This window comes from Anabrus simplex, chromosome 1, assembly GCF_040414725.1.
Source record: "Anabrus simplex isolate iqAnaSimp1 chromosome 1, ASM4041472v1, whole genome shotgun sequence".
In the NCBI taxonomy this organism is placed as follows: Eukaryota; Metazoa; Arthropoda; class Insecta; order Orthoptera; family Tettigoniidae; genus Anabrus; species Anabrus simplex.
In genome coordinates, this window is record NC_090265.1 from 1,475,046,659 (window position 1) to 1,475,118,747 (window position 72,089).

Here is a 72,089-nt window from a genome sequence, read left to right on the forward strand (position 1 = left end):
ACGTACACTAAGTGAAGCATAGTCTAATATCCTGTTAATCCATATGATAACCAATGCCCTGACTGACTGTCTATCAATGGCCAGGCAAAACTACTGGGCATTAGGAAAGGAACTTTTAGGGGGTATATTTCCATTAAAGTTTACCCATAAGGAGATGAAACGGGAGTAAAACCACGAAAACCAAGATTTTCATTCCTCCGACGTCCTTCATCGGAGAGAGTTGAAATTTCACTCAATGATTGTTCATTTATGTGCTAGATTTAATAGGAGAAAAGTTTAGAGAAAATATCAGTCATTAAGGGATAAGGGCGGTAAATACCTGAAAGTAAGGATATGCATTTCTCTGAAACCATTTCATGTACGAGGTCGTTACTTCTATATGTATTAGATTTTAAATAAAAATTGGTATTCAAATAATTCACCCACAGGACATTTTGACGAGCAAGGTGAGGCTTCAAAACATAAATATTAATTTCTTTGAAACCGCTTGACATTTGAAATTTCACATTATGATTACTCCCCAAGACTTAGATTTTAAATAAATGGTCGTCTAAACAATACACCCTAATGGGTTTCAAACGTGAGGGGGATGATGACAAAAATATTCTTTTCTCTGAAACTATTTGACATTCGAGGCTGAAATTCAAATGATTGTTGCTCTTATATGTCTTATATTAGAAATACGATGTGACCCTGAAAAATGTACATCCTTTAGAAGTAGTGACCGTAGGTGATGCCTGAAAATATAAATACACATATCTTGAATAGGTTTGACATACGCAGTTGAAATTTCACGTGAATATTGCTTTTTTATGTTTAGAATTTAAATTATAAATGATCTCTAAACCGCCCAAGCGGTTTGACTGCAGGGTGATGACCAGCAACAAAAATATTCATTTCACTCAAACCGTTTGGCATACGAGGTTGAAATTTCAGTTATTGTTGGCCCTTTATACAGTATCTTAAATTTTAAGTAAGATACATTCTTAAAATTATACACCCCTAAGGGGTCTTTACATGAAGGATAACACCCGAGGTTGAAATTCCACGTGGTCCTTGCTCCTATATACACTGACTGACAGAGCAAATGCAACACCAAGAAGGAGTGGTCAGAACTTTATGCCAATTGCAGGGTAGACTGACGTCACTGACGTATGCTCATGATGTGAAATGCGCCGCTGTGCTGCGCACGTAGCGAACGATAAATGGGACACGGCGTTGGCGAATGGTCCACTTCGTACCGTGATTTCTCAGCCGACAGTCATTGTAGAACGTGTTGTCGTGTGCCACAGGACACGTGTATAGCTAAGAATGCCAGGCCGCCGTCAACGGAGGCATTTCCAGCAGACAGACGACTTTACGAGGGGTATGGTGATCGGGCTGAGAAGGGCAGGTTGGTCGCTTCGTCAAATCACAGCCGATACCCATAGGGATGTGTCCACGGTGCAGCGCCTGTGGCGAAGATGGTTGGCGCAGGGACATGTGGCACGTGCGAGGGGTCCAGGCGCAGCCCGAGTGACGTCAGCACGCGAGGATCGGCGCATCCGCCGCCAAGCGGTGGCAGCCCCGCACGCCACGTCAATCGCCATTCTTCAGCATGTGCAAGACACCCTGGCTGTTCCAATATCGACCAGAACAATTTCCCGTCGATTGGTTGAAGGAGGCCTGCACTCCCGGCGTCCGCTCAGAAGACTACCATTGACTCCACAGCATAGACGTGCACGCCTGGCATGGTGCCGGGCTAGAGCGACTTGGATGAGGGAATGGCGGAACGTCGTGTTCTCCGATGAGTCACGCTTCTGTTCTGTCAGTGATAGTCACCGCAGACGAGTGTGGCGTCGGCGTGGAGAAAGGTCAAATCCGGCAGTAACTGTGGAGCGCCCTACCGCTAGACAACGCGGCATCATGGTTTGGGGCGCTATTGCGTATGATTCCAAGTCACCTCTAGTGCGTATTCAAGGCACGTTAAATGACCACCGCTACGTGCAGCATGTGCTGCTGCCGGTGGCACTCCCGTACCTTCAGGGGCTGCCCAATGCTCTGTTTCAGCAGGATAATGCCCGCCCACACACTGCTCGCATCTCCCAACAGGCTCTACGAGCTGTACAGATGCTTCCGTGGCCAGCGTACTCTCCGGATCTCTCACCAATCGAACACGTGTGGGATCTCATTGGACGCCGTTTGCAAACTCTGCCCCAGCCTCGTACGGACGACCAACTGTGGCAAATGGTTGACAGAGAATGGAGAACCATCCCTCAGGACACCATCCGCACTCTTATTGACTCTGTACCTCGTCGTGTTTCTGCGTGCATCGCCGCTCGCGGCGGTCCTACATCCTACTGAGTCGATGCCGTGCGCATTGTGTAACCTGCATATCGGTTTGAAATATACATCAATTATTCGTCCGTGCCGTCTCTGTTTTTTCCCCAACTTGCATCCCTTTCGAACCACTCCTTCTTGGTGTTGCATTTGCTCTGTCAGTCAGTGTATATTATAATTTAAATAAAAATGTTGACATAAAACAATACGCCACTAAGGGACATCGACTCTGAGTGAAGCCTGATGACAAACATTCATTTTTCTGAAACCATTTGACATACGAGACTGAAATTTCACGTGTTGGTTACTCCTCAACATCTTAGATTTTAACTAAGGAGTAGTTATAAATTCTAAGGGTTTTCTACAGTAGGATGAAACCTAATGAGAAAAATATTGGTTTTTCTCAAACCAATCGACATACGAGTTTGAAATTTCACATGATGGTCGCTCCTATATGCATTAGATTCTAAAGTACATGGGAACTATTCTTAAAACAATACCACACTAAAGTGTTCCGTTGACGTACAGAAATGGACAGTTCTACCCTTCGGAAACTTACCCCACCCATTTATCATGGAAACCATCTTCAGGAACAGTTAAGACACCGAGTATAATTTTTGTGCGAGTTATACTGACACGTTTGACATCAATTGGAATAAAGCACTTGGTACAGTTCTAATATAAATAAACATCCAAAATTTGAAAAAAAGATATTGGTGCAAAAAATACATTATTAATAATAAGCAAAATTTGGTATATATCAAAAGTCCTACCCCATCCAATAATAACGAAAAAGAAGATAGGCCTGGCCATTGGATACAATTTATGGCTGGGTCAGATGTGCAGAATTGCCGGAACACAGCTCTATCCAAACATTAAACAGGGAGGACTAGGACTGGTATCAGTAGAAGCTAAATATTTAGCACTGATGGCGCGAAATATGATCAATAGACGTCACCGAGAAGGAGATACCTAGATCACAACTGTAATGAACAACATAATATACCTTACAGCACTAGGTACACCATTCTACAACCTACCACCGTCGCTAAAACGAATATTGGAATTGATAACTGCACTCTCACCAGACTTGACAATTGCAGACACCCACATCACAACAAAGCTAATGGCTATACAGAATACTACATAATAAACTCCCTTCAATACAAGAAAGTCACTCCAGCCGCCGATGGCATATACTATGAGAAATCATAGCCAAGAAGTGTTTATCGTTGAAATGGTGGGAGACATGTACATACATGAAGCTATATCAACGAAATATTTTTTTGCTATTGGCTTTACGTCGCGCCGACACAGGTAGGTCTTATGGCGACGATGGGATAGGAAAGGCCGAGGAGTTGGAAGGAAGCGGCCGTGGCCTTAATTAAGGTACAGCCCCAGCATTTGCCTGGTGTGAAAATGGGAAACCACGGAAAACCATTTTCAGGGCTGCCGATAGTGGGATTCGAACCTGCTATCTCCCGGATGCAAGCTCACAGCCGCGTGCCTCTACGCGCACAGCCAACTCACCCGGTATCAACGAAATAAGTATTATTACGACACAATTGCTAATATTTCAATAGGTGTGAATATTGTCAGCAGATACATACCTTAAGATATAGGATTGCAAAATGTACCGGAGAAAGTGTGTGTTAATGAACTATGACAATCTTAAACAAACTTATACAAACACCACTACACCCCACATCAGAAGATCGAATGCTTAACCTGTATTATGCCTTCACTCCGAGTACAATCAACAACGGAATTCTTTGGTTGACCACAGCAACAATTCATTCCATACTACAGCATCTTAAGATACTTCAAAAATACAACGTACTCAACCTCAGCCATTACGTGCGTGAAGAACGGTGTTCCTGAAGGGATAAAAACAAGATCACACCATGCCTTGGATCAACGTTCGTAGTATTTATTTTCCTACGTGTTAGTGTAAAGAAAAATGATCCTTAAGTACAGTGCACTATACGAGTGCCTAAATACGTGATGTAAACGCAAATTCTTACAGTCTGGTACAGTAACGTTCACTTTCCTTTACACGTACCCATAGGAAAATCAACACAGTGAAAATTGTTCTGATGGACTGCATATCCACATGTGGCTGGGAGGCGAGACTAGTCTTAAGAAATCTAATGGATGGGAAAAGCATACATACGAGATATTTTTTCTTCACCGATGACATGTATGCATATAATTAGGAGATTTCCTTGATTGTATAAGTTAGTCAAAGAAATAGGTGGAATGTATAAGGTTGCCCAACTTTTAGATATATGTCCAAATAACGTGCATGGAATGCATGTGGTATTAAATTATATTTTATTGATTTCTTGTGACATTTTCATTGGAATAAGTTTTGTATTTTCTAATACACTGACTGACAGAGCAAATGCAACACCAAGAAGGAGTGGTTCGAAAGGGATGAAAGTTGGGGAAAAAACAGAGACGGCACGGACGAATAATTGATGTTTATTTCAAACCGATATGCAGGTTACACAATGCGCACGGCATCGACTCATTAGGATGTAGGACCACCGCGAGCGGCGATGCACGCAGAAACACGTCGAGGTACAGAGTCAATAAGAGTGCGGATGGTGTCCTGAGGGATGGTTCTCCATTCTCTGTCAACCATTTGCCACAGTTGGTCGTCCGTACGAGGCTGGGGCAGAGTTTGCAAACGGCGTCCAATGAGATCCCACACGTGTTCGATTGGTGAGAGATCCGCAGAGTACGCTGGCCACGGAAGCATCTGTACACCTCGTAGAGCCTGTTGGGAGATGCGAGCAGTGTGTGGGCGGGCATTATCCTGCTGAAACAGAGCATTGGGCAGCCCCTGAAGGTACGGGAGTGCCACCGGCCGCAGCACATGCTGCACGTAGCGGTGGGCATTTAACGTGCCTTGAATACGCACTACAGGTGACGTGGAATCATACGCAATAGCGCCCCAAACCATGATGCCGCGTTGTCTAGCGGTAGGGCGCTCCACAGTTACTGCCGGATTTTACAATTCTCCACGCCGACGCCACACTCGTCTGCGGTGACTATCACTGACAGAACGGAAGCGTGACTCATCGGAGAACACGACGTTCCGCCATTCCCTCATCCAAGTCGCTCTAGCCCGGCACCATGCCAGGTGTGCACGTCTATGCTGTGGAGTCAATGGTAGTCTTCTGAGCGGACGCCGGGAGTGCAGGCCTCCTTCAACAAATCGACGGGAAATTGTTCTGGTCGATATTGGAACAGCCAGGGTGTCTTGCACATGCTGAAGAATGGCGGTTGACGTGGCGTGCGGGGCTGCCACCGCTTGGCGGCGGATGCGCCGATCCTCGCGTGCTGACGTCACTCGGGCTGCGCCTGGACCCCTCGCACGTACCACATGTCCCTGCGCCAACCATCTTCGCCACAGGTGCTGCACCGTGGACACATCCCTATGGGTATCGGCTGCGATTTGACGAAGCGACCAACCTGCCCTTCTCAGCCCGATCACCATACCCCTCGTAAAGTCGTCTGTCTGCTGGAAATGCCTCCGTTGACGGCGGCCTGGCATTCTTAGCTATACACGTGTCCTGTGGCACACGACAACACGTTCTACAATGACTGTCGGCTGAGAAATCACGGTACGAAGTGGGCCATTCGCCAACGCCGTGTCCCATTTATCGTTCGCTACGTGCGTAGCACAGTGGCGCATTTCACATCATGAGCATACCTCAGTGACGTCAGTCTACCCTACAATTGGCATAAAGTTCTGACCACTCCTTCTTGGTGTTGCATTTGCTCTGTCAGTCAGTGTATGTCCAAATAACGTGCATGGAATGAATGCGGTATTAAATTATATTTTATTCATTTCTTGTGATATTTTCATTGGAATAAGTTTGGTATTTTATAATATTTCCATAGCTAACTGCATGTAATTGTTATAACAACGATAAACGAAAACCCTCTGTTAATTTGGTCATCCATGGCTGGGAGAGAAGAGTATTCTACTAATTCATTCATTCTGTCAGCCAGCTTCTCAGTTTGTCGTGCGAGACTGCATGAACACTTTTCCAGCCCTCAGTATCGAGTTAAAATTGGCCGATCTTTGAAACCGGGCCCCCCGTTTAAGATTCAGGAATGGTACCGTTGTACCGTGGCATTCAGGTCACAATTACATGGTCCTGGTTTTACAATGGAATGTAATCTATAATATCGGGAAGTTTATATAAAGTACCGGTACTTGCAATTAAGTCAATGTTATTAGGTCGCGTCGCATTATTATTTTAAACATTAGTATTTTACTGTCCCCCTCTGTGGTGTAGTGGTTAGCGTGATTAGCTGCCACCCCCCGGAGGTCCGGGTTCGATTCCCGGCTCTGCCACGAAGTTTAAAAACTGGTACGAGGGCTGGAACGGGGTCCACTCAGCCTCGGGAGGTCAACTGAGTAGAGGTGGGTTCGATTCCCACCTCAGCCATCCTCGAAGTGGTTTCCCGTGGTTTCCCACTTCACCTCCAGGCGAATTCCGGGATGGTACCTAACGTAGGGCCACGGCCGCTTCCTTCCCTCTTCCTTGTCTATCCCTTCCAATCTTCCCATCCCCCTACAAGGCCCCTGTTCACCATAGCAGAAGAGGCCGCCTGGGTGAGGTACTGGTCATACTCCCCAGTTGTATCCCCCGACCAAGAGTCTGAAGCTCCAGGACACTGCCCTTGAGGCGGTAGAGGTGGGATCCCTCGCTCAGTCCGAGGGAAAAGCCGAACCTGGAGGGTAAACAGATGATGATGATGATGATGAGTATTTTAATTAGGATAGGGGCTGCCTGGCCGAGGCGGTAAAAGCGTGCTTGGTTCGCCAGGAAGGACGTGGGTTCGAATCCCCGTTAGGAAGTCGTAAAATTTAAGAAACAAGATTTCCACTTCCGGAGGTGCATATGGCCCTGAGGTTCACTCAGCCTACACCAAAAATGAGTACCAGGTTAATTCCTGGGGGTATAGGCGGCCGGGCGTACAGCTAACCACTCTACCCCATCACGTGCTGAGGTTAAGAATGGTGGAAGCCTTTACCTTCCACTCCTCCAAGGGCCTTCATGGCCTATACGGAGGTGACTTCGGTTTTGCTTTTTATTTTAATTAGGATACTGAGTGTACATTACACAAATAGACAAACTAAAATCCTAAATTTATTTTTCTCCTTGTTCCATCACATGTTCGGAATGATCCGAAGAGTGACCTGCACTTTATACGGATTTGAGTAAAACAAATTTTCTAAAAAGCACAGTTTTACACGAGAGCAATTCAAATCAGAAACTATGTTGAATACCTCGGTAACCATTAATGATAGTCCATTTGAAATTTTATTAAAAACAACTCTTACCAGATATTATTATTGTAGTCTACTTTAAACCTAAATGGTATGGGTAGTGTCTTTAAAATATATAATTCATGTCTCATGAACAGTTTCCAAGTTTACCCTTCCGAGAGTTTGAAATGAATTTCCAGTCATAAAAAACATCGCAACGAAGAAATTGTAAAATATTAACAATGAACCAGTAACTAATAAGCTAATAGTATTCTACAATGTTCAGTTCATTGCACATGGTAATATTTTTCCACATAGAACATATATGTCCATGCTATGATAGCAAAAATAATTATTTCCACTACCCCAATGTAGTCTCCACAGAGACATGCCCCTAATACATACAGCACATCACACCAGTGACCACCGTAGAAAGAAAAAGCATCGGGCCAAAATACTTTGCTTAATTAACATTAGTGCCGGCTCTAAGTATTGTTAAAAGGTCAGGGATGAGGACGAAGAAGATTTTTAACTTTCTTCTAGCGCATTCCTGTACAGGCAAGGTCATTTGCGGAATTAATATACACCGTGTTTCATCTATATGTAGTCCGACTCGTTGGCTGAACGGTCAGCGTACTGGCCTTCGGTTCAGAGGGTCCTGGGTTCGATTCCCGGCCAGGTCGGGGATTTTAACCTTAATTTGTTAATTCCAATGGCACGATGGCTGGATGTGTTGTCTTCATCATCATTTCATCCTCATCACGACGCGCAGGTCGCCTACGGGAGTCAACTGGAAAGACCTTCACCTGGCGAGCCGAACCCGTCCTGGGATATCCCGGCACTAAAAGCCATACGACATTTCATCGATATGTACAGATAGATGTATAGATAGAGAGATCTACGTGTAGTTGGGCAATATTCATATCAGGCACCATTGTATCCTGGCATCGTAGACGAAGTCCGACTCGTTGGCTGAACGGTCAGCGTACTGGCCTTAAGTTCAGAGGGTCCCGGGTTCGATTCCCGGTCGGGTCGGGGATTTTAACCTTAATTGGTTAATTCCAATGGCACGGGGGCTGGGTGTATGTGTTGTCTTCATCATCATTTCATCCTCATCATGACGCGCAGGTCGCCTAAGGGAGTCAAATAGAAAGACCTGCACCTGGTGAGCCGAACCCATCCTGGGATATCCCGGCACTAAAAGCCATACGATATTTCATCGTAGACGAAGACTTTCTTGCAGGAGTTTAAATCAATGATGCCGGGCTGAGTATTCCGGAAGGTAGAGCGGTGGTCTTCTGAGCCCAAATACGTCAGCCTCGTGTCGGTAGATATATCGGCACATTAAATAACTCCTGCGGGACGAAATTCCGACATTTCTTCGTCTCCGTAAACCGCAGAGCAAATTAATGGGGCATAAAAACCAATAAAATTATTACGAAATGAACGATGTTACACTGGACATTGTGGGTGACTGTTTCAGATTCTGTTCTTAGGACATGACTGCACCACCAATGCAAGCGCCTTCTTCACATTCTGTCAGAAGGAGGTGCGTTACAAACCTGCTCGTGAACCTTTTTCTTGGAAACAAGAAAACTTCTAAATGCTAATGTGTTATATACATCGTCATAAGAGTTCGAGGATGCTTCTCGTAACCGACCAACATTTCAACACCTACAAGGCTATTGGAGGAATTTCGTTCCGGTATGCTTTCGGTTTGTCGCTAGCCAGAATTTACACCAATCGTATAAAACTTCCATTCATTGCACGATTTGAGTAGGTTATGTGCAGAACGAGAGCTTGGCGCAGAATCAATGGAACATGGAGCATATACACCCAGTCAGTTGGAAAAATCTTTCATGGCTTAACTAGCATCACTACTGTGACTTTGATATCATATTTGTACAGTTTTATTATTTAAAAAACTGTATTAACAGGCCGCCATTAATGACAAAGTAATACACATCGCATGTTGTGGAGACTTTTCTTACCAGTAACGACATTTGCGCTGAATATGTGGTACCTCAGGAGCCTCATGGAAACTCGCGGGACTGTCGTAACTATTTCATGACTGCTCTCCATGGGTAGCTGGAAATGATCCCATGTGTCGGCAAAGTGTCGAAGCATGGTGCCGAGTGCTCCGACCATTATTCCAATTACTTCAATCTCTTGACGATTGTATTTTGACTTGTAATATGGGATTATAGGTTCGTAGATCTCTTGCTTCTCTAGGTTTACCTCTTCGGGCTGACCTTTATGGTGTTCGAACCGTATAGTTGGTTCTATGATGAAGCCCTTTACCTCTAGCTACTACTAAATTGCTATTAACCCACGACTGCTGTACACTGAAGTTTAAAGCTTGTTAGAGACCTTTGCTGGTAGGACCTAGTGTTTACAATGCACTATGTCTTTTGGTATAGGCTAGAGCAATTTTGTTACTTTCATACATCTGTCTCTGTCTTATCCTTGGCTTTGACAATGTGAAAGTGACTGAGGTATGAGTGACTCTAGTAATGCCATTCCTTATGCAGCCAGTCCCTGCTATGAATGGCGTGAAAATGTTGCTCATAGGGTCGTTTGGTACATGCATTTCAGTGGGCTTGGCAGACTGATATGTAATAGCAACTTCTGGCTCGGTGTGGAAAGCAACGGGAAACTACCTCACTCCTCATCTCCCTAGTATGCCTCTTCATTGATGCCCAGGCCATCTATGACAGCTCATGGCAGAGCTGTTGAGGATACAACCAGCCTTTGGGCTGAGGACGGAACATACATACACAGAGAACGTAAGCATTTGATAACGGGCGGACAACTTTTCATAATTACGGTTTTTCACACCAGGAAAATGCTGGGGCTGTACCTTAATTAAGGCCACGGCCACTTCCTTCCCACTCCTAGCCCTTTCCTGTCCCATCGTCGCCGTAAGACCTATCTGTGTCGGTGCGACGTAAAACAACTAGCAAAAAATAAAAAACTTGCATAATTACGGTAGATGTTTTACATAATCGGAATTCATACGAGTGATCATATAAATACATGGCATATATTGTTCGAGTTTGGTAATGCCTACAACAGCTGTTGATAAAAATTACGTCCTCTAAAATGATATTAGCATGTAATAAAATTCTACTAAATCAATCTTGCTTACAATACTAGAAATTGTATTATTTTTCTTTTAGTGAATCCTGCGCAGAAAAGAATACTTCGTAACTCATATTTACGGCAAATCAATTTTCGTACTAACTACACGACTGTCAGTCATTCACCGTTGGTTTATAGGCCACATAACCATGGCACTGTTGTGACAAGGGATTATTTTATTTGTATTCTCAACTAAAATAATACGCAACATGGAAATCTGATTATTGACAGGATGTTAGTAATATTAATATAATATATATATTTACTGTTGCACACTGCTATCATTACTGTATTATATTAAACTAGAAGCTAAACGAAAATAATGCTCTTAAAATGTCAGAGAAGTACATATGATGAATTTATAGCTGATTACTCCGCACTGTTTATCTGATACCTGATGTCGATACATTATTAATTTATTCTGTTCATCGGATACGTGTTTGCGAATTGTAAAGTTGTATTCTTGCTGTCCATGCCTTTGTACACACTGCACATTATTTCTAGTTAACTGTGACAGTCTGTTCCTCGATAATGATTTGGGTCACATGTTTCAAATGTCCTGGTGCATGAGGATATAAACTCGCAATAAGATGTTGTCTTAATCGACATTCTCAAGACATTTCATATTATTCATGATATAATACTATGTTTTATGTACGAGTACACAGTCTTCCTTTCTACTCCTGCCATAGCACTGAAGAATTGTAGGCCCTCGAATTATGGACGTGTGTAGTGGTTCTTATGCCCACATGTACGCCAAAATTTCCAGTATCTTATTATACACTGTTATGTCTTTCAGCGATCAATCTGTAGGCATCGCATACATCCATCATCATCTTTTTGCAATACCGTCAGCACTGAGGCAATGCGGCACTCCTGTTTCAACGCCTGCTTCACATTATTTAACCATTCTTCAGCATGATAAAATAAGTATATATGGAAAAGGCTCTCCTAAGGTACTAATACCTGGCAAAGTGCACGAATTTACTTTAAGAAATCTCAGTCAGTGAGATAATAATATTTATCAATAGAGGAAAATTGAAATTATCTGACAGTTTAACAGCAGTAATTACACATAAAATGTCCCAATACCATTTTTTACAAATCACTCCTATCAGTATATTGGTACCGAGCTCGATAGCTGCAGTCGCTTAAGTGCGGCCAGTATCCAGAATTTGGGAGATGGTAGGTTCGAATCCCACTGTCGGCAGCCCTAAAAATGGTTTTCCGTGGTTTCCCATTTTAACACCAGGCAAATGCTGGGGCTGTACCTTAATTAAGGCCACAGCCGCTTCCTTCCCACTCCTAGCCCTTTCCCGTCTCATCGTCGCCATGTCGGTGCAAAAAAAAAAAAGTATAATGGTACGGTATGTATTCTGGGTCCACAGATCAAACGCAGATTTGATCTCCAACAGCTCGATCATTACTATCATAGACAGTGTAGGCGTCAATAAAGAAGTGTACTAGCGACGTGAGGAGTTAAGTAGTTTTCCTCACTGAGCCAGAACGAACAAATATATATCAGACTACCAAGCCCAAAAATGTTAACACCATCTGACCCTTTGAGTGACACTTTCAGTTCATTCATAACACGGGCTAGCTTTGTAATGAATAACACTGTGAACGTCATTTTTACCTAGTTACCTTCATACAGTACTGTCGAACCAAAGGATCAGAATGAGACGATTCAATGAAAGTAACAATCTTTTTCTAGTTCATAAAAGAAAACTTAGTGCACTGTAAACAATATTTCTAATAATAATAATAATAATAATAATAATAATAATAATAATAATAATAATAATAATAATAATAATAATAATAATAATCTTTGACGGCTTTCGTAGCACCGAGGTGGCGACATTTAGTCCCACCGGAGTTATTTTACGTGCCAATAAATCTACCGACATGAGGCTGACGTACTTGAGCGCCTTCAAATACCACTAGACTGAGCCAGGATCGAACCTGCCAAATTCAGTTCAGAATGGCAGTGGCTCGACCATCTGAGCCACTCAGCCCGGCACAATATTTCTCACCAGGAAAGAATCTGTGGTGTACTGTACATTGCGCAATGGGCTTATTTAACTCTTGTAGACAATTATTAAATATTTCTCTTTCGTTTTAAAAAGATCTGAGTCCTGTTCTCATTGCTATTGCTTGTATATTTTCGATAAATAGGGGTTCAGCAATAACCTGTCATTAATATTTAAAATTTATTACCATGACTATTAGATCGTACCCATCGTTGACTGGTCAATAGAAGACGATGTCACTGACTTTTGTTTGTAACCTTCGTTGACGAACAATTCTTAAGCATCGATCTTCGTACATTCTGGTGTCGAGTCTGAATTAGCAGGACCCACCAAGAACCGAGCCAAACAGCACTTGGCCAGGGAGTGCTCTAGAACGCATGCTATAACTTAAAACGCCGAATATCCTGAAGAACCATGAGAATTTCAAAAAAAATGAATAGGCCTTTCTTGTACAAAACTGAATTATAAAGCTGCACACTGGGCTTTATTTGGTAACAGAACTAACCATTTGCCCTTTATTTTTATTTCCATCGGATGGAACAAGCGCAAGTTCAGCAAATACCTACACATGGCCACCATGTAGAAAAGGTTAACTACATAAAAACGTAGAGTAGACTTGTATTTGAGCTGAATAAGTAATATCCTTACCGTATTCCAGTTCATTTGGTTGGTTAGTTTTGACCTGATTCAGAAATAAATTATATGAGACCATATCTTTTAAAAATGATTAAGCTATTATTTCAATGTATGTATGTATGTATGTATGTATGTATGTATGTATGTATGTATGTATGTACTGTATGTATGTATGTATGTATGTATGTATGTATGTATGTATGTATGTATGTATGTATGTATGTATGTATGTATGTATGTATGTATGTATGTATGTATGTATGTATGTATGTATGTATGTATGTATGTATGTACTGTATGTATGTATGTATGTATGTATGTTCAGTCTTCAGCCCCAAGGCTGGTTGGATCCTCAACAGCTCAGTCATCAGCTATCATACATGGCCTAGGCATCGCTGAAGAGGTGTACTAGAGAAATGAGGAGTGAGGTAGTTTCCCGTTGCGTTCCTCACCGAGCCAGAAGTTGCTATTACATATCAGTCTGCCAAGCCCACTGAAATGCATGCACCAACCGACCCTATGAGCAACATTTTCGCACCATTAACAGCAGGGACTGGCTCCAGAAGGAAAGGCATTACTAGCATCGGTCATACCTCAGTCATTTTCATAGTGTCAAAGCCAAGGATAAGAGAGAGACAGGTCAATGAAAGTAACAAAATTGCTCTACCCCATACCAGAAGACATAATGCACTGTAAACACTAGGTCCTGCCAGCAAAGGCACATAATAAAGTATCAAATATCATATTTTCAGGTCAATATCTTGAAACAAAATGTAGCTGAATATGCTATTCGTTTATTTCCACAACTTTCATTTAATTATTAAAATTTGAGTCTTACCACCGTAGCCTCGGTCGCCCTCTACTTATCTTACCGTTAAATACAAGTCCATTATCCTCCTGGGAAACCTCTTCCCTTTCATTCTCCTCAGTGGACCCTACAGCTGAAGTCGGTCCATACCTACAGTTTCATTTATCGAGTTCATACCTAACTTAACCTCTGTTTCGTCATTTCGAACACTCTCCTGTCTAAACCTGTGTGTACCAGTAATTATTGTCGCAATTTTCATGTCTCTTACTTCAAAATTAATACGATATCCTGAGTCCACTCACGCATCACTCCCGGACAGGAGTGTCAACAGGAAAACAAGCCGATGTAGATATAGTCGCATCCGTTAAATCGGCAGCCGCTTGTTTGCTATAAAAGTACATAAAAGGATCTGCTAAAATTTCGAATTCCTTATGAAACGTTTGGTAACGCTCCAAATAGGAGTTACTTTAAATCTACAAATGTGTAACCGAACTCGAGAGCTGCAGTCGCTTAAGTGCGGCCAGTTTCCAGTAATCGGGAGATAGTGGGTTCGAGCCCCACTGTCGGCAGCCCTGAAGATGGTATTCCGTGGTTTCCAATTTCCACGCCAGAAAAATTCCGGAGCTGTACCTTTATTAAGGCCACGGCCGCTTCCTTACAATTCCCAGGCTTTTCCTGTCCCATCGTCGCCATAAGACCTTTCTGTGTCGGTGCGACCTAAAGCAAATAGCAAAAAAAGTACAAATGTGTGCTTGGTAACGTTATTTTTTTAAATTAACCCAAGCGTAATGTGCTACCGTTCACATTTCAAGTTTATATTGCATTTCAAAATAATAAACTAAAACTATAACAAAAGCTGTGATTTTTCATATCTCCCAAACTTTAGAAAAGTTTTGGAGGTTTCTGAAGTTTTGAAGTAATTCTGTCAGACATATGAGGGGAAGCTGATAAGACAATTTACTGAAGAATATTTAGACCGTGGCTCCAATGACCTATTCCGTATAAGAATCTCAGGAAATTCAATTAATCAGCGGTTGTCTCTAGCCATAAGTTGTTCGCTTTTGTGCTATCACTTTGATTTTAACACACGTACATATCGTCGCTGCCGGGACAAAACCTCCTATGTGAAATATTTTTGCTTAGAACTTTGGCCGGTAAGGTTCTGTCACTTAAGGTGCAATATTGTGTGAATATCGTCAAGGCATTCTCGCTCTTCATACTGTATGTGCTGCGGGTCAGTATATCTCCAAAAATATTATCACATAGGAGGTTTTGTCCCGGCAACGACGATATACTAGCTTTGATATAAATTCGTCAATGTAATGCACTGAAATTTCTGAAACATCTTCAGCAATACATTTGACCATGAATGGTATAACACATAGGCTATAACGAATACTAAAACACTGGGAACGTTGCTGAAATATTGAGGGAAACATCATACACCTCTCCTTCTATATACATATCGTCGCTTCACCGGTAAAAGGTTGTAATTCACAAAGCTCTTCCTATCGATTATTCTCCTTAAGACTGGTCACGCCCCCCTGCCACATATGGTTATGCAGTCCATCAGAAAAGTTTTGTTGTGTTCATTTTCCTATGCCCATGTGTAAAGGAAAATTAACCTTACTATACCGTACTATGCGAATGTATGCTTACATTACGCATTTACGCACTCCTATTTTATAATGCATGTTAGGTTCATTTTCGGTTACTCGTCGGCATAGGAAAACGAACACAACGGACATTGTTCTGATGGACTGCATATCCATATGTGGCTAGGAGGCGTGACCAGTCTTAAGGAGAATAATGGATAGGAAGAGATTTGTGGATTACAACCTTTTACCGGTGAAGCGACGATATAAAAGAAAGTCGATTTGGAGCGACCTACATATCTATATATATTGTTATGAATAAAACTCCGTCTGTTCCATAACTCTATTTCAGGATGATCCAATAAAAGCATAATCACTTATAAACACGCACACACAATTCTAATCAGCTATGACTGGCTAAAGTACCAAATGATTATCTATTTAAAAATGTCTTTTCTTTATGGCGCAGCAAGTGGTCGAGCTCGGGAAACGTAATCCTCACTTTCACTTCCCCAAGTCCAGTCACGTCATACAGCAGCTGTTTGTAGACCGCTGGATTTGACTGCAGGGCTACGGGCCACTGAACACATGACGACTGATCGTTGGACTGACTCCACACACAATCCAGCAATTCATACAGTCACTTGCAGTGAACAACTAAACAGCTAACAGTATTCAACATCAGGACGATACTCACAACAACGAACATTAACACAGGTCCATTTACCTTCACACTCGCGATAGCGGCTTCCCTCACTAACTCACGCGGAAATACACGAACAAACAGTATAGTCTTCCGTTCCGTCGTCTCCAGTCCACGCACTCACTGGTCTCTCCGACACCACAACCACAGCTCCTCGTTCAGATCTCGGCGGTACACTGGCAACAGCCAACACCTCTGTTGCTCTCAGCCAATCGCCGAACCCCAACTCATTGAAAGTCACACTGACTCTACAACGGAGTCCAACTCTGACCCCGAGTCCAGCACTGACTGACTGTCCTCGGCTAGCCTCCCTTTTTATAGCTCGGCTGATTTCAGCAGTAATTTTAGCAAGATCACTAGAGGCAGAACATTCCCGTTGAATCTCCAAGATACTCAAAGATAAATCGGTCTACGAGAACAATGCACGAGAACGCCGGCCCTACCTTACAAGCCGCCTGAGAGATACCAGGTCATGTGAGCCACTAGCTTCCTGGAAGTGCCGAAAGGGGCTACCACGGCGCTGGCACGTAACAATATAAAAGGCTAACTCCGATTGACTGTAATCAACGCCCAGCCAAAACTACGCACATGAATAAGTGAAATTTTGGGGATACGTTTATATTGTAGTGTAGGTGCTCCCTAAGGGAGGATTTTTGGGTATACCGTCGCTAAAGGAATGAAATGGGGGTAGAACTGTTTAACTGAGTACACCTATATCTCAAAACATAACAGCTTACAGACGTAAAAAGTTGTATTTGGATCAACTTTAAAAAGGAAGAGACATTTACTTTTTGTTTTCGGAAAATTCCCTTAAGGGGGTGAATAAATGTGAAATAGTGGCTGAATACCTTTTATGAGGATACTAATTTCTCAAAATTTGAAGATATTACAGACGTGAAAATTTGTATTTGTAATCTTCATTAAAAATAAAGAAACACGTTATGTTTTGTCTTCGGAAAATCCACTTGGGGAAGGGAGTTGACGATATTTTCGTATATTTATCGGTTTCAGGTGTAATAATGATAATCAGCATATATATTTGGGGTTTCGTTTCCTGAAAGTCCTCCCATTTACCCTTCTCGCAAAAATCAAGATGGCCGCAAACTCTGCCAGACGAGCTAGAAAATTGATTTTTAGCAAAATTATAGGTTTTAGGCAGTAACCGACGGAAAAATTACAAGAAGTTGGAATTTTCCACCTTTTACCCCGAAAATATCCAAATAGGGAGGCATTAATGGGAGTGCAGACCTTCGGTTCGATATATTTAGTGGTGAACGGTAAGTTGTATCACAAACTGAATGGCTCAATCTCATTTAAGTTTGGAGTCTTCTACAATTTTTGTCCTATGGCCTTTTGTCGTATCTCTAGCGCTTACGCGTTACATTTGGCTGTGTTTTTATGTCACGTTAATTTTACTGTTTTTACACGTATAATCCATAGTTTGATACACTCATATGAACAAACGTAATCATCAAATTTGGCGCGACAATTGTCCCTCAAAGTAGCCATACGTGAGGCAAATTCTACGTCTCTAGCTGTTACATATGTATACTAAAAGAAACGCAGTATGTGATAACCTTACCCGAAATTCTCCCTATTCAAAGTTTCTAAGTCAATCGAACTCATAAATATCGGATATACTAGAAAATGCCATAGGACCAACAATTTAGACCCCTAGGCGTCTTGTGATGCAATCTGTTTCTCGATATAACGTACCGTTTAGGAGCAGTTAATTTGTAAATGAAGGTCTTCAATATGTAAACATGTATATCGATGGCTTTCTTTTAAAGCCTCGTATGTCCAAATGTTCTTCCTACCCATTATATTCCTTAAGACTGGTCACGCTTCCCGGTCATATATTTGTATGCAGTCCATCAGAATCATTTTCGCTGTGTTCATTTTCCTTTGCTAACGTCTAAAGGAAAATGGACCTTACCGTACCATATTGTAGGGATGTTGATTGCATGGCAAATTTACACACTCCTACAGTATAATGTATTTAAGGTTCATTTTCCTTTACAAAGTGGCAGAGGAAAATGACCATAACGAAAATTATTATTTTGGACTGCATATAAATATGAGACTGGGAGGCGTGACCAGTCTTAAGAAATATAATGGATAGGAAGAGTATTCGGACTTACGAGGTTTTTAAAGAAAACCATCGATATACTTTCGTATGCCGATCTATATATATTCAGTGAAGTCGATTTTTAGCGACCTAGAAGGGGTATGTCTGCCATTAACATTGACAAATCGATTGCGTCTGTCAGCAGGACGGCGTCTGCTGTTTTAATCAGTACTCCCCACATCGACTTTGACTGGCAGTAGGATTGGGGTCCTACTCTAACTCCTTGCAAGTGGCATTAGTAAGGAGGGCCTACCATTGTAATAAATAATTCCCTTCCTTATTTGCCTGGCAGAAGGCGAGGGAGCATATAATTTTCTTCAAAATTCCCCTACCCGATTGTGTCTGCAAGTAGGAATTGGGGCCTGCCAATGTAACGAAAAGTCCCCAAATCGATTGTGACAGCACAGTAGATAAAGGGGCCCTCCATTGTAATGAAAACTCATAAATGGATTGTGAATGGTAGTATTCAAGTGATCCACAACTCCGCAAGTCGCACTTTACATTGGAAACAACGTACGGGGGACCTCTCCACGTAGTTCCTAGGATACGCTAAGAGACATGCAGTTTAAAAAATCTTATTCACTGCGTGTACAGTAATTTACTTCGATATCCAGTAGCCTTTGGTGGAGTTGTGGAGGAACAGACCAGCCTTCGGGCTGAATACCCAACATACAACACACATCCGCATACAATGTAGAATACCGTAGCGAAACACGGGTACATGTGCTAGTCTTTACATAATATAAAAGGCTAACTCCGACTGGCTGCAATCAACGACCTGCCAAAACTACGCGACATAAAGAAATGAAAATTTGGGGATACATTTATATTGCAGTGTAGGTGCTAACGGAAGGAGGATATTTGGATATTCCGACATTAAAGGGGTGAAAAGGGGGGTTGAACTATTTAAATGAGTACATCTATATCTCAAAACTTAACAGTTTACAGACGTAAAAATTGGTATTCCGAATCTACGTTTTAAAGAAGAAAGTGTTTCTCGGGAAATTTCCTTAAGGGGAATGAAAATTTGTGAAAAATGGATGGAATACCTTTTATGAGGATATTTATATCTTTAAACCTGAAGATTTGACACACACTGAAGTCGGTACTTGGATTCCTTTTTAAAAATAAAGAAAGTATTATTATTACATTTTCGGAAAATTCAATTAACGGGGAGAGGGGTGGTTGAACAGGACTGAAAAAGCGTGCATGTAAAAAAGTGAGTGTATCAAGAGTATATGTAAAAAAGATTACAACTTACAGGCGTGAAAATTGGTATTTGGAATCTTCATAAAAAATAAAGAAACACGTATATTTTGAAGGGAAGTGAAATAGGGTCTGAAGTATTTCTGTTATGATACTTATCTATATAAATAAATTCGTAAAGACCGTGTGTCTGCACATAGACTTATTTGGTGAATTTTCCGAACTGATTTCCGTTTCAGATGTAATAATGAAAATCGGCATATATTCTAGCTTTGATTTCCTGAAAGTCTTCATTTTTACATCTATCTTCAAAATGAATATGGTGGCACAATCTGCTAGGCGAGCTAGCAAATTTAAATTTTGGCAAAATAGTAGGTTTTAGCCTGTAACCGATGAAAAAATTCAAGATGTTAAAATTTTTCAATTTTTACCCCCCCCCCCCAGAGAATATCGAAATATGGAGGCAAATTTAATGACAGTGCAAAACGTCATTTCGATTTATTTCGTGGTTAAACGGTAAGTCGTATCTCAAAACTGATGGTATAATCTCGGGTCAATTTGGTGTGATCTATATCTTTGGTCCTATGACTTTTGTCGTATCTCTATCCCTTATGCGTTTGATTCGGCTGTGTTTCTCGACTCTACACACATATTACGGTTTTTACACGTTTAATTCATAGTTTGACACACTTCTAAGAAAGACAATACTATGAAAAAATAATGTAGAGTGTTAAAAATGTTCCTAAATTTCACTCCTTTCAAATATTCTAACTCAATCGAACCCATAAATATCGGAGATACGAGAAATAATTTCTTGACTAAACATGTAGAACGGTAAATGTGGTGTCTGATGGCGCAAACCGTTTGTCGATATGATGTGCCGTTCATGAGTAGTAAATCTCACTTTCAGTACGAACAATGGCCCTACCAGCAGCCATGTGTGAGCTATATGCTATGTTTCTAACCCTCACATAAGTGTCCGAAAAGTAATGCAATGTGTGAAAACCTTACCCATAATTGCTCCCTATTCAAAGCCCCTTACTCAATCTAGCATAATATAGAAGAGGTACGTGAAAATGTCGTAGGATCAACCATATAAACCGCTAAAGGAAGCGTCTTAGGGTGCAATCAGCTTGTGGATATAGCGTACCGTTTAGTAACAGTTAATATTTTAATGAAGGTTGCAATATTGTAGAATACCGTAGCGAAACACGGGTACATCTGCTAGTCTTTACATATAAACGGCTAACTCTGAATGGCCGCAATCGACGCCCAGCAAGAAATACGCGACAGAAAGAAATGAAATTTTGGGGATAAATCTATATTGCAGTGTGGGTGCTCACTAAAAGAGGATTTCTTATATTCTGACGCTAAAGGGGTGAAAAAGGGGGGTGAACTGTATAAATGAGTATATCTATATCGACTTGTAGCGATCTCGAAGGGGTGTCTCTGCATTACAATTAATATGAAAATCGATAGCAGGAGGGTGTCTGCTATTGTAATTAATACTCCTCATATCGACTTCGACTGGCAGTAGGAGTTGGGTTCTTCTTCAGCTCCTGTGTACCTGGCAAGGAGGGCCTACGTTTGTAATGACTAAATCCCTTCTCGCCTTGACTGGCGAAAGGCAAGGGGGCATGAATTTTTCTTCAAAAGTCCCAGACCCGATTGTGTCTGGAAGTAGGAAATTGGGCCTGCCATTGTGACGAAAACTCCCCAAATCGGTTGTGACCGTATAGTAGACAAAGAGGCCTTCTATTATAATGAAAACTTCCGAACTCGATTGTGAATGGCAGTTGATAAGTGAGCCTGAAGTTTTTATCACATCCCCGCTACTCGCACTTTACACTGCTGTTTCTTGGATAATGCTATGAGAGATGTAATTTAAACAATCTTATTCACTGCGTGTACAGTAATTTATTTCGATATCCGTATAGAATGTAGAATGCCGTAGGGAAGCACGGGCAGGTTTTCTCTTGTATATATAAAAGTATAAAAATGAAAATAGATGTGAATTAATGAGGCACATCCAGGCATCTCAGAATCTTACAACTTGGTACCAAAGAAGATAATAACCTGAGGATCTCTAGAAAATTCGAAAATTCTCAATATTCCTTGAGGACGAACACTGGGAGCTTCAAGTTTTGGGCTCAGCATAAAAACGCTGTCGTGTATATTTATCCAAAGCGATAACCTATAGGTTTCTTAGGCTTAACAACTTTCAGGAAATTCCTAATTTTACCCCTTCCCTTTCCCCCAAATCAATATGTCGGCAAAATCTGCCAGACGAGCTAAAAATTTGAAATTTGGCCTGTAACGGATTAAAAAATTCCAAGATGTTTGAATTTTCGGATTGTATCCCCATAAATACCGAAATATGGAGGGAATTTAAATGTCGGTGCAGACCTCATTTCGAGGCATTTGGTGGATAAACGGTTAGTCGTATCACAAACCGAATGGCACAACCTTAGTTCAATTTAGAGTGATCTACAACTTTGGTCCTAAAACATTTTGTCGTATCTCTCTCCCTTATACGTTATAGTTGATTGTATTTCCCGATTGTGCGTATATTTCCTAACTTTTAAACATATATATCATCGTTTGACACAGTTATAGGAAAGAGTAATCGAATTTGGTACGCACATTGACACGACGGAAAGCCATATGCGAGGCAAATTTAATGATTCTAGCTCCCACAAAACTATGAAAAAATAATGTAGAGTGTTAAAAATGTTCCTAAATTTCACTCCTTTCAAATATTCTAACTCAATCGAACCCATAAATATCGGAGATACGAGAAAAAATTTCTTGACTAAACTTGTAGAACGGTAAATGTGGTGTCTGATGGCTCAAACCGTTTGTCGATATGATGTGCCGTTCATGAGTAGTAAATCTCAAAATGATGGTCTGCACTTACAAACGGACCCATGCTTATCTGTCAGCTATATATACAAAGGGTAAAAAAATACTGTAATTACCTTTAAAACCTCTATATTTTAAAATTTGTTTTACCAGACAACCCTATCCCTTTCAAAATACTCTCATTTGCAACTAATACATTTGTCCTACCGGTGCTTCCACTGTTCGAAGCATTATTGTAGCCATCCTTAGAAATGGCTGACCAGCTCCTCCGTCGTTTCTTTCCTTGACCTCTTCAGCGTTGCCAGGTCGGTGTCCTTTCTGCCACTGTTCATGCGTGGAATTAAGAATAAATCGGAATGAGCCAGATCAGGCTTGAGACAGAGGAACCATGCCATTTATAGGCAATAACTGTCTAACAAATGTCGCTGTGTGTGCAGGTGCGTGCTCATGGTGGACCAACCAGTCACCTGTCTGCCACAAATTGGGTATATTTTGACGAACACTGTTGCGCAATCTTCTTAAAATTTCCCAATAAAAGATTTGCAGGTTGTTAACTTAAACTTACCACCATAAAAAAAGAAACAAGAAAAAAACAGTGCTAGCAGAAATAATCAATGCAGATGAACAGAACAAGCCAGGTCACAACACAGGCGGCACTGAACTGGCAATGAGTTGCGCCATACATGCCCAATAGCAGGAATGAACTGCAGAGGCTTTGTTCATGGCAATGCTATCCCGGTTATTTTGGGTACCCACTCGTATATACAAGCAAGCCGGTTTGGAGGGATCCACATAATATAAAGGTATAAAATTTAAAATAAACTTGACATAATGAAGCACATCCCGGCATCTCAGAAACTTACAACTTGTTACCAGAGAAGGAGATGATCTCGGGATTCCTAGAAAAATATACAATTTTCAAAACTCACTGAGGGGGCACGCTGGAGAAATTCAGATTTTGGGCTACAAGTTCCATGGGATTTAAAAGTTTCAAGAAAATCTTAATTTTTACCCCCTTCCCTCCAAACATTATGGTGGTACAATCTAACAGACGAGCTGGAAAGTTTAAATTTGGCGATGGAAGCGATGGAAAAATTCCAAGTTGTTTGAATTTTCACTTTGTATCCCCATAAATATTGAAATATGGAGGAAATTTTAATGACGATGCAGTTCACATCTCGAGGCATTTGATGGCTAAACGGTAAGTCGTATCACAAAACAGATGGCTCAACCTTAGATCAATTTGTAGAGATCTCCAACTTTGGTCCTAAGTCTTTTTGTCGTATCTCTCTCCGTTATACGTTAGATTTGGCTGTATTTCTCGATTGCACGTACATTTTGTAACTGTTACACATATATTTCATAGTTTGACACAATTTTAGGAAAGACTAGCTGATGTACCTGTGCTTCGCTACGGAATTTTACATTGTGTACAGAATTATAGGTTAGGTAGAGTACACGCTGTGAGCAAGACTTTACTAAATTGCATAGCTGTTAACGTCACCCTAGAAACGCGACGGGGAAGTCACCAAACGTCTTTTCTCATATGAAAATGGGTTTGGGAATTTTCATTGTAACGGTAGGCCCGCTTGCATACCATCAGTCACAATCAGGTTGGGGAGTTTTCGTTATAATGTTAGACACTCACTCTCTACCTGCAGTTTTTACATCCTCAGAAAGACTGTCTTAGTGGTTTTACCAACTGAAATGTGCATAGGTCATTACAATGACGTCAGTAGGAATGGCTCTTTTAAATGCAATGCTTTCATATGAGATACTCGATAAAATGAAAAACCACACATATTCTCATTTTTAACGAACAGGACTACTTTGCCGATTTATCAGTCCAAAGTTCCAGACTGGAATGATAAAAGCCGCAGATAGCCGTGATCCGTGAACACTCTTCGTCTTTTCTCGGCGGGGAGCGGGTCGAATAGTGGAGACTCCCAGGGCAAAAACTATGCACTTTAACTAATCTGTTTCCTAGGAGTACCCGATGTGTCGGAAAATCTTAATTCACTACACTATCTATCTGATGTGGAGGCAAGTTTTTCCTCCAAGCCAGAGGAGAAACCCCCTCTTCACTGCTAATTTTGGATAAAATGAATGCAGAATTTTATAAAAGTGAAAAGGAAGAAGATTTTCTTAAGAATTGGCTCTTTTCAGGGTTGAATTTTGAGTTATTTAGTGAATTGTGGTGCTATAATTTGGAATCGGCCTAAATTGTAATTCTACACCAGGTCATACTACTACTACTACGTGAGCCTCTGCCTAAGTGTGCACACTGCACATTGAAAACAGCGCGTCAGAATAGGGATCGAATAGCTGGAATACTATGACGAACCGGGGTGTTACGTACCAGCTGTATCCAGAAAATGTATTAACCAAAGGAATGGCATGCTAAAGAATAAAGTTTCCTAACTCCCTACCTATTTCCCGACAGCCCGCCAGTATTCAGTCAGACTGTTATACTCGGTACACAGCAGTAATCCCATCTATCAGAGTGAGGGGCAACATAAGAGACAAAGAACATCACAACAAACAATGGCCAATGTAATGTTATTTTTGATCAATGTTACGCGCTTTCGATAATGTAGGCCTTCACATTTAGTTTTCTTCCGACTCTGAAGTACCACTTTTACCATAGTCGGTACGGTACTGAATAAAATATAAATGATCGGAAATTGTATTCTCTATAACTTTTGTTATGTAGTACTGTTCGATAGGACCAATGACATAGGTATTTAAAAATTATATTTTAGGTGCCTTTTCCTAAACTACAATTTCCTCCAGGGTGAAAGAACTTGTTTCTAGCCTAGACTGTTGTTTATTATTCCCCGATTATACCGATTTTCGTTAAACTATGTTAACACACTTTCGCGTGGCTCGGGGTTGATATGGACTTAACAACAAAATTAAAAATTCATGAATATCTTTGTTATCATAGCCGATACGTTAAAATGTATAAGACATAAATGGTCGGAAATTTAATTCTATAAAACTTTTCTTATCTAGTATTATCGATACGAACCACTAATAATATAAATATTTGAGAATTAAATTGTAGGCATTCCCCTAAACTACCATTTCACTCAGCGTGAATAAAATTATTTATATCAAAGATTATAGTGGCTCATTTTCTGACTGTACATACCGATTTTTGTCGAGATAGGACAACTAATAACGTAAATATTTAATAATTAAATTTTTGGCTTTCCCCTAAACTACCGTTTCACTCAGCGCGAATAAATTATTTATAGCTCAGTTTGTAGCCACTTATTCCCCGATTTTGCGCACCATTTTTCATTAAGATAAGAACCACTAATAACATAAATATTTGAAAATTAAATTTCAGGCTTTCCCTAAACTACCATTTCTATCAGCGCGAATAAAATTATTTATATCCAAGATTATAGTGGCTCATTCTCTGACTGCGCATACCGATCTTTGTCGAGATAGGACCACTAATAACGTAAATATTTAATAATTAAATTTTTGGCTTTTCCCTAAACTACCATTTCACTCAGCGTGAATAAATTATTTATAGCTCAGATTGTAGCGACTTATTCCCGGATTTCGCGTACCATTTTTCATTAAGATAAGAACCACTAATAACATAAATATTTGAAAATTAAATTTTAGGCTTTCCCTAAACTACCATTTCTATCAGCGTGAATAAAATTATTTATGACCTAGATTATAGCGACTTATTCCCCGACTTTGCACACCGATTTTTATTTAATTCTCTTTAGCCGTTTTCTAGTGATGCGTGTACATACATACAGACAGACAGAATTTACGGAAAAGTAAAGGGTTACTGGGAAATGAACGATACAGAAATACATTCTTTTTAAATTCTGGGCAATGTACAGACAAAACTCTTATTTTATATATGTAGATTGAGTAATTAAATTTGGCACGCACAATGACACGACCGATAGCCATGTGCGAGCCAAATTTTATTATTCTAGCTCCCAAAAAAGTATGCCAAAAATAATGTAAGGTGTTAAAAAAAGTACACAAATTTCACCCCTTACAAATTTCCGAACTAAATCTAACCTAAAAATAGAGGAGATAGGAGAAAATGTCATAGGGTTTGCCATGTACGTCGCTAAAACGGCCGTCTGATTTTTCTAACCGTTTATATATATGACGTAGGTTAAGCAGCATTGAATCTGTAAATGAATGTCTGCTATATTCTAAACCTTTGTATATCGATCAATATTCATTGAAGTCGATTTGTAGCGATCTGAAAATGGTGTGTGTCATTATTATTATTACTTAATAAATTGATACTTACTGTCAGCAGGAGGGAGTCTCCTGTTGTAATCAATTGTTCCCACATCTGCTTTGACTGGCAGTAGGAATTGGGCACTTCTCCAACTCCTGTGATACTGCCATTAGTGCAGAGTGCCTACCATTTTAATGAATAATTCCGTTCTCAGACTGACCAGCAGAAGGCAAGGGATTATGCAATTTTGTTCGATTATCCCCTCCTCGATAGTGTCTGGCTGTAGGCAAGGATGCCATTATTAAAAAAATACCCATTTAAAATATAACTGGCATTGGGCAAAGTGGCCTGGTATTATAATCGAACTCACCAACGTAAGTGTGACTGGCAGTAAGCCGACGGGCATTAGGAAGAGACATCTCTCATTATAATGATAACAGCATAACTGAATTTTGACTGGCAGTAGAAAATGTTCCTGCCGTTATAATGAAAGCTCCTCAACTGGAATGTGTTCGGAAGTAGGAAAGGGAGCCTGCCATTGTAAAAAAAATCCCAAATCGATTGAGACCGTCAGTAGGCAATGGGGCCTGTCATTATAATGAAACGCGATTGTGAATGTCAGTAGGCAAGTGATCCTGCCGTTATCTACACAACTCAACAACACGCACCTTACACGGGAAAGAACGTATGGGGTCCTCCCAATGGCGTTCCTTCGATAACTATAAGAGACATACTATTTGATAGAATCTCAATCACCGCGTGTCCAGTAATTTACTGAGAAATTCGTATACAGTGTAGAATACCATAGCGAAGCACGGATACATTTGCTAGACTTCTATGTTCTGAAAATGTTAATATATATGATACTTACGTATTTTGTTAGGATGATCCACACACGAGATATTTGTCTGAATTTTGTTTCACTAATAAACTTCAAACTATCACATAATTGCTACAAGCGTGCCTATAAATGGGAGTGATGCAATTTTGATCACCGTTAGGTGACTACAAAGCTCGCTAATTCGTATATAATACCAGATCTGGAATAGGCATTAAGCCAAGATTACGACGTGATGAAATTGCTACATGCCATTGCAATTAAATTAACGAAGTATAACAATAGGTTGGGTGCGTAATTTCATCGCAAATATTACACCATCCCTAGATATTAAACGGTTGTTTGCCAAGCCACTTTGTAAGGGCGTGCAAGTAACTGCCTTAATAAAATATCAACGTACCTAGTACATTTAAAATTTTGATTTTGAATGTATACAGTGTTGCAAGTACACCATCATCAAACGAAGTTATAATTACAACAGTATATAAAATTCGCCCTACAGGTTAATCAATGTGCTCATTAATATATTACTCCAGAGATGCATAGTATAACCATCAGAACAATGCACTCAGCATAAAGATATTATCATACTGTAATATATACTAGAATTTCTCTCTCTCTCTGTATATATATAATCGTAACGACCGTGCACCTGTACATTCACTATTTTGGCAAAATTTTCATTCAGTTTTCCGTTTCAGGTGTAATAATGACCATCTGCATATTTTTTAGCTTTGGTGTATGTTTGTTTGTCTGAGTTCATACAACTTGAAAAATGCTGGATATATTTCTACCAAACTTCATATTTAGAATCTATCTGTCCTTGGGTAGCTTTTAGTGTCAATATTGTTTCGAAATCCCTGAATTGACTGATTGCGGATTTATGCAAAACCGTAACCTTGATTTTGCACTCCTACAAAATATACACAACCAAGTTAATGGAAATCTACCTGCCTCACCGGAAATCATTTTCTAAACCTTTTTCCTAATCTGCACCATTTTGATACCAGGATTCAGAAAGGAGATATTATTAACGGACCGTTTTCAGTCCAACTTCAAGCGGACATTATTTAGCTTTTTTGTCGATTTGTTTGTTAGTCCGTTTGTTCAGTTCCTATAACTGGGAAACTACTACATATATTTCTACCAAACTTTATATCTGTCCCTGAGTAGGTGTTAGGGTCAATATTATTTCTAAATGCCGAATTGGTTTGCGGGATTATAGGAAGTCGAAACTGATTTCACCGTACTAAAAAAGAAACATGAACAGACTTAATGGAAAACTACCAGCCTTAAAGGAAGTCATATTAGAAAATGTTTTTATCACGTGTAATTTTTGTGCCGTTCCCGCGTCCAGGCATGTACGCAAGAGATCCTGACTAGCTCTAAATTCAATTGGTTCAACGACTAAGTTTTATGGGTATGGGTTCCGTAAGAGAAAAACGTTCAGGTCGGTTAATGGTAGATTCTAACTAACGTTGAAAGACGTCTCTTACCCGTTACTAGTTAGATACCATGCTCTTATTAGCTTATAGAGAAGTTGACGTCAACTGAAGATACCACTATCTTATAACTAATACTTATTCTAGGAACACATAGAAAGAATGCTGAGGTTATACTATCTCACATTTATTTAAATATTAAGTTAGACATATAAGAAAAATCATCTTAAATTCGACCAATGAAAATTTCTTGAAGTGAGTAATTCGTTGTTATTCCTACAGTCTGTATTCTTCACCAACATCTCAGAAAAATCATATCCTCCGAACTCATCGTAAATAAACGCATTCTAGGATTCTACCATTTCATTTCATGAGTCCATTGATCTCTCAAAATTATATAATATTAGAAGAAATATTACATAACATTTGGGAATTATAAAGGAACATATGTTTTCATTCGTACGCAATTCACTTACGAAGTTGGGCGATAATGAATTAAACTAATATGAATGAAATTAATTATATTTACATGTGCCGTACTGGCAAGAAAATAAACATTAAAATCAAGAATATTAAGAGTGTTGGATGCATCCTTTAAGAAGAAAAAAAATTGTACCAATTACTATTTACAATATCTCTGATTAAACTTTCTTGAGAAATAATGAACGCTTATGGAATCATCGAGTTGGTGTTCAGATAAGAATTGGAGTTCAAATTGTCTGAATATCAGTTATTCTTCGGATAAATATGAAATTCAGTTCGTTACTACCTATTCCTTACTCACAGGACTGACACATATTTCAATTTACATTAACTGTATGTCTCGATGCAGGTGTAAAATTCTCAATAAAAAAACTATCTCAGAACTTCTCCTGATCTTGAATTGACAAGTACACTCACGTATGTTTCACGGTTTAAATATTCACATTCGCATGCTCAATTGCCTCTTAATTACTCATATTTCCCTGTGTCACTCACCATAAGCTAAACTATGTCCAGTGTAAGTCGTAATCACCCTCCAAGTAACGTTATCATAAGATTTAACTTATAAACTTAAGGTAATGTGACCTTAATTTTAGTGAAAAGTATTATTCTACGTGCGTATTTGGTTGTAAGAAACGTCATCATACATACCCTATGAAATTATCATCACACCTACTACTAACGGAAAATTTACTTGGTCAGAAGACACTATCTTCGACTAAAAATAATCCTTTTTGAATAGCTATGTCACCAGTGATTAGTCTAGTAGGTTGAATATTGTTCAGAATAATGTTATACACAGTGAGAGTTTCCAAATCATCCGAAATAAATCAGTGAAGACTTAAATATTATCATGACTCCATGTATGACTCTCTATACAATCCTAACATGGATAAAAACATCGGTCTATCAATCTCGAGATCGTATCCTAAGGTATGTAAAAATGCATACGATTAAGAATTATTATATGGAATTGGCAAGAATTCACTGACACTCTCAGAAACATCACTTGAAGATCACATCGCCTCAACATTGAACAACTATGACTATCTCTCTCGAAGAAATAATAAATATGACCATCATAAATCACTATCATCCTTATACCATATCTATAATGCGTCAATTATTACTCACACTTCACGTATAATAAATCTCTCTCTTCATCATATGCAAATCACTTCATTAAACTGCACGTCAACGTGCCGCGACATTCTTAAAATGCCCTCTTTACTTCCTATCGTCATAGTGACAAATTTAACATCATAACTCTGAGTAATCTACTGCCTTATTCCTCCATAAACACTTCCTATATACGATCTCGCACCGAGTGACTTTGATTAAAATAGTATACACTGGTGTTAATGTCAACTTCACACTTTACTCTTCACTGATAATAATAATAACACTAACTATTTACTCACGCATATCACTTGAAACATTACGATCGGAATATCACTTGGTGACCACGCCTACTAATGAAATTGACATTTCATATAGATGAATATCTACTTCCAATCATCTCATCTAGACGTTTATCTACGCACTGTCTTCGCACAAATACACATATCAAGATATAATTATAAAAGGTAATATTCTCTTACTTACGAAAACGACTCAGATAATGGACTTAGCTTTGCTCAAGGTGGTCTCGATGTCTTCTCATCTCCGGTCATCTGAGATTAGGATCTCGTCATCTGGTTCCTCCACGAGTGATCGGGTTCATCGTAGCTCTCCACAGTTGAGTACTGGTCATCTGGGATGATCAACATCGTATCGTCTCATCAGGATCCAAATAGCGTTGCCTTGCTTCTTTACAGGCTCATAGTGGAATCTCGGGCGTATGTAACAGAATAATAACAAAATATGTGATTCATTGCTGTCATTCTTCAACTAATATGTCTCTTGTGAAGCTCAAATTGTATGGATTTTGCTATGGTACAGTTAGTCCAATATGCTAGCTCCAAATCGACTAGGATAATCATTAAGTATTTATTACAATTTGAAAAGGAACTTCTTTCCTCTATATCTTTTTTGGTGCGAACGCACTCAACAACAGATCATTACGTATCTTTTACTATTAAGCGGTATCGGGCAAATTTATTTAAGCTCTGCGCCACTTCGTGACGTAGCTCTATTGTAATCTGGTTTATCTGCTTTTATAGTATTTTATATTTCGCGCAGCGATTAAATCTTGATAACAAGTGTTGGGCGTGTAGCCGCGAATTATATTTCCTTCCAAATTACGGTATTTACTCCAGATGAATAATCTCTTTCAGTCTAGTCCTACGTCTTCTTACTGCTTCAAGGTCTGATTATATAGTGAGTGATGAGCAATTTTTTTCTTAAATAATAGGTTCAAATAATGTCCATTTGTCATTCTTTTCCTGCGCCTTCTATACATGGTTCTTTCCGTAACTGACTGATGAAAATAATTTCATTTCGGCCCGTATTGACGTTAAATGCATTTATTTTAACATTTTGATCGCAGAGACTCCATGTTTGTTCCTACCAGCTCGTCTAAAGAACTGCGAAACTGCACATTTTCGATAGGGGGATAACATGTGAGTTATCATTAATGGACGGTTTTAAGGATGTAATGTCATGTTTGGTTAAATAGTTTTAGTAAAGAGCCATTTTACTATTTTCCATATAAGAGATAATAAGGGAGGTTATCGTCAACGATTTGTTTCATCAGTCTTCAGCCTCAGTATCACTCCCGGTTTTTCTGATGAACAACAATATGTAAACTTCGGACCAGGAATTGTATCGTTCAATAAACTCTGTCTTCTACCCCATTCTTTCTCAACTTTGTTCAGCTTTATCGTACTTCACGTTACTGCCACGTGTTTTCGTAGAAGAATATCAGTTTAAAAAGCCGTACTAAACTTTTTAATAGAGGCATGTAACATCGCATAAATTGATTAAGTAATCGTGAAATCGATTGCCAATTCCCGTGCGAATACGGGCACATATCGTCACTGCCGGGACAAAACCTCCTATGTGAAGTATTTTAGCTTAGAACTTTGGCCGGTAAGATTCTGTCGTCAAAGGGGCAATATTGCGTAACTGTAGTCAAGGCATTCTCGCTCGTGATAATTTACTGAACCCTTTTGTCCACTATGAAGAATACCTATCTTCCTTACCTATCAGCGACATTTCATGAGATCTGTCCCTTGGGTCGTTTCGGGTTCTTCGTCACTTGCTGACGTAAAGGTAGGGTTCAGTAATCCTAATCTATCTACTCAAATGAAAGGTCTATTTAATTTTTTTTCTATTTATTCATGCAATTTCTGAAGAAAAATAATTTATAATCAATATAATTTTGGACTATTTTGTCCACTTGACACCACAATCATGTTTACACAGATGAGCATAACGCTGGTTTGAGCCTTTAACTGCGTGATGCTCATCCTTACTAGAAACCATTGTCTCAGTTATGAAATACAGAAAGGAAAGTCTAGATATCCTTAAGTTCGGCTTTCATGTGAGAGTACATGTAACATCATAATGATTCTTGATGGTCCAGCTCTCGTAACACGAACTCTGGACTCTAGATATAATTAAGGCAGTCCAATCGGTGTGTGGCACGCAGTGGTTATACGGTATGGACCCTTAATTGAATCGAGGTGACCTGCGACTATGTCATGGACCGACCTCTAAACTTCTAAGTTACTTTAAAGTCATTGTGGATGATGACCGCAAGGATAATGATGCTACAGTGGCATATGGCCCTAATCTAAGTCCCTGAGGTTGATGACCCCATGACCATCCCAGTTTCTAAGCTGAAGCCTAACTACAATTAAGTTACATAGGTTGATGACCAAAGTTTCCACTTAACTAATCCCAGCACAATTACTGCTCAATCAATGAAAGTCAAATAATCCAACAACAACAACGCTCAAAATACTTTGTGGCAGTAAAATCCATTACCTTCGGATATGTCCCCTTAATCGTTACGTTAACATTTAAATATTGCCAGAAAAATAAACTAAGATTTCCAGAATGCATTTTCAAGTTATTCGCTTAGTTTTAAAGTTATTTCACAAATACGGTTTCCACTGAATTTAATAATTAAATAAATTAAATGATTTAATGAAATCTTAATGAACAACAAATTCTATCTCCACGGAAGAATGGTTTCGTTCACAAGTCCCTACTCAAGTTTTGACGAAATTAATTTAAATTCACTTTAAGTTTATCATCCGTTATTATCGTGCAGCTAGAAAAATTTACATAATTTATTTCCTGTATCATATCTTGTTTCATGACATCACACTTTAATCTAATCCGATACTAGCCATTATTAATATCTGGATAACCCTAATAATTAGGTGCAAAACCATAAGTAACTCGCCGTAAAATGTAAGCCGATTACGATGTCATATATTCTAATAACATTCCATAAGGCTTTGTGCACCCCTCGCAAACAAATCAATCATCGTTACCATCACTCTATATTTTGGACAACACTGAAATTGGCTAACCTCGCTCATTATATTCTATCTTCGTGGTTTCAAATATACATTACGATCTCAGTTAAACAAATTCACAGTATCCAATAACCTACACGTTATTCCCGCATGAAAATTTCAACTAGTTCCCGCAATTAATGATCTCTGTTCCAAAGAAAGCAATCTCATTTCAATACGTAATACACTACACAACTTCCGTTATTCTGAACTGTCCCAAATCGATCAGCTGGCGCCATTGAAACAAACGACCCTCCTGCCGTCGGTTTCGACATGCAACACATGTCTTTCATCAGGCTTGAATGGCCTCTAAGAATGAAACCTCTGACTTCGCAAAATAGAATAAAATACGATATTTCTGATCAAACAAATATGCACATAGATTTTACTTTTAAATGTCCTATAGTAATTGTACACGTCGCAAATTAATACCTGTATGGAATCTCTCGCTGTGCTTTCCATCCCAAACATTATACAAATCATCCTCTGACTCACACAAATCCCGGTACCATTAACAGGCTTCCAATCACCTGATTCACAAATCCTATCTCAACTCATACGGCAAATATAACCTCTTGCCTTCATCTCGACGACTCTCACTGACAAAAGAACTGGAATAAAAATACTTAGAATCCAAGACGCATAATTACGCACAAATACTTTAATAATGAACTTAACATATTATGATCTCGTATTTTAAAACTAGGATTTTCACAAAAAATGACTCACAAATGTTACTGTTATTTTATGTCACATAGACCCAGTTTAAACGGACATAGAATAACGTTACACTTCGTGACAAAATCACCGATCTGCATTACTGAACACTACATACAGCTCTTCCACCCGATTGAAAATGAGTAACCACGGATCCTTTTGCACCAATTCCATCAAAATTCTGACAGAAAATTTTACGTCGAATAAACATCTTAATTTAACATCACAAAATATAGGCAATAAATTCACGGAAATTGAGATCTACTTTGGACGTGATACCACTTCGAAACCCTCATTAATAATTTTTTACAACATTACACGACACTCGCAATACAGGGTTTCCATAAAAGAACCCCGGGGTTTTGAGGCAAAATATTGTAATGATGTAAAAAACTTATATTAATGTTTAATACATGTTGGAATTGTTGCATTTTAAAGTTTTTAACAATTTAATAAAGTTCAATATGAGCCCCATTAGTGGCACGGCACACATCGTAACGGTATTCCACCTCTTCCGATGTCCTGGCCAAAATGTCTGGGGGGACGGTTGGCACACAATTGATTACTCGTTCCTTGAGATGGCCTATCTCCACATGGATTCAAGACCCCAGCTACATCGGCCAAAATCTGTTTGTTGGACTTAGTCTACTTCTTGTCGATCGATTTACAGAACAGTTCAACCCTCTGTCTCAAGCCTCAATAACACAAATACAGGGGTTTCAACATGGCGTCCCTTCTTATTTATAGACACTACCCCGTCTCTCCAGGCATTTTCCCTTTGCTGCCAAAAATTTGCGTAACTTTTTCGACTTGAATGGACTGTATTTAAAAGAGGTTTTGATGTAACCACATACTTGCTACATTGCTAGCGGTAGTGTTCATGAACATTTAAAATGTTTTCTTATTAAATTAAACGGTTAAATGGCCTCATTTGATAGGCGCTATTTTTTGTCGACTTAGCGTGAGTAAACTAGACACGCGCGTTCCTCTGAAATAATCCACAGAAACGGCTTAGCAGTCTCAAGTCCATCTTACTATAGACAAATTGTCTTATAGATAAATACAGGACCCTCATTATACTGCGTTCACCACTAATTCCTTCATTTAAATATATTTATTCAATATAAACTTTCATCTGTATCCTTCCACTGTCGACACGTGCGGATGGCGTCAGATCTCAGAGCGTAGGAATGAAGGTAGCCACCTCCTTGCCACGTGTCACTTCCGTGATATCAAGAAATGTTCAAGCTCCTCATCACAACTGACATGGGGCCTCGTGTAGTAACTTTCATACTTAAATTCTTAGGGCACAAAGGTCATGGGTTCAGTATGTGCTGCGGGTCAGTATATCTCCAAAAATATTATCACATAGGAGGTTTTGTCCCGGCAACGACGATATGCTAGTATATATATATAATTTGAACGTGTAACACAGTATTGTGGGAAAACTGCAATACTAACGCCTATGCGTTGTACGCCGAAAGAAAGGTCTCTATCTCAGTATGACTACAAGAATATTATTTATTTCATTAAGCACTTTATTTGCGTAAAATAGTCATTTATTCGAACAATACGTTGGCTTCATTGTTGCAGTTCTTTTAAGGGCCGGCAGATAGCTCTGTGAAACTTGTCTCCGTCAGCCAGATAGAGGGTTCTATGGTAGTTGTCAATGCAGATCTTCTTATATTAGTCCGATAGATGGCTCTGTGAAAACATGTCATCACCAGAACGTTAAGTTGTTGGCTCTATGTTTGTTCTAATAAGTGAGGAACAGAATTGAATTCATCTCAGGTTATTCATTATTTCAGAACGTCCTTTATTTGACTCAAGAAGTAATTTATTCGCAAAATGCTATGCTGTGGATGATCATTTAACTGCATTTGTTGGTAGATGGCTCTGTGAGTCTGTGAATTTGTGAACGCGTGATCCGCTGATCTTTCAGTGCCATATTGCATTGACTGCCTCGGGAGTATGCTTTTCATGCATGATGTTGGCCATTTCATTACACGCACAAAGCGTCGTTGCACCAGTAAATGGGAATTCCCTCAGACGGTGGTTTCGTTTGGAGCTCCTTCAGTGTAAACAATTAACTTCGCTTGCTTATCTCATAGTCCACAACTAATAGAAACATATAATTGATTCTGTTCGTCGTTTCTAGTTGTCAGAAGCACTCTTATACGGCTGCATATTTTCTTTTTCGAACAAAACGAATTGCAGTTACTGGGTAAACGAGACTTCAGAGCACGTCGAGTGTTAGCTGTTTTATTCCACAGCACCATTATGGCACATTTGATTATTCCTTCATAGTAAAAGCGCCCTTGCGATATATTTTTTTGCTAGTGGTTTACGTCGCACCGACACAGATACGTCTTATGGCAACGATGGGACTAGCAGTTGGAAGGATGCGGCCGTGGCCTTAATTGAGGCACAGCCCCAACATTTTCCTGGTGTGAAAGTGGGAATACACGGAAAACCATCTTCAGGGCTGCCGACATTGGGATTCAAACCCACTATCTTCCGGATTCACATCTGCACGCCCCTAACCGCACGGTCAACTTGCCCGGTTGCGATAAATTTGGAGTGCAGTGACGGAAGGGCTTATTAACGATTACTAGAGATTCTGTATCTTTGTCCCATATTATCCATGTTTCTGATTTTCTTTCGTAAAATTTGAAACGAGTTATGTTGCTTGGAGAGGACGCCTAAGAAGGCGTGCTCTTTTACGATGCACCGATAGATGTCAGTCCTCAAACTAGAGATTGACTTGATAATTTCCTCAATAGGAAATAAGTCCGTTGGAATAATATTCAGGATGAAACCTCCATTGAATTATGCAGGAAACGGTTATTAAATGACATCTGTATGCCCTGACAAGCACGATATTTCGCCGTGAAATTTGTACTTGGAAGTTTTAATTCGTATTGCCATAATGATTTGGATTTTTCCACAACTTCAACTAAACGTCTTATGTACTTAAAAGTATGATGCTACATGATAATGATTTCATTAATCGTATAAGGTAGTTTAATATTACAATGACTTTTGCATCCTTCTCTGATAACCATAGCCACATTCCGGGATTAGGTCCTTACCGTTTTAACATTCAGGGGACGATTCATAGATATATTTCAGATTTACTGAATACTGAAAATTGTCGAGCATTATACGGCCATCTTTATGTGATAGTTCCAGGTCTTGCGAACACATATCGTTGAGAACTATAAATTTTACTCTTAATCCAGAGACAATTGTAAGACTCTCCAACAGTTTGCTAAATACCCCATACGCTACATCATATCATAATGCTGGGAAAGCAAAGAGAGGAGAGATAAGTTCACAGCTATAGCTGTGTCAGGCCACTAGTAAATTATAATTGATCTTGAATCGTGTTATATATATAAAATGTCAACACTTTATTTACAGCTATTCCCATGGAACGGTAGTTAATATTTAAATACTATAGCATTAAAACACTATTATTGATTCATCTTCTAATGCGTTACGAAGGAAGCTATTATTGTTCAGTGACCACTCAGTTAATATATCATGCTTTTTCAGTCAGTGCAAACACGAAATATAACACTTAGGACATAACAATATACCTGGAAATTATACGTATGGAACTACAGGTCTGCGTAAAACTGCATCACTTGGAACGACACGATCTGTTAGAAACAATCCATTGGCGTATAGTTGTAATGAAGAGGCTCTTTTGGACGCTGTTCTCAGTAACCATCATGCTAGTGCACAGGCCCTTGTACAAGGCACCAACATAAGCCGGACGTCTGTTACACGAATGTTGTATCAATAAATTTCATCCGCACCGTCTTCAAGTACACCAGGACATCCATGGTCATAACTTCGAAGCTCAAGTAACATTATGTCGATTTACATTACACGATGTGGGTAAGATATTGCCTTTTTATCGGCAATACTATTTTCAGACTAACGGCCAATCTACAACAACGGAAATGTTAATCGCCACAGCATGCACTACTGGAGTTGAATGGTGTGCGAATTATCCCCATTCGCTACGACAGGAAGATTTTCAAGAACAACATGAAGGGAATCCACGTCGGTCCAAATGAACCAGTCAGATCCAGTCAGATCATTACTACGTTGGCTGGGCAGCCCATATTAATAATAATAATAATAATAATAATAATAATAATAATAATAATAATAATAATAATAATAATAATATCTGTTTGGTCATCAGCCCAGAGGCTGTTTGTATCCTCAAATAGCACCACCAAAGGCTATGCAATAATAGGGAAAATGCAAACACCAATGCCAGAGCCCAAATGAGGCGTTCTAGGCAATATCTGGAGTGAGGCAGTTTGCCATTGCTTTCCTCAATAATAATAATAATAATAATAATAATAATAATAATAATAGTCTCAGTTGCCGCTTTAGTTTGATAAATATGTCGGGCAAACATCAAATGCGGCATCGTACGACATGGAGTGCTAAATGGACATTTTCCGTCCTTCGCACATCTGACAACATCCTCTGGATTTAAAGCTGGTATTTTGTGATTGCAGAGGGCAACACTCCAACACTGATTAACAGAGGGACTGTAACATTGGACAATTGAATCGGCTTGAATAATTGGATTGAATGAAGTTGTTTAATGAAGTCAGTGTCATCGAGTATCAAAGTTGTAAAAAGGCTTCCTGATTCGACCATGAGTATCTAACATTTCCTGTGCCAACCTATTTCCAATTCCAACAATCTCTTACATACCTTTTCTGTTCAAATTATATAATGTAAATGTTAAGAAATAGGAAGATATATTGCTGAATATAATAATATAAATTATATAAAGTAAATACAGGAAGGCATACTGCTGTAGTTATATAGCAACACAAATTACAACATAAATAAATATCAGATGGTGTCTCAAGTTTCGGCAATCTAGTTCCGAAGTAGACTTTAGATACAACTGAAAACTTGGTTTTGAGGATAGGTAAACTAGTTACTAAGCTAATAAATTCGTCATTGATATCTAATCTACAGTTTCTACAACAAATAATGTACATTATTCACTTGAGTGAATCAACTAATATGCCATCAGTATAACTTTTAACTTTGATTACAGGACCATCTGAGGCGAATGGAGGATGACAGGTTACCAAGGAGAATAATGTACTCTGCCATAAAGGGTAAGAGGAGGAGAGGCAGAGTAAGGCGACTACGGTTAGACTCGTTTTTTAATGATTTGATCATAAGAGCTATGGGACCAAACGAGACCACAGAGAAAGAGCAGGAAATAGGGGATGGTGGAGACGCACAGACGTTTTATGACTATAGCGAAGAAGTATGTTAACGTAGCCTACTAGTTTAGATGAAAATCTCGGGGATTATTGAAGTTGATGCAAGTGATTGTAATAGAATAGAAGATTAACTTGCATCTTGGTTATGGTCCTTCTTTTACTGAAACATCTCGTTGTCTTGAAGATAATGTATGATGCAATCAGCACAATTATTCAGCACGTACTGCTTACGAATGAGCGACCTTGTACCCTTAAACACAGCAAAAGGGTAGCTTTAATAATGGAAAACTAGGATTTAAATTCTTCTGCGTACTGCAGACCACTACAGTACTCATAATTTACAACAATATAATATACTCTACATGTATACTCTTTTTTTTATTAACAATTGACATTATGTAGCACCGATGCAGGTAGATTCTATGGCGACGATGGGACAGGAAAAGGCTAAGAATGGGAAGAAAGTGGCGGTGGCCTTACTTAAGGTCAGCAAGTGTGAATGAACTAGGCCTACCTGGGCTAACTAGGTTTTTCCAGGTATATTTAAATTCAGCTAATAATGGACAGTACTCCGGTAATTAAATTTGAATGGCATGTAGCCTCCAGAGGGGTTTGATTGTGTGTCTTTTGAGTTGACACGTTACAGATTTTAATGAGGAGATGGCACACACACACACACACACAGTGACCCAGGTATTGAAGTAACCAATTAAGGTTAAGATCCCCGATCCTGCCAGGAATAAAACCCAGACCACCTTGAACCAAACGCCAGCAAGCGAATCATTTAGCCATGGAGCCTTACTGTACAGTACTTCGATAAATTAAGTATAATGACGTTCTTAACTATGTTCTCGCACGGGCAGTACGACATGACTGCAGACGATCTTACACCGACCGCATTTTATAAAATGTAAAGTGACTGCCTCCCAGACTACGTCTTCCTCAAACTTTTCTTGAAAGTCATCTATTTAGAGGGGACGGAATATAGCTCCAGGAAATCCCGGACATTTTCTCAGAAGACAGGTTGGTTACATACCCAGTTACCTTTTACTAGTTATTTCCATCAACAGTAGCCTATTAACAATAGAGAAAACCATTAGTCAATACTTCCTGTCCTTGACTTTGATCACTGCCTCACAATTTAGAGCATTATAATACAGACTCTAAAAGCATACTTTTAACAGTTGGCTTTACGTCGCACCTACATAGATAGATCTTATGGCGAAGATGGAACAGGAAAGAGCTAGTAGTGCAAAGAAAGTAGCTTTGGTCTTAATTCAGGTACAGCTCCGGCATTTGCCAGGTGTGAAAATGGGAAACCAAGAAAAAATTTCTTAAGGGCTGTCGACAGTGACGTTCGAACACACTATGTCCCGAATGCAAGCTCACACCGCGCGCTCCTAATCGCACGGCCATCTCGCTCCGTATGTAAGTTAGACTACGGTAGGGATATTATGAAATAATGAGCCCTAGATATTATGCACACTTATGGTACATGATAATGATAGATGCTGGTACAGAATATTGGATTATTACAATATTGGCCAGAAAACTTCTGTTTAGTAAAGGTTTCTCTTCGATGCCAGCTATGATGATTACGTTACCGCATACATCTGTTTCCATATTTCGGAATTGAGTGCAATGAATTCGATACTATTCTTGAAGATCGTTAAAAATAATTACTAAAGTACGTCTCGTATAGTTGTAAACTTGAATTCAGGAGCTGGTGAATGCGAAAGCTACAATCGGCAGTCCTAAAATGGCTCACCTCACTTGCCATTTTCCTTCCAGAGATGTACAATTTATAACATTACTCTTATTTAAATTTTATATAGTTATATTTTATATTTATATTTATTTATATTAATATTTATTATTTGCAATTCATGAGGTTATACAATATATAAGATGTAGTATCTTGTTCTATAATCACGGGTAAACGGCTGAATGGATTTCCACCAAAATTCATATTTAGAGTATATTTACCCTGGTGCAGGTTTCGGTATGCATATCATTTAAAAATCACTCAATAGATCGGGAGTTTACTGGAAGACAGCGGTCTCCCTACAACATTATTTATAAGATCTGAATTGAATTCAATTTTAACATTTGCTTATGTCTTCGATTTTCTCTTTATTTTTTTGTTCAGTCCACCAACTCATTAAGTGCTTGGCCGAATTCTATATCATAGCCAATATTCTATATTATACTAGGATAACGAAAATTACTGAACTGCTTAAACAATGAAGCAATCACACCTATCCCACTGAACGGTAGCATTATTCCCCATAGTAAAACGGTTAAAAATCTCTGCATAATTATGAATAAAACATTTGATTGGTCTGATCACACAAAAGAAACCTGTAAAGGGATTTCTGGAGCATTTCACCTTTTTAAACGACATAGAGATGGATTCGTATGAGCTAAAGTCCAAACTAATACAGTCACTGGTTCCCCCTAGTCTTGATTATTGTTACCTTATTTTGGTTCGCATGACAAGGGAACAAACACTTAAAATTCAACGAGCACTGAACTCATGCCCGCGATTTATTTACAATACCAGGCATGATGTTTATATAACTCCATATTATCAGGCCCTCTCGTGGCTGAAGCTTGATGAACATCGGCAGCTACACGTTTTAACGATGGTGTTTAGATTGTGAGCTGAAAACCAGCCGCTGTATATTTATTTTAAATGCATCTTGCTATCACTTTTTTCATAGCCTGACTACACTTGCACACGACACAAATAAAAATAATAGATCTTTTGTGGTGACCTGTCCCACATTGTGGGAAATCCCTGCCAGCTCAGGCAAGAGAAACTAGCTTTCTATCAAGATTTAAGGTCGCCTGCTGCGACTATCTGCTGAGGACAGCTTATTGAATGGTTGAAGTATGAACGTGTCCGTGCCTGAGGATTACACAGAGAGTTTTAAGGGATTTTAATACTAATTTGGTTTAATATTAATTTAGTAATTTATTTAAATATTTTAATTTTATTAATTCGTTTAGTTTTAATTATTTTCATGACTTTAGTGTTTTATTTTAGATTTTGATTATTATGTGATTAAGTGTAAGAAAGGGCCTCGTGTAATAACTTCGTCACTGAAAAACGCACTATTAAGTAAATATATAAATAATCAGCCTTTTTATATCACCAAATTAATGTGAGAGGGAAGGAAAGAGCCAGACCGAAGTATTTTTAGTAAAATAAATCAATTAATGGAGTTAGTTTGAAATCTAATTCCTCTTCTTTCCCAGGTCGGAGCGAGAAATGTAAAGCCAAATGGGAAAAGGCCGTTATTGGGCGGACGAGTATCGAAATGAAATATGGTCTCCAGATCCGGGCTCTAGAAATGTGAATGATGTGCAGGCCACAGTCTGAACTCAACCATAAACTATCCCACTATCAATGCCAACTTTTAATCTCTTTTGATATATGTGGAGAAAATTAATGTCACTCCTTTCTTGATAACGACATGAAAGAGAGATGTGAAGACTGACGAATAATAGAATAATTAATTGCTATCATATTAATATGATTAAAAGTATATCATATGATGCTATTGATTTTAAGTCAATCTAACTACTTTTTACTATTTTCACAGAAGCTTAGGTACCAGAAATCATCACTGTTCGTGCAAAAGGTCGTATCTCACAACGATCTTCTCATCCATTACTTTATTTAAGACTGCTCACGCCTCCTAGCCACATATGGATATGCAGGCTATCATAACAATTTTCGTTGTGTTCATTTTCGTATGCTAACGTGTAAAGGAAAATGAACCGTGGGTATATTATACTGTAGGAGTGAGCAAATAAGTCATGCAAGCATACATTCCTGGAGTGAGCTATGCTGAGGTTCATGTTCTTACAAGTAAGCATAGGAAAATGAACACAACCAGTATTATTCTGATGGATCAAATATCCATGTGGGTAGGACGAGTGGCCAATCTTAAGGGAAATAATGGATAGGAAGTGCATTTTGAGATACGAACATTTTCCCGAACAGCGACGAAATGTTGTTCTGTAGGATGGGTTTTAGGAGCCGGTAATCCGTGCGACACTACTTTGAAATACCACTGGACTGAGCTGAGAGAGCACCTCTCTTGTTAGGCTCAGGAAACCAAGCACTTCCGCCTCAGTCAATAGTTATATTATTGCGTTTACATCCTACTAAATAATTTCGTGATTTTCAGACACATGGAGGTGCCGAAATTTTGTCCCACATGAGTTATTTTAAGTACCAGTAAATTTACCGACACAATAATCTTAGACGCTCATCCCAGCATGTCTTGTTCTCTGGCCTTCGAATGCTGAATTTAAGAATAGAGAATCTGATTAGAAACTGCACCGATTCCAGTAACGAGACTTGGATGGTGCAGACTTATTCCATCAGTATTATACGTTCATTAGGCCTAACAACAGTGAATTATTTTTTGCCATATCACGGTACATGTAAAACGTTTGGTGAACTAAATCTTTAATTTTAGAAGTAGAGTAGTTTGTTGTAGAGGGTAGTCTAATAAATATATCATACCAATAAATCATAATTGATTTGCAATTAACGCTCTCAACCTGGTGGTTCTAGTCCTTTCGTTGATTTCAAGGAACTTAGAAATATGTCGAACATTTCTGTTGATAAATTATTCCAATTTCTAATGCCTCTTACTATAAACGAATATATTTGTCCCAATTGAATTCCAGGCTCATCTTCATATTACGACCTTTCCTATTTTTAAAATCACCTCACAAACTTATTCTTCTACTAATGCCATTCCATGCCGTCTCTCTATCAACACCTTTTAGCATACCGCTTAGTCAATCATCTCATATCCTTACTCCCAAGTCTCCCCAGCCCAAAGTATGCAATTTTCTCGTAATACTACTCTTCTGTCGGTCATCTAGAACATATTGAGCCATATCATCATATGCCTCAATTGATTATTATGGATACTATGGCAACATTTTATTAACAGCAGCATTGAGTCACTCGAAACATAGGCCGGTACTTTGGAAGGCCGTGCTATGAGCTTCGTGAATCAGTATCGAGCCAGTAAAAACGAACTTCTTGTTTGAATCGTGCCGTTAGCCAAGAAGTTGGTCACGGAGGCCACAGTCCAGACTTTCAAATTAATCTTACTACGAGCTGGTAGGGATGAGATTTGAAAATGGGGAACTACATGACAGCGAGTTCAGGTTAGCCAACTTCCACTTCACATGGTTGGGATCGCTTGAATTTAAACCAAGATATCCGTTACTGTGAATTATTCCACAGGTTTGATGGTATAAGGTGTTGATATCAGAATTATTAACTACCTAGCAACGATGAACTTGATTACCTGTGCTAGATAACCATAATGTGCATTTGAATGGGAGTCCGTTGAGACTCAATCGTCTGTTGGTAGATCAGTGCGTGTTATTCGGCGGGAAAGCACCTTAGCCAACGAACTTGCTGAGAGGCTATAAAACCGCCCATGGAGGGGGAAGCTCTCACACTCCTTGTGTATTTTTGAAGTCAGTTGCACGTTGAACCGCGCCCGGTCATTGTGTCATTTGAACTTAATCGTACGCCGTATGTACGTATTTCGAAATTTTACTCAGTTTTGCCTTGTAATTCAGTATTCAAGAGAGCCACCTATATCTTAGTTTCGTTAATGATTGATATAAGCTAAGTACGGTTTGGCGTAATTTAATATTCCTAAAACAATTAACTGAACTGACATTACATTTGCAATAAACTTTCGTGTCCCGTTCGTGGGCCGCGAAGTATCGTGTGAGTTTCCGCATTTAAATACCGCTAAGAAGGACAGATTTCCCCCGGGTTTTGATCCCATAAATTAGTGGGGGTGAAAACTGACCTAATATTTGTCCGCAGGCTGTAGTAAAACGCAGTCTAACACTAAGGGGGAAATAAAGTGTAGTCCAGGAGCAAGACAACAGCTATGGCACTTCTAGGAGTCAGCAGGATGGCAGTTCAAACCTTGACGACTGCAGACATGATGTGCCAAGCTCATTTGTATACAGCGGTCATGAAATTTGTCGGTGATGCCTAGATTGCTGCAAAGATAAGTTCCTAATTCTTTAAGCATACTGTAGATAGTGACGATTTGCTAGTGTAGGGTCTAGTTTCAAAATTTTGTCAGTGATCAGATATCAGCCAATACGGCAGTTGTTTCATTCAAGTTAATCAATTGAAATATGTCTGGTGCTGTTTGCATGTTTCGAGCCCGAGAGCAGTGCACATATTTTTACCTAGCTGGGAATGAAGGGGCAAGATATGATAGTTGTAGTCAGTTATTTTTCTAAGTGTTGTTTAATGTATTCCGAATTTTCTTTGTGCGATTTATGAATCTACGATAGAGATATTTGGATAGGGTCTTTATATATTCATAGGCAGCACGTTTTCTTCGTTGAGTATTGAAAATGAAAAACCTACAACCTGTTTTCCAGTCATTGACCGGGTCAGGGATGTAATGAATGAAACACATATAGGCTGTTATTGCAATGGGGTCGCCACTCCCAAGGTGATTTATTAATGAGTGATAAATGCTATGAAATGATAATGGAGAGTTTTGCTGGAATGAAAGATGACAGGGAAAACCGGAGTACCCGGAGAAAAACTTGTCCCGCCTCCGCTTTTTTCTAGCACAAATCTCACATGGAGTCACCGGGATTTGAACCACGGTATCCAGCGGTGTGAGGCCGATGCGCTGCCGTCTGAGCCACGGAGGCTCCTCGTTGAGTATTGTCAGATTAAATTAGTAACAACACATTAGTGCAGGATGTATTTTTATGCATGTAGCATGAACTTTTCAGGTATATTTATAAGACGCGTGAACAAGCTGATTACAACGTTGGAATAAGTAGGATCTTGGATATTTACTGAGAGCAAGTTCTGGGTATGTGAGGGCATTGAACCAAGGAGATGTTGGTGAAGAGGCCAGATGTGCCGTGAATTATTACGTGGGGCTAAAATGATATGTGATAGGCAGATAGCCGTCTGCATTTGCTGGGGCTGATTATGTGATTAAACAGCAAGCCATGTGATTTGCTGAATGAAAGCAAGGGGTTTATGTTGTTATTTGAAAGAGAGGGTCTTTACGTCGTATTGGAGAGGAATTGCAGGCTAGAACCCAGCCTTGTGTAAGCTTACTCTAGCAGGTAGCTACAGCTGTTATGTACAGCCCGAGCCAGTGAACGTGTTTATTTTGTCAAGGCCGTTAGCTCCCCAGTGAACCTCTGCTACTTCCGTGTCCCATTTAGTTAAAACTTGTTGTCGTGCAGTCAGAAGATCAACCGACCACGTGGAGATGAGAGGCAGTATGTCGTTGTCTTGTTTTAACGCGCCGTCAAACACGGCCTGGGTATATCGGACTGAATGTCCCGATAACTCTATTTTCTTGTATATTTTATTGTTTTATTTCAGGAGTAATACTATGTGTACTTGTTTTGTCTTGTGTTTTATTATAGTGCTGATATGTTATGTGCTGAGTAGTGTAAGGGTACCTTTAGCCCGTAAGCTAATTTTTGGAAGCCGGTTCTCCTCTGGTCAATTCGCGTATGGGTCAGACTCTTAATTATCTGTGATAATACACCAGTATTGCATTTTTCATGGTAGTCGACTTTTTGATATGTAAATATGTATAGACAGACCTCTTACTAGTGGAAATGTTCATTAACGCTAACAGAGACGATTTAATATCGCGCCCTTAGGTCCCCGACTTAGGAATTTATCGGCGCTGAGCATTCAATTTCAATGATGTAACGCAACTCAAACTTCTATACTTTCATTTTGCATAACTCATGTTTTGATATTCACGGGTCGACACCCGCTTTGATGTATAGATTTTTGTTTAATAAGTTAACTTTGGTTATGTGCGTGACACATAATTTTTGACCGTGTGAATCAGATTTACCTATTTTTTACTTTACTTTGCATTTTAGTATGAATTAAATTTATCTTTATTTCAACAAATCTATCTTAACAGTTCTTATGCCGGTAGCTATGTAGTCGTACTTCCTGTCCATATACTTATAATGTGATTAATAATTAGCCCATTTTTTGTGCCTCAAACCCAGACGTGCCATGCGCATTACCCCGAGTTTAGCCGGAGTTAGGATAGGATACGGTGCAATATGTTGCTGCTTTGGTGTGGACCCTTACCATTTTTCTCAACAATTGACCGTGCTGTGGGTTCAATGCACTGGAACCATACTCTAAAGCTCGGTTTACGCCAGTAAGTAACTTGCGCAAGCTATTGCTGCAAATTGTTGAAGGGCACTTGCTGCCGGGTTTACACTTCATAGAAGAAAACTAAGCAAGTTAATTGCACAAGTTCTTCACAAGTAACTTACAGTAATAACTTGCAACTTCTGTTTATATATACTTGCAGTGCCTGTCAACTAAAGTGGTGACATACAGGACAATCAGATGCGCTACATCTCTCTTAATTTTTTTGAATAAGGGAACAAGGCTTGTGTTAGGAACTGGATACTCATAAGACCACAGTATGGAGTCTACAATAATTTGCTGAAAGAATTATGAGTAAAGAACGCAGATAGCCTTCACAGTTACTGTAGAATATCTATAAACGACCCGGGGTGTTAATTGGAATTAATTAGAACGAAGTTTCTGCATGATTTTCTCCTATAAGTCAATTTCACAATAAAATGCCCCGGCCACTTAGTACCCACGGTAAAGACAAAGAGATACAGATCTGTTTGGAGAAAACACTGATGGAAAATATTTACTTTCTCTTTCAACTAATTAAACTTTCTACGTTTTGGCAACTTTGCATTCCTTCCATGCAGGCACATTTTCTGTCATGTGGTATTACCGCCCTCTTTGATTTGAATGAAACCTGCAGAGTAGTTACGGGATGTCTGACAACAACCCCTACTGGGAAAGTTAACTGCATGACTGGGATCAATGCCCCTGATATTCGGAGGGAAGTGGCGGCAAGATATGAGAGGACAAATGTGGAGAACAACAAGAGTCACCGGCTATTTGGTCTTCGACCTTCTTCTGTAACATTAAAATAAAGAGCTTCCTCAACGTGTGTGACACAGCATCAGTGCGCCGAGACATGTGGCGAAGTGGATAATACCTCACGAGTCTCCACCTCTTGAACATGAACTCAGCTGAGCTACTTGGAGGTCGTTTGTCGTTTCAGGAGTGGTGTTGATAGATCCCGGGATAATCTCAAAATCTGGGGGTATTTAGAAAAGCAGACAGAACTTTGTGATTGCGGGAAATTGCAAACTACCCCACACGTGTATAACTGTCGAATATGCCATGTCCAGTGTACACTTCAAGACCTGGTTAAAGCGACCAAAGAGGGAATTGCTGTCGCTGATTACTGGATGGACTCAGTGCGACCATGTATTTTCTATAATTGTAACATGTATATTTACGGATACTTGTATTTATATATGTTTGTATTGTATCAACGCTCTGACGCGAAATATTAATACTTCCCTAAAATATTCCAATTCCCAGTACACGGAATTTTCCTCTTCCGAAAATGCAGCTGCTACTTCCATCAAGCGGCTTATGAGATGTCCCGTCAAAAATCCACCCTGCTAGGCTATAGTTTAAACACTAAGTAGTTGGGGCCCTGCCCTAACAAAACCTCGCCTCATCTCCTAAATCAGACGGAGAAGTTCATAAAGTGCCTACCTAAAACCCAATGCATTGTACATTTACATCTCAGCAAGCAGAAACGGTAAGACATATTCTGTAATGTGAACAAAGAATCCACAACCTCACTCTCACATGCACAAAGGAAAAATCAATACTTTGTCTTACATCAATGTTGTGTTATTGCCTATGAATTTCATAGCTGAAAAATACGGCCGCCGAGACTCGACTGTTATCCCAGAGCAGCAACATTATAAGTTTCTTCACTTCAGAGGAAAACTGTCTTTTCAGGTTGTGCATTTTCTCGGTATTTCCTTCGGAGGCGTGTTTAAGTCCATCGCATCGGTACTGAAGACATTGGGTTTCTTAATTATATCTTTGAATTCACTGCTGTGAACATCCCAAATTTTTGAGAAGCTCCTGATGTTTTGTATTTATTCACCAGTGCCCTTCCTGGACCACTGAGTATGCATGTGGTGCTTGCATGGTTATAATTATGTTTTCCTAATTAAATTACAGTACATAAATGAATAAATGTGTGAAATGTGATCACCTACCACTTGCACAAAGTAGCATCTGATTCCATGCATGCAAGTAACTTGCGGAAGATCACGACGTGTCCTTCACACTGCTAACATGAGACTGGATGCAAGCGTCTTGCCCAAGAAATTGCTAACCATAGCTAGTCGGCTTGCTAAGGAATTTCGACTTGGAATTGGAGCATTAAGTTGCTCATTGAAGGCAAATTGCTGCAATAACTTCAGGCTTCACAGACTGAGCCCCGCCATGTACAGAAAGACATTAAATAATAAATAAATGTAACAAATTAAATAAATGAATAAACAAATAAACAAATAAATAAATAAATAAATAAATAAATAAATAAATAAATAAATAAATAAATAAATAAATAAATAAATAAATAAATAAATGACTTGCTAGTGTAAACCTAGTATTATCAGAGATACGCGCTCTCCTTCCTATCCTTACTTCAACCCCAAAATACCCTCATTACCACTTGAATCGATCTGTAAGCTTTTTATGTTATAACCTCGTTAATATGACTACCCGACATAATATATTTCATAATAATAATAATAATTATAATAATAATACTTATACTTCATGTACCACAAAGCCATACTGACAAATCAAAAGCAGTACATATTAACAAATTCTTAATTGGCTTTATATATTTAATATCATTTATTTTAGGTTCAAACTGTATGGCAAAACAAGTTTCCTTCTCCTCTGTACCAGCTGTCATGCTAAATTACGACTGTCTTCTTTTCTTCAGATATTTGCACTCTATTGAAAAAATGTATGCTCCAGGTAGGATAATGGCGGTGGTATACGAGCACAACACCGTTGTGTTGTTAGTAACTGTAGCGTTTTCCCAATTCAGCCTACGCCGCGCTGGACTCAAATATCCAGATTGGGTAATAGTACACCAGTTACACACTCCAATTCTTCAGTAGTTACGTCTCCAAGCTTATTTTTACGAGCAATATTCTTGTTAGTTACAGTGACCATCAGATGCATAATGTAACCATCGAAAAATAAACTAAACTAATCAATGGGTAACATTACTCGAGAGGTCTTTTCAGACAGTTCGATCGCATCTCTTCGCCGTTGCTTTCTTAGCACCACCCGGGGGACACGTGTAGGGTAATTTAAGATTTCACCTACGGACGTAAAGCAACTGTGGAAGAAGACCAGCCTGGACTCCAACCTCCCCGTTCACCAGGATATTACTCAACCTGCCCCTCCACGACTTAAGTCTAGATCTCCACCCTGGCGCACTGCACTTACACTGGAAGAATCTGGGTTCTCCATCACGAACGCCTGGTTACACCATTGGCAGCAGTCTTCTGTTCCCAATCAACATCTTGTGACTCTACCTCATGTTCAACCTCCAGGATTCCATCTACCCAGACGTCAATGGAGGACTCTAAACAGGATAAGAGTCAATCAAGGAAGATGCGGCTATACTCTTTGTAAATGGGGCTGGCAGAAGTCTCCTGGGTGTGATTGTGGAGCTACCTCACAGACCATCCACCACGTAATTGCCGAGTGTCCACAGAGAGCATTTCAAGGTTCTTTGGAGGACATTCATAATGCAACTGAGGAGGCCTTAAAATGGATCAATGGACTTGATTTGGAAATATAGGCTTCTGCTTGTATATATTGTGTATATATTGTATACTTATTTATATAATCTATCTGTGCACATCGTACGATAATAATAATAATGGGTAACATGTTATTTAACGATCCTAGATAGGGTACCCAGTCCGGCAAGCTTGGAACTAAGTAATCACATTTCCGATTCAGGGTCACTTTCTGCTTCTTTTTAGGACGGGATTTGCATCTTATGTTTGGTATGTCGCTAGAACATGACGGCAGGCATAAAGTTCGGTGAAATATATCAACTAAGGCCTCGCATCTCAATACCGACATATGAGAGGCTCCGGTGCAAAACCTGCGAAAAGTATATTTTATAGTTTTGAGAAAAATGAAAAGTTTGTGCAGCGGAATAACCGTTATTATAAGAATTGTTTTCTCTTTCATTTATTATTTGTATTACTTTCGTTCTACATTCACGGTTTGTTTCTTGAGATTAGTTGTAATGAATCGCGGGAAATGTACATTTTGATTTTACATTCGACAGATTTTGCTACGAAGTTCATACGAATCATTTAAAAAAAAGAATCTTTAGTACCAGTTCGCTTTTTTATATTATTTCAAATTTACTGCTAGATAGAAAGACGGTAGTGATAATTACACAATTAACAGATGATCACAACTTTTGGATACAGTTTGCAAACTGTTTTGGTACATCAATGTATTATGTACTATGGGTCACTTTAATACACACTGTGTACTAATATCAGAACCACCGAGCTCGATAGCTGCAGTCGCTTAAGTGCGGCCAGTATCCAGTAATCAGGAGATAGTGGGTTCGTACCCCACTGTCGGCAGCCCTGAAGATGGTTTTCCGTACCTTAATTAAGGCCACGGTCACTTCCTTCCCATGTCTAGGCCTTTCCTATCCCATCGTCGCCATAAGACATATCTGTGTCGGTGCGATGTAAAGCAAATAGCAAATATATATATATATCATAACCCGCCTCTAAATCATCCACCTCACCCTTGAAGTATGACAATTCAGGTATATCCCTCCATGAACAGCCAAAGTGCTTTCTTCAGTAATACCTTCACGTCCTCGATATTTGTTGCTGAAACAGACATTCCTGTCAAAAATAAAGTAAAATATTTTCTCCATACCTCTCCCTCACGGCTACGGCTCGTTTCCATTGTTCTGGATTTGGAATTCTACTCCTGGAGTCCTAGGGACTTCTGGAAAGTGGTCTTACTGTTTTCTTCATAATTAGCCACCTCGCGCTAATGTGTTCCGCAAAAGTCTGTAATGTCCGTAATAATGCAGCTAATCTTTTGATTGTAGACCTTCAAAAAATCCTGACAGATTACTTATAATTTCCATGTGCATTAGGCAGGTTTTGCAGCGGAGCCTCATATTCAACAGTCTTTTAACCCTGCAGTGGTCGCGTACCCAATAGTGACGTGAGTGATCGCATGTCTTACATAGGTATGCCATTTTTAATTTTAATAAAATAATACAAATAATTTTACAATCATGTTTATTTGTTTATATTTATTTTATACCACACCTCATACCGCCACGCGGTTTGTCTCCTGACAGCAAATGATAAGTGTACTTCATCCCCTTTCTATCCCGCCCAAAGCAGTCCTATGAGTGCCTTACACAACTATATATTTTTTACAGATACTAAGTCTTATGTGTACCGATTTTGGTTGGCAGCTATGCCCAAACGTACATGCAAAATCTCGCTGCTCTAGAATCCTGGAGCTGACGTTGCCTTGTTTACATAACATAAGACAAAACATCCTTACAACCAAAGGTACTCCTTCCACCCCGTCAACATCCACGCGAACCATCCATCGTTTATTTTACGTGGGCCCTCCCCATCACATTACCACAGGCTTCAGGAGTAGAGCTGGGAACGGAGCTGTTGCTCCTATGATTGCAATCGGTAATGCGAGTGCAGCGCTCCCTCCGGTATTCTCCGGTAGTCAACTTTGCTTGGAAACCAATCGGTGGTTTCGGAGGGCGAGCGGAGGACGGAGCAACAGTACTGAATGTGTGCTCGCTTGCACTTCCAGTAGTGGAGCGCAACGGATGTGGTAGCGACGTAGTAAATACTGCTTTATAAGTGTGAAGAAGGCGAATATATGAAATATATACATACGCATTTATCGTTAACGTTTAATAATATATATAATTCCGATAAAAGTCCATGCAAATAGAATATACCTTTTTCATTATATTACCTTTGAACTGTAATATAATAGACTACTACTCTCGTACGTCCCCGCGTTGTTGGGGCCAACGCTCCCGCTTGTCGCCCGGCGGCCCCGGGTTCGATTCCCAGCCGGGCCGGGGTTTTTTTAATGGTAATGAATACTATCCCAGTCCTGGGTACTGGGTGTTTGTGACGTCCTTAATCTTCCTTTCCTCACACACAACATTCCACACTACCGCCATTCCAATTACACGCAAGTTCATACAATATGGTGCCTGTAGGGGCAAAAGATCCACATGGGTCGAACGTACGTTGATCATTAAAGTTTGACATTTTCTTCACCAAACGAAAACGAAAAATAATTCATGCAGTAGAGGGTTAACTATCTGTAGTACCCGGCGTTGCCCGGATAGTTTCTGAATATTTACCTTTAAGATTTGCATTACCAGTTAGTTATGTGTGATGTGAATTTTTATAGAATTCCTTTCTGACTTGCAGATCTATAATGTAGTTTTAGAATTATTTAGGTGTTTGATTTCAACTTTTAGATTATTTAATTTTCGAGTAAAACTTCCTCCTTATGGAAGCTCGAATCGACTGGGAAGTATTTGACCCCGTCACAAATTAAAAAGTTATAACTAATGTATTTAGCCGTCGCACTATAGATACAATGTACAGGACATGTTCCTGGACATGTCATAGAGAGAAGACATCTTAACCACCAGATCAACACCATTTTAAATACGATTATAGTAGGCAGTGATTTTAGATTTCCTTTGTTGACCTGTTTTCTTATCCACCACTACGCCGTTGTGCATCGTGGAAATCAATATAACCACTTTGTTAGGATTTTTCACGTAAGACACCAATGTGCATGGTAGATGGGAACCAAACTTTAAAGAATGTGTGGAATTCTCTCTTGCTACTCTGAATTCCCATAGTACTTCACTTCTGTCCTTCCGGTCCGTGGCAACCATTGTTGTTCTATTTTCAAACAGTTGTTTGGCAACACCAAGGAAGGAAACCAACTTACATTTGTGCCAAGTATTGGACAGACCACTCTCGAAACCACATCACTCCTTTCACTACTCAAGCAAAATGGTTGTCCGGGTTGTCGACCAGCATATATTTCAAAGTTGTGCGTCTTCATCCTCATCTGAACTTGAATGCTCATCATAATTGTCGGCCTGACAATCGGCTTCTGATAACCACGCTGCGATTTGAGCCGATTGTCTACCCTCCGTGATGCCCTGAAGAGGGAACGAACTTTATTTTCCCCGCCAAAATAGTGTAAAAATCGTCACTAAAGAAAATATTAAACCAATGTAAATAATAAAAACAATAATAATTGCACAATGTAGTTTTAGTCTGACTATGTCTGTAGCAAAAATACTTACGTAATTAGTCGCACGGCATGCAAGTGCAGACCAAGGAATTTATGGGACTCCTGTAACACAGCCACGTGCAACTGATGCTCAAGCGGCACTGAGCGCATGCGCGAGCTATCAGCGTTTACACGGAGTGTCTGAAACGCGGCGCTATAAGTTTTAAAGCATTGTTTGTTTACACACGTGTCGATTACATATGTAGACCACGTGATCAGTCCAGGATAAATAAGTGAGTTTGATACAGACGTTCGCGTACTTCAGTAGCTTATATTCTGGAGTTCCAGACACCAGTAATAACCCAAATGACCAAAAATGCATTAAGCAGGTTTTGATCAGGAGCCTGGTTATAAATAATATTGGAAGTTTTGTCATCATTTTGGAGTAATATGACTTTCTAAAGTGTGGGATTTTGCACAATTTTGAGCCTTGATTCGCCTTTTTGGCCTTTGACATGGATTCATTATGGTCCATGTAGCTGTGAGCTCCTGAGATACATGGGTTGTGATGATATTCCAGGATTGAGAGTCGTGTAGATGATTTTGTTTCTATACAATGCCGGGATTTTTTATGCATAACCGAGGAATTAATGATGGCGAGAAATGATATTTTTGTGAAAATTCCATGACTCCGATTTGTCCAGAAATAATTAGTTTTGATTTCTAAATATAACAAACTAAAGCTTATAAAAATTCGAGTAACTACTTAGGCCTAAAAATGTCGAATTCATTAGACAATTGGTTTGACATTTATACTAGAAATATTCTCCAGCTTTTAACTTGTTCATCATAGAGTGTTGTGTTTGTATTGAGAGCGCCTTGCCTATAAGATTGCTAGAAGTGACAGGATTTGTGGAGGTTGACATATCACGAATGACAGTAACTGTTGTACTTATACTTTGGAAAGTGACCATTCGAGACGTTGTAACTGTTCAACTCAGTTACAAACTTTCTTCCTCATGAATTATGTTATTTCTATTCGTTAAATACCATTCTTTTTGTATTAAATGCCTTGATCGATTTACGATATTAATTATATAAATCGCCCGCACCATTTCATTAACTATGTATTACACAATATTTAGACTGATCGTTAAGTTCATTACGATACAGGGTAAAGACTTATATCTAAGGTGAGATTTTGGATAGCGTAATATTTTAACTGTAACTAATTCACCGGGCGAGTTGGCCGTGCGGTTAGGAGCGCGCAGCTGTGAGTCTGCATCCGGAAGGTAGTGGTTTCGAACCACACTGTTGGCGGCCCTCAAGTTGGTTTTCCGTGATTTCCCATTTTCACACCAGGCAAATGATGGGGCTGTACCCTAATTAAGACCACGGCCACTTCCTTCCCATTCCTAGGCCTTTCCTATCCCATCGTCGCCATAAGACCTATCTGCGTCGGTGCGACGTAAAGCAAATAGCAGAAGAAAATTACTAATTCAGAAGCTGGCGTGTATTTGTGCAAGATGGCTCTCAGTAGTAGCAAGTTAGTAAACACGCACTGCCTGAGAGCAAAGTTTCTCACGAACAAATTAGACCTACAGTCATTTTAGCTTCGGGAAGAGTTTGAACAAAGCATCATCAATATAAATCGGCGATTCAATTAGCTGGCTAACCGATGTTCTTCCAGAGGGGGAGATTTGTAATAGGAAAGCCACATGATAAAACAAGGGCTTGTAATCCTTGGAGGGCTCACTTAATCTTGTAACGTATCCGGAAAACTTATTATCTACTTCAGGTTTAATGTGATTAACTCTGTTTGTCATTCCATCTCTCACCATGGTTTAGAAATTACAAATACGTTTGTATCCAAGTCATCAGGGAGAAAAAATACTGTGTGCTGTGCCGCCAATATGTATTAAAGTCCGGTCGGTAATAAATAAAACAAGCAGGGCGACTGAAATTTATACAGCAAATATTAGGCCTAACTGTAGAAGACGCTGTATCTGGTGAGTTTCTTTTATTGACGAAACCAAAGCTAGGTTATTTGTGGTGGAATTAGGTCCGCAGCACGAAACTAGTTTGTCAGGACTTGTTTTACTATATTCGCTCACATAAGCGGAAGGCTGTAGGAGCGACCCAGGATAAGTTATCTGATGTCATCAGCCGGGGCATCCATCCCAGAGCTGTTTTTAGGATAACATAAGCTAATGGAGCAATACCAAACTTCGAAGATGACGAGATGCATTCCGACGATATTTTAATTCGAGCAACTGCCAGTAGCTTCTTTGTCATCTTGATTTCATGTTTCTTTAAATTTCGTTCTCTGCAAAGACAAATCACACAATCGCCCATTTAAATTCAAGTTAATATAATTGTAATTTGTTATTAAGTACATTCAGTTAATTATGTCAATTGTAACTGTCTAAACTAATCCTAAATCAATGTGGGAATCTAAACACTTTATCCTCCTCTAAAACCAGCATTATGGTATATTTTTGAGTGAAGTATTGCCCCACACCTTAGAGAATACGAAGGATCAAGCTCTACCGAACTGTCACGTTTATTAGTGACTGACTGATGTACCCGTGCTTCGCTACGGATTTCTGCATTGGATACGAAATTCTAGTGTACACGTTGTGAGCAAGATTGTATTAAATTGCATAGTTCTTAACACTGCCCTAGGAACGCGACCGGGAAGTCACCGAACATATTTTCCCATATGAAGACTGAGTTAGGGAATTTTCACTGTAATGGTAGACCCACTTGCATACCATCAGTCACAATCAGGTTGGAGAGTTTTCATTATAATGGTAGACACTCAGTCTCCATTTGCCTTTTTACATCCTCAGAAAGACTGTTTTACTGGTTTTCCGAACTGAAATGAATATACATTACAATAGCGTCAGTAGGAATGGCGCGATTAAAAGCAATGCTTTCATATGAAATACTCGATCAAATGAAACAACACACATTTTCTCACTTTCAACGAACAGGACTACACTGCCGATCTAACAGTCCAAAGTTCCAGAGCTGGAATGACCAAGCCGCAGACAGCAATGATTCGTGAACACTCTTCGTCTTGTTTCGGTGGGGAGAGGGTCGAATATTGGAGACTCCCAGGGCAAAAACTATGCTCTTTTACTAATCTGTTTCCTAGGAGTACCCGATGAGTAGGAAAATATCAATTCACTACACTGGCGGCAAATTTTTCCTCCAAGCCAGAGGAGAAACACCCTCTTCACAGATAATTTGGAATAAAATAAATGTAGAATTTAATAAAAGTGAAGGTGAAGCTTAAGAAATGGCTCTTTTCAGGTTGAATTATGAGTTATTTAGTGAATTGTGCTGCTATAATGTGGAATAGGCCTAAATTGTTATTCTACACCAGGCTATACTGCCACTACCACTACTAAGTCTGCCTGTGCCTTAAGTATGTAGGCCTACACTACTCATTCAAAATCAGAATAGGGATCGAATAACTGGAATACTATGAAGAACCTGTGTGTTACGTACCAGCTGTATCAGAAAATGTATGAACCAGAGGCATTGCATGCTAAAGAAGGAAGTTTCCTAACTCCCCGGCTATTTCCGGCCAGTATTCAGTCAGGATATTATACTCGGTACAAAGCAGTAATGCCATCTGTCTGAGTCGAGAGGCAGCATAAGAGACAAATAACATCACAACAAACAATGATCAATGTAATGTTATTGTTGATCAGTGGTATGCGCTTTCGATATTGTAAGCCTTCACATTTTGTTTTCTTCCGGCTCTGAAATACCACTCTTATCATAGTCGGTACGGTAAAACTGAATAAGACACAAAAGATCGGAAATTGTAATCTCTGTAACATTTGTTATGTAGTACTTTTCGATAGGACCAAATACAAAGGTATTTAAAAATTAAATTTTAAGCGCCATCCCCTAAACTACAATTTCATCCAGGGTGAATAAAATTGTCTATACCTTAGACTGTAGTTTCTTATTACCGGACTCTATATAGCCTACCGATTTTCATTAAAAACTGTTAACCCATTTTCTCGTGGCTCGGCGTCGATATGGACTTAGCAACCAAAATGCAAATTCATGAATATTTGTGTTATCATAGCCGGTACGGTAAAATGTATAAGACATAAATGGTCGGATATTTAATTCTGTATAACTTTGGTTATGTAGTATTTATCGATACGACCATTAATAATATAAATATTGGGGAATTAAATTTTTTCCTTCCCCTAAACTACCATTTACTTTAGCGTGAATAAAATTATTTGTAGCCTAGATTGTAGCGGCTCATTCTCCGATTTCGTATAAAAGTTTTAAATGAGATAGGACCACTAATAACTTAAATATTTAAGAATTAAATTTTAGGCCTTCCCCTAAACTACCATTTTTCTCAGCGTGAATAAAATATTTATAGCATAGATTGTAGCGACTTATTCCCAGACTTCGCATACCATTTTTATTAAGATAGGGCCACACAAATAACATAAATATTTGAAAATTAAATTTTAGGCCTTCCCCTAAACTACCATTTCTATCAGCGTGAATAAAATTATTTTGGCTTAGGTTGTAGCGACTTATTCCCAGATTTCGCATACCGATTTTCATTAAATTCTCTTCAGTCGTTTTCTAGTGGTGCTTGTACAGACAGACAGACAGACAGACAGACAGACAGACAGACAGACAGACAGACAGACAGACAGACAGACAGACAGACAGATAGACAGACAGAAGACAGAAATTACGGAAAAGAAAAAAGTGCATTTCCTTGTTACTGTGGGTATGACCGATACAGAAATGCCACTATTTCAAAATTCTGAGCAATGTAGAGACAAAACTCTTATTTTATATAATATATATATTAGCCCCAACAATTTATTAAGTTCCTAAAATCTGAATCTAAATATATGTTTAATGTGTAACAATAAATTTAATAGCTGTGCTAATAAGAGGTTAATCAATGTAATTCAATAATAATATTAATAATAATCATGACCAATCAATTTAAATGAGATTATAGTCATAAATCATAGTCACGCACTACAGTGTAGTTAATAAATTCATTAGTCAATCAGTCAATCAATACTGATTTGCATTTAGGGCAGTCGCCCAGGTGGCAGATTCCCTATCTGTTGCTTTCCTAGCCTTTTCTGGGCGACTGCCCTAAATGCAGATCAGTATTGATTGACTGATTGACATTAATAGTAGGGTAAACACAAATTGTCACCACATAGTGTGGCATGTGTTTTCTTGTCTACCACAACGTAGTTTTATTGGACACTTGGTTGTGGGATCGTATTTGTTGAAGGTTGTTCGGATCTTCACAAGTAACTAGTTGAAACATGTCCGCGGCACAGATTGACCCGACCCTCAATTTATGGTTAAGTTATGCACTGGATTGGGCTTTTAGAAGTAACAGTTTGTGACAGTGAATATCTACAGTAATTATACCATTTCAGAGAGGTTATGTGAAAACTGTGACAGTTGATGTTTCACGCTGAGTTTTTCTTTTAAGGTTCCAGTTTTTTTTTTTTTTTTGCCAGTTGCTTTACGTCGCACCGACACAGATAGGTCTTATGGCGACGATGGAAAAGGGAAGGGCTAGGAGTGGGAAGGAAGCGGCCGTGGCCTTAATTAAGGTACACCCCCAGCATTTGCCTGGTGTGAAAATGGGAAACCACGCAAAACCATTTTCAGGGCTGCCGACAGTGGGGTTCGAACCTACTATCTCCCGAATACTGGATACTGGCCGCATTTAAGCGACTGCGGCTATCGAGCTCGGTCTTTTAAGGTTCAGGATTTACTGATTGAGCACACTGACGTTTATTTTTTCCTTGGTTGTATATAATGATAGTATTAATCATACACAAGAGTGAATAGGATTGACATTGCATGACACTGTAGGTTAGTTGTCGAGTTACGTCAGCGGGATAGGGTTAGTAGAGTGTATGCATGTCGGATACATATCCTGATTTTATATTTGTTAACCTAACTGGCACAGAATCGTCGTAACCACAAGAAACTCCACGTAACAGTTGAATAGTTGAATAGTTCACGATTATTACATGGGTATTTTCTAATTTGTTCTTTGTCTTGTAAATAATGTTAGTGTTTAAGTCAATGTTAGCTATTGATATATGTTTTAAATAATAGTGCGACTTAGTGAGTGCAGTTTAACTCTTTCGTTGTAGAGATTTTATTTAAGGAAAAACCATATCGTCACTCGACCGGTAAAAGGTTGTATTCCAAAAGCTCTTCCTATCAAGTATTCTCCTTAAGACTGGTCACGCCTCCCAGCCACGTATAGATATGCAGTCCATCAGAACAAATTTTGTTGTGTTCATTTTCCTATGCCTATGTGTAAAAGAAAATGAACCTTACAGTACCGTACTGTAGGAATGTACGTTTGCATTACGTATTTACGCACTCCTAGTGTACAATGCATGTAAGGTTCATTTTCGTTTAATCGTCGACATAGGAAAACGAGCACAACAGGTATTGTTCTGATGGACTGCGTATCCATATGTGGCTGGGAGGCGTGACCAGTCTTAAGGAGAATAATGGATAGGAAGAGTATTGTGGGATACAACATTTTACCGGTGAAGCGACGATATGTTTGTCAAGATTTATTACTTTTATTTGTTCTCTCAGAGACATTATGGAACGTTAACACGATGAGATTTAGCAACAACGCACAATTTTCATAATGGCTTGTTCTCGAAGGCATACAGTAATTGTCTAAAATGTGGCCCCACCAACGAAGTAACTTTATAAAAATGTCAAGAGTTAATAGACCGTAGTGTTAACAATTTCGACGAAAACCATTTTACGGTGTTTGAATGTTATTTTGCTTAGTCGCCCATATAAATTTCGTTCAGTGCCTCACACAATTAAAATCCCGATTAATGATTCAAATAAGCTCAGGTTATACATTTAGAATTAACCTCAAAGTTATCGCCTTTGTTTGCTGTTGATTAACTTCATTTTAAAGTACACTTTTGCTGTTCAGTCTTGAAACATAGTCATTATGTTATATGCGTTGTTGAGCATTTAATTGTTTTACATTTTGATGGTGTCACTTTATGGCACAAGCAGTGCAATTTTAATTTAATGATCATAAATCATTTACACATAACTGTTAAATGTCATATTTACCATAAGCACAATTAACTTCTGTTGGTATCGGAAAATAGTAGAGCTGAAAGTTCCCCGCTTCAATTAAGGCTCCATGTGGCGAATTATAAGTTACCCTGCGTTGCTATTACACCATTATAACTCAATTTTAACGACAGTCTTGAGCTCGTTCTCTGACAGTTATTCACAAATCATGATAATGTTTTGGTTGTTATTTCATTATTACGATTTACTAAGGATGGTTTTCGATTCATGAAGCACCTCATCAGTAATTACAGAAATGACTGAGAGGCCATGCGGCGGCAACCGAAATGTTCGTTAATAGTGTGTTCACTATTTGATTTGTTCCACTCCTTTCTTCGTCTTTTATGACGTTTGGCTTCTAATATAACTAAATCTTATTCAGTATATTAAAGCCTTTCATTTCGTGTATTTAAGCCTTCCTGAACCCGCAAGTAACGAAGAACCGGTAAATACCCTGAGACCACAAGATTCCACAAAGAGCTGCCTTCGACTTAGCCGAGGTAATTGACAGCTTCCGAACACCGAATGGTTCCGTATGCGTAGGTAAGTGGGCTACATCTGGATGCTGAAGCTGAAACTACTGCTGGTGAGATGTTTCGACGTGTGCATCGAGTATTTCCCCTAAAGGTACCTGTAACTCTTGAAGGGGGTGCAGGAAAACACAAGTCGATCGTGAAATCAGCAGACAAAGAAGTAACCACCAGAAGTGGAAGAAAAGGGAAACTCCCAAGAAGACTTTATAGTAAATTTTGTGTTTGTGCATTACCTGTCGAGTTGCTTCGAGCCCTACGTTACTTATCATAGTCAAAATTTGGGAGTATGTTGGACATGGAGATAGTCTGACATTTGTGAGTTCCGCGACTAGTGACAGTCTTACAAGACATCTGATGAAAACTAAAATAGAGTTTTGTTACTTCAAAATATCTTATGTACTTGGGCGTGATACTTTTCTAAGACTCCGTGCTGCGAGGTTGTTATTTTCATAACTACAATAGCGTACAGTACAGATACAGTGTTTAAGTTACTACTTGCCTATCGTAATTTATATTAAGAAGTGGAAGGGGTATTAAAATACGGCGAAGATTTTTTTAGTAAAGTTTGTATTTGTTTAGTACCTTTAATATTGTGTTGATTCTCATGTTACTTAATATAAAACAAGTGGGAGTATGCTGAATATAGAGTGAGTCTTACATAACTTATATTAGTTTGTACAGTGCACAATGATTTTCAGGAGTGCAAATATGAGCTCTCAGTTTCATTATCAACCTTGGCAATATTTTGTAATTAATACAGAGCTGCTGATATTAATATTACTTCAAAGAAGTCACTTCCAGATACCACAAAATCACCCTCGTCCGAGGAGTAAGGATCATTCTCTGTAGTGCCGCTGGGGATGTCCAATTAATCAGAGAAATGAGATTGTAACCTTCCATGCGTTGCAGCTCTGTGTGTTACGAGTTCTACTGTGTGTCTTGTGAAATCGTCCGTTCGATGCGCAGTACGGGGAGCAACATCTGGTTGTTCCCAACGAGGCTTAAACCTACAGTACATCCACCGACTGGAAATGTATTCTTCACGATGCTCTTTCCACCCATATATATCTAAGTCTGCATGATTCTTGAGGACTTGTGAATATCGTTCGTCTTACATTTTATATTACATGTAAAACATGTTATATGCATATTTATTTAAGTAGTATATAATATTTTTCATATAGTATGATAATGGCACAGGTAAAAGTTATAAACAATCAAAATTATTTCAATTTTTCTATCGGACATGATAATTATTTTTCCTTTCCCATAATAGTTAATATACACAGATACAGTTTCGCAGCCCAACAAATTTTTTTTTCACAGTTACTTGATCATCTTCAAGGACGCCAGACGCAACTACCAATAAACTTGTGACACTGGTGCGGGCTCATTTTTACCATAGATCCCTAAAAATTGTTTCTAGTGGTTGAAATCAATTGTCATTGGCGATAATGTCATTTACTTTCGTTATCTGTCTTAAAGTGAGTTTTTCATTTACACATAAACTATATTTTTGGTATAATTAAAAATAGAGTTTTGTTGTAAAATTTTGGTTATTTTTCGTAGTACGCAAATAATTTCTTAACATTGCACCGGGCGCATTGGCCGTGCGGTTAGGGGCGCGCAGCTGTGTGCTTTCATTCGGGAGATGGTGGGTTCGAGCCCCACTGTTGGCAGCCTTGAAGATGGTTTTCCGTGTTTTTCCATTTTCACAGGGCCACTGACTTTCGATGTTAGGCGCCTTAAAACAAAAAGCATCATCATCAAGCACCATTTTCACACCAGGCTGTAACCTTATTAAGGCAGGGCCGCTTCCTTCCCACTCCTAGCCTTTTTCTGTCCCATCGTCATGTAAGACCTGTCTGTGTCGGTGCGACGTAAAGCAACATTGCAACTATATGCTTTAAAACTATAATTACTAATTACAATGTTGTCCTGAAAAATGAAATCTTTTAATTAGCAGTACACTCCCAAAATGACAAAATGTTGTGGAATGTTTCGGTATAAATGTAGAATGACACGTGATAGTTTGTATCTCTGTAAACTGGATGCGACTCAAACATTTAAGATTATAAATGTGTTCTTCGTCTATGTCGACTTCTATCGATTGTGCAGAAGACCGCACATAAAATTGCTGTGGGGACGACAATTTACGCCGCAACCTTAGATCTTATTACCCCCATTATATTGTTATTATTTCCTAATAAAATTCTCACCATTATAGTCACAAGGATCCCGTCTCTTCATAGTGAGAAGTATGGATGAAATATATATTAATGTTCCTGTGTGGCAACGTACCATACCGTATGTGGTGAGTTCCCAGATACATCCAATTGAGTCATAGAGAAACCGTGCTGGAGTGGAATTGAAATAAGGAACGCACAAGATCTGAAACGTGTTAGAAGATATAATAAAATCTTATTGCAGTTCATTTAATATAATGCTTTTCCAATAAGTAATTGTGAACAAATATTTACTGACTAATGATATTAAAAACAGAATATTTGATGGTCTTCTCTTCAGCTTCTGTTTTCTAAACATTTCAACATTTCGTCTTCATTTTGATAAATGCAGCCTTTGGATCAGAATTAATTTGCCTTCCTTGCTTCGCACAGACGTGTCCTTCATCAAATGTACAATAGTATCACTTTTCTGAAATGATAACGCACAGTTGAATCAACTATTTCTTAATCTCTGTGTGGAATGTAGATTTCGTTACCAAAACATTCTGCTTAATGTGCTTTAGAGAAACCGCATATATGAATATAATGATGAAGTAATCAGGTTATCACTTTATGTTTAGCACTTTGTGCTGTAGCTATACACCTTAGTACAACGTTGGCTTAACGTTGCTCACGGCCGTTTACTGTACTTCCACTCTCTGAGAGTTCGTGTAACTTCACAACATAAACACAAACATAGAGAACGGCAAATATTATTCTAACGTTACAAAACTAGAGACAATGAAAAATTATTATTGGTACATGTAAGCTAATGAGGGTGTGGATAAATCAATGAACATTACTTATAAATCTGTACTACGAAAATATAAGACAAAGAACTAACCATCATAATACTATTGAATGACATCTGAAGTTCAAAATGACACCGGGGTTCCAAATTGAAGTGAATTATTTGTAAATTAGGGAATATATTTTTGATTATTCTACACTTCTATCATCGAGTTCTCATCTTTACTCGATATGTCGTTTTAATGGGTTGACTGCTTAAGGGACCTCTCCACTTAGTTTGTTAAGTATGAGTAAAACTATTTGAAATCTGAGAACTTTGTGCAATACTGTTGTTCGTTTATATGTGATCTGAAAACCGCGAAAGATCCAAAGGAAAGCAACACGATTTGTTCTGGGTGATTTCTGACAAAATAGGGTAATCTTACGGAAATGTTGTAAGCCTCGAGCTGGGAAGACTCGGGAGTAAGGTGACGAGCTGTTCGGCTAAGCGGTATGTTCCGAGCTTTAAGCTGAGATATGGCGTGGACTGACATTAGTATACGAATAAGTTTGAATGGAGTTTTTAAAATTGGGGAAGAATGTTATATGAAGGTAAAGTTGGAATTCAAGGGAAAAAAGTGGGGCAAATATTCATTTATAGAAAGAAATTCGGAGTGGAATAATTTACCAAGGGAGATATTCGATAGATATTGCCAAATACTTTTTTTTCCTAGTTGCTTTACGTCGCACCGACACAGATAGGTCTTATGGCGACGAGAGGACGGTAAAGGCCTTGGAATGGGAAGGAAGCGGCCGTGGCCTTAATTAAGGTACAGCGGAAAACCATCTTCAGGGCTGCCGACAGTGGGGTTCGAACCCACTATCTCCTGGATGTGAGCTCACAGTTGCGCGCTCCTAACCGAACGGGCAACTCGTTCGGTTGCCAAATTCTTTGAAGTCATTTAAGAGAGGAAAAATTAGTAAAACAACTGATATGAATCAGCCTCCTGACCGCCTATGCTATTCAGTCGCTATTGATCTGCATTTAGGTGAGGTTCGATCTTCTTTCAGCCCGGTGGTATTTGAACGTGCTCATTCTCACTCGCATTCTCATTCTTATTATTCTCTTAAACATTCTTACTAACACCACGTCAATTAGTGCAGCATATATGTGGAAATAGTCAACTTAACATTACTCCTGTCTATACGCAATCATACAGCACATTAGCTTCATGATTCATGCCCAACGCATATTTTAACTTTCACATTAGCACATGCATTTATTTCAAGTTCACAAAAGACTTTGATGTCTGACTGAGCTTCTAACAAACTAATAGAAAGCATAACTACTGAGTGTGCGGATTTATATTATTCATAGAATTTTCCACTTATTTGAAGTGGTGGAGGTGCATGAAGTTCAGATCGGACTTTCGGCATTTGTCGCACCGGGGGATACTATATCAAATTTCACTTCCCTTCTTCTAGTGATAGTGAATTAAATTTTAAGTCTTCTTATTCCTTCCCCATAACCACTTGATCGGTATATCCAAAGTCTCATTCATAAGACTGTAAACTTTGAAAACTAAGAACAATCACTGTCCTTTTGCCCAAACGATCCTTGTCATCATTCGAAATGGTGACCACATTCAGTGAGACTGAAATCATACTATTTTTGTTAGTGAATATCGTTTTTACAGACGTGTTTGTTTGTCACCCAGTGAGTTGGGCGTGTGGTTAGGCTCACGTAGCTCTGAGATGGAAGATGGTGGGTTCAAATTTCATCTTCTCAAGATGGTTTTTCATGGTTTGCGATTTTCACTCCCGGCAAATGCTGGGGCTATACGCTAATTAAGACTGTCACTTTTACCTTCCCAATCTTATGCCATCGTTGCGTCGCCGAGACATTAAATCACTAGCAAAAATATGTGTTTTGGGGACGGTCATATAGAAAAGCGTTAGGATTGGAAAGAAAGCACACTTTGCCGTAATAAAAAGACTATCGTCGCCATAAGACCTATCTGTGTCGGCGCGACGTAAAGCCCCTAGCAAAAAAAAAATAAATAAAAAGACTCAATCCCAGAGTTTGAATGTTTTAAAATGGGAAAAAGCGGAAAACGATTTTTACCACTGCCGATGTGAGATTCGAGCCCACCTACTCTCGAATGCAATATTACAGCTACGTGGCCCGTAATTTTCCTCTGCCAATTTGTAAAGGAAAATGAATCTTAAATACATTACCGGTATACTGTAGGAGTGTGTAAATTTGCCATGCAATCAACATCCCTACAATACGGTTCGGTAAGGTCCATTTTCCTTTAGAATTTAGCACCAGTTGTCATATTCATTCCATTTGACGGAAAAGGCCACGAAGGAATTTACTATTTTATCAGTTCGTCTCATTGTTGGGCTAGATGTTTTAAACACACGAACGATGCTAGGGTTCCCATTCCTTCTAGAACCAGTCCCTGTAATGAATGGTACCGAAGTGTTACTGAAATGATCGGTAATAATAGGGGTTTCAATGGATTGAAAGGCTCGTATATAAGAGCACATTCCTGCTGCGTGAGAAAGAAACAGAAAGTTATCTCACTCCTAATGTCCTTGAAAAGTCATGCTTAGTGACATTTAGGATGTCTATGACACATAATGCAACCTGTTGTGTAATCTAACCAGTCTTCAGGCTAATTCAACACAGAAATTTTGATTAATATCAAAATCTTCTTTGTTGGAGATCAATATTAACAGGAGTATTCAGCAGTATGCCATGTATCTGTACCTCCTTTTTCCAAGTACAAAAATATTCTGTGCCAAGTAGGTGAAGAAGGACAATTTTCAATTTTGAAAATATTACCCCAGGGAGCTTGCTGGGTATACTGTAGTAGATGAGGTGCCCGAAGTTTGTAGTCAAGGCCTTATCAGCTTATAACATCATTCTACTACTTTTGTTGGCACTCAGTGAATAGAAGTTCGTCAGAAGAGGATTGCCTGCAGACTTGTTTCTCGTAACGAAGCCAATTCACTAGAGTTGATGTGGCAATTAGTTCAACGAGAACTCTTTAGTTCGGGATCTTGCATAGTATATCACAATCACCCTAGGTAAGTAACCCTATCTCAGAATCGTAGTTCAGCCATGATCTGTTGCTCAATGGGGAAGATAAATACTACCAATCCAATGGAAATTCGTGTTGATTGAAATCTAGATACGTAAACACTTGATACCGATATGTATACAGAGCGTATGTACGTTATTTACTATTAGAATAAGTTTGTGCTAACTCACATATCGATGGCTTTCTTTTAAAACCTCGTATGTCTCAATGTTCTTCCTACCCATTGTATTCCTTAAGGCTGGTCACACCTCCCGGTCATATATTTCTATGCAGGCCATCAGAATAATTTTCGCTGGGTTCATTTTCCTTTGCTAATGTCTAAAGGAAAATGGACCTTACCGTACCGTATTGTAGGGATTTTAATAGCATGGCGAATTTACACACTCCTACAGTATAATGTATTTAAGGTTCATTTTCCTTTACAAATTGGAAGAGGAAAATGACCATAACGAAAATTATTCTTTTGGACTGCATATAAATATGAGACTGGGAGGAGTGACCGGTTTTAAGGAATATAATGGGTAGGAAGAGTATTTTGACTTACGAGGTTTTTTAAAGAAAGCCATCGATATGTTTTTGGTGACAGTTATAAGTCCACAGACTGGTTTTATACAGCTTTCCATGACACCCTATCCTCTACACAGTGGAAGAGGATACAGTTGATATTTATCGATAATAACGTATGAGAATTCCAGAATCTATGTAGAGAGAATCAGGGGCTCTAGTTCTATTTATTTTGATTTTATAATGACTAGCTACAAAGTTAAATAAGTAATGATAATAACATTTCATAAATATTTTTAAAAAATGTATTCATAGCCTAAGCAGAGAAAAAGATTTTCAGCACTGAAAGTCAGCGTTTTATTTTTGCATTTGAACTCTTCGGGTCGCAGTTTCTCAACATGTCGGGCGTTGAATTCATCAGAATAACAAAGTTACGTCCTGTTGGATGTGCGATCTGTGGATAAATGCATTATTGAAGGCGACTCAGTGAGCTATTCTGATGAATTCATATGAAAATATGTTGGTGCGATAAAATGTAGCACGAAAGTGATAAAACTGTGGCAGTAAACAGCAGTTGTCGGATTGATTTTTCTGATTTTCTTTTACCAGATTGGTTAGTGAAGCCATGAGCTAAATTGTCGCTGGAAATATCTTCGACGTTTTTCCAGAAACTAATAACCAAGGTCAGGAGTTTTATGTGCGCACATTTTTGTTGGGGTGAATTAGAGCTGTTCGGAAAGATATCACAGTGTGAAATTTCGTTTCTAATTGCGAAAAGAGGCATTTTTCACGCACCATTTTCTCTTCTTTTTGGACCTTTATCCCTTTTTCGCTCAATAATACCCACAATCTCCTTTTTCCACCTTTTACCTTTTTAAATCCAATTTATTTTATATTTCTAAACAATAGTAATAAAGAGAGAGTGCGAATTTTTTTGAGTTTGTGTATATCTGGACTGTAATCTCAGAGACTACTGGAACGATTCAAAAAATTAATAGAAAGATACATTATCCCTGAATGCTATAGGCTATATTTCGGATTGTTAAATATAAGTTTTCGCCGACTCTCAAAGGCGTTTATGGGCTGCGGCAGTAAGAACTTCCCTGTGGCACATTAATATAGGCGAAGTATTAAATGTTTCATACAAGGACAAGACAAAGCTCATTGTAAACCTCACGACGAGTACAACAAACCTCGGTGAGGCCCTACGGGCCCGAAAACCGTGTTTAAAGGCCTAAAACCAAATGGCATAGAGATATTGGCATCACACTACCCCGCTCTAGGAATTGGATGAAGAAATGACCAGCAGTAACCATGACGTCAGCTCAAGGATTCTGCAGTAGAATACAGGCCTGGTGTTCGAGTTGGCATGTGCGTAAATGTAAGCTAGGCCAAGGAGATTTTCTGTTATACTGTACATATGACTGCCTCGAAGAGTGCACTGTGGGGGTAAGCCACCCTTAGGGGTAGTGTTCGTGCGGGGGTGGCACATATAAAATTAATCGAAAATAGTGACGAAACCATAGGTTTTGGGGTCGTTGAGATGAAAAGTGACACTCAGCATGCCGTTTAAGTTCAGTCCCCATCGGCATGGGAATCAGAAGGGCTGATAACAGTCCAAAATGGCCCAGTTTATGGATTTATGTGTGTGCACCCCTCTGAGCGGGAGTGGAAAAGGGATGAAGTATAAAAGTAAATGAAACCGATCTATATTAAAGTAGAATCCATAGTTTTCGGCGTCGCTGAGGTGAATATTGACACTCCATATTTCGTTTAAGTCCATGTCCACCCGCATCGACACGTGGAAGAGAAAGGGTGATAAAGGAAGTATCCAAAATAACCGATATTATGGATAAATGTATGTTCCAGCATACGTTTCAAACAAAACAAAACAAAACAAACAAACAAACAAACAAACAAACAAACGAACAAACAAACAAACAAACAATGACTGTGAGGAAAGGACTCCTCTAACACCGTGACTCTTTGGATGCCCTTTAAGTCATACTTCAGGCCCAGTCGGAATGGAGGTTGTGAAGGGGTGAGAAAAATTATGTCCAAAATGACCTAGATTATGGATGTATGTGTTACATACCAGCATAGCTCTCAACTAAAATTGATGCACACATTAATTATTATACTATCTGGAAAACATTACGTAGTGTAAGACACCACTAGCACGCCTGGCGTAAGGGATGTTACTAGAAATAATCGAAAACGACAAATATTACTGTCAAATCCATAGTTTTCGGGGTCGCTTATATGAATACTGACACTCCGGACGCCTTTACGTTGAATGTCATACCCCATCACAGCTCTCACCCATACTCAGTATGG